The sequence below is a fragment of the Phaethon aethereus genome, assembly GCF_964289735.1.
Source record: "Phaethon aethereus genome assembly, chromosome: 4".
Lineage (NCBI taxonomy): Eukaryota > Metazoa > Chordata > Aves > Phaethontiformes > Phaethontidae > Phaethon > Phaethon aethereus.
The window spans coordinates 13,517,995-13,578,942 of NC_138578.1; the positions used below are offsets into that span (position 1 = coordinate 13,517,995).

At 46.9% G+C, this 60,948-nt stretch overlaps 2 protein-coding genes across 9 annotated transcripts; one reads left to right on the plus strand and one right to left on the minus strand.

Annotated features, from left to right (window-relative positions):
- Nucleotides 1–13,553: 13,553 nt before the first annotated feature.
- On the plus strand, nucleotides 13,554–20,463 carry NOCT (nocturnin; the record flags this gene model as incomplete). The annotated part of the gene is made up of 3 exons (XM_081999008.1): nucleotides 13,554–13,731; nucleotides 18,349–18,618; nucleotides 19,628–20,463. The coding sequence occupies 3 exons, from the start codon at nucleotides 13,554–13,556 to the stop codon at nucleotides 20,461–20,463; spliced, it is 1,284 nt and encodes a 427-aa protein (XP_081855134.1).
- An 8,294-nt stretch (nucleotides 20,464–28,757) lies between these two features.
- On the minus strand, nucleotides 28,758–59,994 carry ELF2 (E74 like ETS transcription factor 2; the record flags this gene model as incomplete). Of its 8 annotated transcripts, none has more annotated exons than XM_081999196.1 (8): nucleotides 28,758–29,385; nucleotides 29,851–30,204; nucleotides 30,605–30,797; nucleotides 35,030–35,116; nucleotides 37,732–37,869; nucleotides 38,909–39,022; nucleotides 58,784–58,949; nucleotides 59,923–59,994. In XM_081999196.1, 8 exons carry the CDS (start codon nucleotides 59,992–59,994, stop codon nucleotides 28,758–28,760), a joined length of 1,752 nt encoding a protein of 583 aa, XP_081855322.1. The 8 variants fall into 8 exon arrangements, with proteins under 8 accessions (XP_081855322.1, XP_081855321.1, XP_081855320.1 ...); XM_081999195.1 differs by having other exon boundaries at nucleotides 37,732–37,905; XM_081999194.1 differs by having other exon boundaries at nucleotides 37,732–37,905; nucleotides 59,914–59,994.
- Between the last annotated feature and the right edge of the window lie 954 nt (nucleotides 59,995–60,948).

Consider the following 60,948-nt stretch of genomic DNA (forward strand, 5'->3'; position numbering starts at 1 on the left):
AGATTAAAGAGAAGAGGCGAGTTCAGAGCTCGCCCGGCTCATCGCACTACTGCCAAGAGTCCTCCTGCAGCTCTTTTACGCTAATGAAAGCAGAATAGGAAAATTTTGCTAAATAGCTACTATGAGAACAGAGGCAAATTGTAGTAAAACGCAATACGAGTGCTTTGTGTCCCTACACGCCCCTCAGAAGCAGTCACAAAGTCTGCTCTAGATCAAGGATTTTGCTTGCATCCTAGTAAATAAAAAATAAGATATAAAAAATATAGAAAATATAATATTTTTTATTTTATAAGAATAAAAATAAAAAATAAAAATACAACTGCATCGCTAGGTCTGCCAGTGTCACACCGAGGGATTCGGTGCCTGTCTCCCCGCTCCACCAAGAGGGGAGCGGAGCTGCTGAGAAAATCAATTACATCAGACACGCAAGGGGATGTAATCCCAGCACACAAGTCCCATCCAAGGCCTTACTGAACGGGTAGGACCACCTGTTAGATTCGCATCTGGGTGGCACTGCTGGCTACTTCCAAATTTCACGCTACCATGAACGTCAGGAGATCAAAGGGAGCTCGACGAGACCCCCTTCCTACGTGTATCAGCCGGGTCCGAAGTCACAAGAAAATAATGAAGAATGCTCGGCAAATCCCTGCTCTGCACCCAGGGCTGGTGCACGCGCAGCGGGAGGCCGGCGGGAAGAGCCCGGGGCCAGGCGAGGAGAGGTGCGATGCCCAGGTGAGACCTGAGGAAGAGGGTCCCCTCGCCCCTCTCCCACGAGCATCCCGCCGGGTGGCAGGTCACCCTGCGCCCCGGGGGGTCACCGCTGCAGCACCCTCACCCGCCGGGCAAGCTGAGTCGCCCTTTAAAAAAGGGCTTTTACCTTACCTGTGTGTGAGGATATTGCACAAGGGCGCGGGCACCTCATCCCTTGGGGCGGGGCTGGGGGCGAGGAGGGCACATGGTAAAATAAAGGCAGATCTGGCACGGCGGTGTGTTTACATGCTGCATTGCCTGCCAAACTGAAAAGAAGCAATATTCCCAGTGCAGCAAAGCCCAGCTCTCAACGCTCTCTTCCGAGTTAAAATCTTTTAAGAAAGCAAATTTTGTAATTTCTGGGACATCTGTGATGCTAAACCCACTCCAGAATGTAAATAAAAAGTAGCAAAAGCCAGGTTTGCCTTGTTATCAGCTCTGCCTAAAGCGCTATTTATTAGTGCCGTAACTAGCTGGCTGAAGCATCCCTAGAAGTGAGCAAAAACCTGGAGGAGAAGAAGGAGGAGGAATGGCGTTATGTCATGCAAAAATGTTTATTCTTTCCTGATAACACAAACACGGAGGCTAACGCAGCCAGCGACAACTCATCGCACACACTCTTATTTCTCTGTAGTCTACTCATCTTGTCAGCTTAATTAAAGGGTTAGTCAAAACTCTCCACAACCCAGAGACATTTTTTTTTCAAATAAAACTAGAAGAAAATTGTTTCTCCATTGCAGTCAGTGGACTTTTTCTTATTCACTCATGTTTTCGGTCGGTGCCCTGAGAGAAAGAAGACTAAAGCACACTCAGCCCTACGAGCAGCACTTTGCAAAGGCGAGGGCAGGCGAAGGCGAGACGGCCACCAGCCTCCCCTGCCTTGCTTGGAAAGGGTTCTCAGGGACTCCATTTTCCCAAGCAGCACTGAACGTCTCTTGCAAACTCTAGAGGGATAAAGAAGAGGAAAACCTTCTTCTTTTGGACGTTAAGTGAAAATACGGTTTTCAGTCACTTACCCTCTCCAAATAGCCTGTTTGTTTTTTTTTTTTTCCCCCTAATTTTATCACCCGTTCTGCCAGCTTTTGAAATTCTCTGTATAGACAGTGACATCTAGTGAAGAAACACTGAACTTGTGCAGACACGGGGCTGCACCTGCGAGAGCCGAGATGGGGATTTGGAAATGCTGGAACAGAGATCGCCGAGGGTCACTTGCAAACAAGGCTGAATTACAACCCAGCAGAAACTCGTTTATCCACCTAGGAACAGAAGCCGAGTGCTTGCAAGGCACTGCGTTTCACTGGCCTGGGAGAAAAAAAAAAAGAAGAAAATGAAGTTGAAAGCAAGGCTGAGTTCACACGACGTTTCTGACTGCCGGAGAGGCTGCCAAGCGCCGGCAGAAGCCCACCAACGTGCGGCGGGAGGCCACGGTGGATCCCATCTGTGTCGTTACGCCTCCGACGGCTACGGTTGCGCGGCAGCAACCCCTGGCCTTTGCGCCGCGGGCACTGCCGTCCCCGTGACTGCCATTACTGGAGCTAAGGTTGTGGGGGAAGAAGCCAGGGATAACTGTGTCGGCTGCCGTGGAGCGACGAGAACCTGAACGCTTCTCATCGCTGCGACAGAGAAGTCGCATCCCTCTCCGCCCCGCAGCCATGCGAGTCCTCCCGGGCACCCGCCCGGAGCCCTGGCGTGCAACCAGCTCTCAGTGAGCCCCGTGATTTTTCTCAAGCTGGAAGAAGCGTTCCTCTGACGGCAGAGGCGTCCGCGTCTGGCACTAGGCAGAGCGGTTCCACTGGGAGCTGGGAAACCGGCAGCGGGGCTCCGAGGGGCTCTGAGGGGTTCTGATGGGCTCCGAGGGGCTCTGAGGGGCTCCGAGGGGCTCCGAGGGGCTCCGAGGGGGGGTTCAAGCGCTCAGCATCCCCATCAGCCTGAACGCTGAGAGCGGCTCTGCCCCACCTCCTCCGCCAGGATTTCTCCCCTGAGCCCGATAAGTTAGCAATGGAAACAAGAAACAGACCCCGTCCCTGCCGTGGGTCCCCCTCAGGCAGCCGTGAAGGTCCGGGAGAGGAGAGACCGGGCTCCCAAAGCCGGAGGGAGGGCTGGGGTGGCGACGGCGTGCCGACTGCCCGCCTGGGAGCCTTCAAACCACAGCCAAGGCGGTGGACACGAAAAGAAAAAGAAGAGTTGGGAAATTCACCTGCAGCGGATGCCCGGTGTGTCACCAACAGCAGAGGTGCTCGTGCACATCCTCGCGTCTCTTAGCACTGGGGGGAATGAAGGGGGTGAGTTTGCAGCCATGGAAGAAAGTCACCAGAGAACGGAGGGGGCTCGCTGCAAGGAGAGGAACCCTGAAAAGAAGAGGGAGAAGAGTCAAAAGAGAAGGAAACAAGCTAGGGGACAGGAACAGCCGCGCTCCTGAGCGCAGGCATGGCTGCTCTCGTGGCAGGGCAAAACAAAGCAGAAGATACTGCAGGGAATCGATAAAACGCACCTCGCTTGCTCTGTCGTCTGCGTGAGCGGCCCGGCCAGCACCGCCGGCACATCCCTCGCTGATTGAAGGGGAAGCCCGTCCGTCTCCCAGGGCGAGCCCGGGGCGCCGGTGCTCGACGCAGGCAGCCCCAGGCGCGCGCCGGCGGAGCTGCGCTGGCCTCGAAGCAACCCGACAGCTGGACAGTAGCTGGAAAATGCGTAAAGTAGAAACTGCAGCAAAAGCTACTTGAAAAACAAACAGCCCCGGGGTCCCAGCACCCCCTTGCCCGTCATCCAGATCCCCGGGGGTCCCAGCACCCCCCCGCCCGCAGCTCGCGGCCGCGGCAGGGCAGTGCCACGTCGGAGCAAAGGCATGCGGCGCGCAGCGCTGGTGCCGCAGGCACTGGGTAAGTGCCACCGCATATAAAAAGTGCCATCACCCAACATCATCAGCTCATATCTGATTATTATAAATAGATAGCTCCCCCCCAAAAAAATTCAAAATAAGCTGCTGTGGAGCTCACCGTCTGTTTCGGTGGGAGGTGCTGAAGGACTTAGGCACGATTTGCTGGAAAAGGCACGGTGCTTATTAACCAAGGTGTTTTGGAAAAGCCCCCGCCCTGCCGTACGCCTCCAGGTGCGGCTGTGGGTCCGGCCCAGCTGCGCCGAGCTCCCCAAGCCGGCTCGGGCCCCGGCACCACGCAATGAAAGCAGCACGGGACTCGTGCTCACGTGCTACGAAAACCGCATACAAAACTCATCCCGTGACCTGAAGTCGTCGGACACACGAGCTTGTGTTTTTTCCCTTTAAAACAGCCTCGGGCTATGTTTATTTTTCAGTCGAGCCCCAATGTCTTTCCAGGCGAGGAAATATGTGCAGAGCCTGCCCGAGTTTTCACAAGCGGGGACAGCTCTGCCCTTTGCCTAACACCTCACCTGGAGATGCAGTGGCCTTTCCTTTCTCCCGCTTGTCTCAGAAACTGGAAACGGAGCCGGCCGTCGTGTTCGCTCTCAGCCATTTAAATTAAGATGATAGCATAGGTGGTGAGGTTTCCTTCAAGAGGAGACAGGCCATCGCACCTTTGAGCGGTACAACCATGCTCTTTCGTGAGCACAATCCAACAGTCATTTCCTGCGTTGACCAGAAAAGTCGATGTTGCAACAGCAGAAGGTTTGGGGATGGCGCGATGTCGGCTGGGCCTACCACCAGCAGCCGGGCAGGCTTTCGGTCGGTGGTGGTCTACGGGTTTTTCTTTCCGCATAGGCCTGCCCTGTACCGTACAAAGCGTAAGCGCGGCCAGGAGTGCTAAATCCTGACCGCGGGCCAGGACGCTGCCCTTTGACGGTGCCCAAAAACCCCCAGGCTGGAACAAAAATCAGACCTTTGCTAGACTTTGGATCTTGAATGGCACCGCAGGAGGGATGCTCAGTTTGGTCACGGGTGGCAAAACAGCTGGCCTTTCCCCTCCAGGAGACGCGTTCAAGCCTCGCCGGAGCCACTAATGATCAACCACCCCGGCTTCGCTGCGCTTGCAAGCGTGTATTTCGGTCCGCAGGTTTGCTCCGTGCCGCCCCGCTGCAGGACCAGGTCACCGGGCTGCCTCTGAGTCACCCTCAGATCCTTCCCCCAAGAGCTTCAGTGCCCAGGGCTTGGTGTCCACCTCAGGGGGAAGGTGCTGCTGTCCTGGACCCGGCTCAGTGGAGGGGAAAGGGATTTAGCCTTGAACAAGGTCCTATTTTCTCGAGGTGAAAGGGTGAAGGGGTTTTCACAGGGCAGTCTGTGCTCCCATGTGAAGGGCCAGTTGTTCAAAACTGCCCCTCATCTGTCCAACATGCAGAAATCTTGAAATCACCCAAAAAGTCTCTTTTTTTTTTTTAATATCACATTCTTGGATCTATTGCATGACTCCTGCCCTGCTCTCGCCTTGTCAGCCACCGAGTCCATCCCTACTTCATGTCGAGAAGCCAAGGCTGAAGCGTCACATAAACACACATCTTCAGCAGGAGCTCAAGAGGGTCCCAGCTCCCTCACCAACACTTCCACCAAGTGGTCAAGAGATAATAAACCCGGCATCGTTTCAGACTATCTATCTGCTGCCTCAGAGCACCTCGCTGGCTTCAGCCGGCTCCGTCAGTCACGCGCTGCCCGCTCCGTGCCTTACCCCCCGGCGCAGGAGATGGAGGTGGCATCAGCTCTGAAGGCCAGGTCTGAGCCGCGGTGACACACCAGACCCCGAGGGTGGTAAAGCACCGAAGCAAGCAGGCTGAGGAGAAGCCGGGGGAGGCTGACGTACAGCCACGGGGGGATTCAGTACTCCCCCTGAAGCCAGCCGTGCCAGGCAGAGCGGTGCTTTCGCGCCGCAGGGATCAGCGCCCAGCCGTGCCGTGCTCTGTAAATCGTCTCCTCGACTTAGAGCTACTGAAAGTCTGTTACCGAGAGCCCGCATCAATCCCCTAATACCCCCGGGATACGGAGGTAAAATTAGGATTTCTGACAAAGAAAGAAACTAGAATACAATGAATTCAAAAAGCCCAGCTGCTCCCTGAGGAAAACAGCAGCAGTTTCACCCAAAACTGCAGCGTGTACCCGCAGGGGGAAGAGCACCTCTCTACGTCTTGTACAGCCGCCCTGGCAGGACAAAAATCCGCTCGTAATTAAATCTACATTTGATGCATTATAGGTAGGCAACGCACCGAGGAATTTGTTATCGAATGCGTAGAACATTTCTGCAGGCTGCAAAACTTATCCTGAGGCACAGCCCAGGCGGCATTTGCCACGGCTTGTTTGCGTGGCCTTGGCAGAGCAACCCCGCCGGCCCCCGGCCGGTGAGAGGGGACGGCCCAGCCGGCCGCCCGGGAGGCTGCCGGCCACCAAGCCTTGCCTTCGCGGCCGGGGATTGGCAAAACCTCGGGCCTCGCCAGCTCGCCCAGGGCAGCGGGGCCAGGGGCCGCCCGGCTACGTGCGACGCGGCGCCCGGGGCGAGTGCAGAAAGAGCGCGAAGCCCAGAACCCCATCAGGTGCCCCAACGGGAGCCGCCCGTGTGGTGTGTGTCCGGCAGCGCCAACAGCTTCCCAGCCCAAATTTCGGGCTTCCCCGCTCCTGCCAAGCCCAGTCGGAGCTGAACAAAGCCTCCCTGCCGGGGAGACCCGGGGCTCCCGGCGGGGCGGAGGGCAAAGCACCCCCAGAGCCCCGGCCGGCCGGGTTACGAAAGCCCCCCCGGGGACGCGCCGCTACGGGGGCACTTGCGCAACCGGCGGGGCCGCTGACGCGGGGCAGGGCTGGAGGCCAGCCAGCGCTGGATGCCGGCCGGGCGGCGGGAGCTGCCTGCGGCCCTGCCTCCGGGGCAGCCCAACCGCCGCGCCGCGGCCGGGCACACCCCCGGAGGGGAAAGTCCAGCCCCGGGGCTTGGCTGCCGGCTCCACCGCTCCGGCCCCTCCTCAATTACAGATGTACTGGCTGGAAACTGATGACTGGCAAGTTTATTCACTGAGACGCCAAGGTACCGTGAAACCAGGGTAATAAAGCGCGAACAACAGCAGCCGCATTTGTTTCCCAAGATGAACGCCAACGCCCTTTTACCTGAGGAGCGCGGTGCCCAGCCCAGGATCCTCAGCATCTCCACGTCAAAGACAACCGTCCTCCGCCGGTACCCATCGCTTTGCTTTCCAAGAGGAGCCCAGCCAGCGGCGATGTAGCTTAGTACCTAAATACCCCATGCGTGATTTGCAGAGCAGCTTCCAAAATCCAGTTGCTCCGACACAAAAACGCCGGGACTCTTACGAGGGTTTCGATCAGGCGGGGTATGCGTAGCGTGCCCCTGCCGCTGGAAAAACAGCCGAGCCCGCTCCAACGGGACGGGAAGCGGGACAGGGGATGGTCTCCGGGGCGTCGGCAGCCAGGCGGCGGGGTGGCCGGGACGCTCGCCTTTAAAGCCGGGCAGATACTCTCGACCACAGCTGCCCAGCACCCAGGGGCAGGAGCAGGGGACGTTCCTTCCCTGCCCCTCAGCCAGGGCAGGGTTCTATAACAAAATAACTCAAAACCGTACAAAACCGGAGTGAAAGCTCTCTGGCATGGCCCTTCTCACTCTTCCCCTCTCCTCCCAGCTCAGGCTCACCATCCCAGCAAGCCGGAATTTCAGCCCCTCGCTTGGAGGTTGTTTTCTTGCTGCAGGAATCGAATACGTCGTTCTGCAACCTGCTGAAAGGGGCAGGAGGAGCGGAGCCCAGACGGACCCCCCTGAGACAGGGAACGCGAGGAGAGGAGAGGGTAGGAAGAACAGCCTGCCTATTCCCAAAACCTGCCCTTCCTCCCACACAACGGAAGACACTAAACCGATCTGAGGCCACGCTCCTCCCAAGAGAGACCTATTTGCACTTCGGAGGGGGAGGAAAGAAAGAAGGGAAAACGATGCTCACGCCAAGACGACTCTCCTTGCCTTGGCCTAAGATACCCTCACCCCCGAAGCGGTCCCTGGGAAGGAGGCTCAGGCTGCTGCCCCTCGGAGCAGGCGGGGAAGAGCAGCGTTGGCAGACCTCCTGCCCGGATGCCTGCGTGCCGGGACGTGCATCACCCCCAGGAGCTCCCCGGGGCCAGCACCTCCGGGCTCCGGGAAAGCATCAGCCGATGCTCTGCAAATCCCAGGCTCTTCACGGCGCTCGCTCTGCTGAACCGCTCCTGCGTCACTACGGGCACCGGTACCTGCCAGCGGGTCGGGGGGACGTGGCAGCCCTGCCCGGCCTCGCGGAGCCTGGCCTTTCTAGAGTCCTCTGAAAATCGTGTCACCATCCGACAGCTCTTCAGAAGCGACCGGCAAAACGCTGATGGCCACGGTGACGCCCCACACGGGCAATGTGCCCGTTTCTGTCTCACAGAAGGCAGACTAAGGGTTGGATGGAAATGTTTTCCCCCGTGTGCTAAGTAGAAATGAATTATCCTCCCCTTCCTCAGACGCCGGCGAGCACGGCAGCCAAGTGGCTGCAGCGGCTCTAAAGAGAGCTATTCACACATCAATTGCCTTCAACATCGCTAGCATTATAAACGGAAATTAAAATGGCTTTGCCCCAAGAACTTAGGTAGCAGGTCTTCAGAGCATAAATAATTATTCCAAAAATTATTAACTGTCAGAAAGTAGATTTGGAGAGTTACTGAGCAAGCCAAGCCACAGGCTGGCTGCCTGTAGAAGTCTTGGAAATTTTGATTCAACAGGCAGGCACCTACTTCTAAATACAAACTACTGCGCTTAATCATGCGCACTGCAGCGTATATTCATCTCTCGGATGAAGTGACATGCGTGTTTATTTAACGAGATGTCAGAAGCGTCACTGTCGTTCCCCCTCTCCTCCTCGTCTGCGTGGAAGACTTTACCATCTGCTGCCCAGACGTACCGCTACTCATTTCTCAGTGAGACAGATATTGGGTTAAAGCGGCAGAAGCTCCACCTTCTGAGATGCTTTAGTCACCGAAAAGCTTGAGAAATCAGAGCTGAGTGCTTTGGAAAGATACCATCTCAGCTACCTATGGCAACGCTGCCTGTTTTAAACATCCATCCTCTGCCCTGCTGCCACCTCAGGCGAACCCATTTTGGGGCAGCCTCCCGCAAGCCCACCCAGATCCCCACGTCCGCCACAGAGTCCTGGCTCCCAGCTTCTTCCCAGGTGCCCAAAACGGAGGCGAGGCACGGAGGGGAGAGCGGGCGAGCGCCTCCAGCCCCGCTGCTTGGGGCGGGAGGACGCCCCGCAGCAGGGCGAGGGCGGGGAGGCGGAGGTCTCCTGGGGACGTGGCAGGGCGGAGGGGCATCCCCGGGGGTGCAAGGCATCCCACGGGAAAGCAGCTGCCGCCCCAGGCGACGGCCTCGCTCGTGGGATGCACGTGGTGCTGGGATGCACCACGAAGTTAGAAACCACCGCGCCCGCAGCCATCCGTGCTGCACGGAGGCAAGCTGCCACAGCCTTTTCCCCCGTTAATCCACTGTGATATTTCAGGGATTACTGTCCACCCCCACCCAGGATCACAGCTTCCTTTCAGATCACGCTTTTTCAAGCTGACAACGCTGGCAGCGTGAGGGCAGCAGGACCAAACGCAGCACAAGTGCTTTCCTGACACAGGGATGCCCGGTGGGGAGAAGCTGCCTGACCAAGGGGGTGGAAGGATGATTATCCTCATCTCATTTTTATTCCCAAGGAAGGGGAGTTTGTGGAAATCACTGGTTTTACTACATGCTGGAAAAAGGTCGGTCATATGCATATTTTTTAATGAATAACATAGTTCCGCTGGGCCTGGGATTTCCACAGTATTGGGAAAGGATGTCCACTAACCAGGATGTTTGAAACATCAGCGCCTCCAGGGTAAGAACAGGTCAAAACGTTAAGAAAAAAGCATTTCTCGCAGTCTATGCAGACCTGGCCCCCTTCTCTCCCCATGCTCACCGTTCCCGGCTAGTGGAAACATCAGCCAGATGTGCATGGGATAGCTGAGATCGCTTTCCGAAGAAACTTCCCTCTTTTCTCTAAGTCACATGTACCTAAAATTAATTGCATCCTTTGTGTATTTTCAGAAGGATTTTATTTTCCATGGAAGTCTCTCAGGACTTCTGAATCACCCCGAGAGATGCCAAGCAAACGCTGATTCATATTTTGGAGCTAAATCAGCATTCTTCCCAAATCTCGGGGACAAAGAGGCGTGGAAAACAGCTTCATGCACCATCAGTAACTTTTGGGTTTTTTTCAAACACACCTTTGTTGTTGTCACACCGGCTTGCTCACAGATGGCTTAGGAAAGCCAACACCCAGAACAGCGGAAAAAAGCACATTCAGTCCAGCAGGGAGCAGGAAACCTCCTCTCCTTCCTCCTCCTCGCAGATCACATGAGGAGGTGGTTTGGCCTAAACCCAGCTACTCCGAGTCATCAGAGCAATAAACTGAATAATAAACACGTTGTACCTCCCAATCACGAGTTACTTAAGGACGGGGGAGCTCTCTGGGCGGTAAGCAGCTCCGTGAAACCTGCCGGGAGCAGGAGGTGGGGAGCGGCGGCGGCGGGGGGACCAGCAGCCAGCTCTGGGAGCGAAGGGCTCTCCCATGGGGCAGGAGAAGCAGAACGAGGAGCCACCAGGCTACGATGCAGCTGGATGCCAGCGACTGCCCGACAGCGGCTGAGGACACGGAGCTCAGAGACGGGCCCCGCTGCCTCGTCTCCTGAGCAGGACCGCAAGGTCAGCCAGCAGCTGCCCTGTCACCAGGTCTGTGATCTGCCAGCGGCGTTGTGGCAGATAATGCAACAAAGCCTGGGTCACCTATCCCTAAGGCCGCTGCTGTTACAGATTTTCTTTGCCAAATCCCGCCCGAAATGGCGGGGCCATTAGACAAGCTCCTGCACTCCTTTGAATCACCAACCACTCTTTCCTTCCAGAAGCGCCTGGTCTTCTAGAAAGGGAAAAAAAATAAGCTGGTTACAGATCATCACACCCAACAGGCATGGAAATAAACTCTTAGCCCGGAGTTTGCCCTTCTGATAAGGGTGCCCAGACCCAAGAGCAGGCAAGCCCAGTCGGGCGCCGAGTCTGCTTAGCAGGAACCCCAGGCTCACAGTTTTGCGTGGCAATCAAGCCTCTGTCTCTGCCAGGCAGATTTAGAGCAGAGAGGCTATGGACCAGAGCCGAGAGATTGGCAAGCAGTGGTCGGTCAGCGCGTCTGAAAGCGGAGGAAGCCGAGCTCCAGCCCTTCCCTCCAGCGCTCCCGGCGCTGGCAGATCGCGTCGAGGGCACGCAGCACGACTGCTTCATTTCACAGACAACAAAACTGAAGAAGTTACTAATTACCCACCTTAAAACATCGTTTAGTTATCTTTCTCATTCTTCAGTTATCTTCATTTAAAATCATTTAATGATTAGAGTACCAAACATTTTGCTCCAGGAGGGGTAGATGTGAGCCCACCCACGGCCAGGCTAAGTTTAAGCACCTAGCTCTTGAACCTCTGAAACTGCAGCGGCTCTATACATGGCCCACCTTACTCTCTTTTTTAACAGAAAAGCAGCGTAGAGAAAAAAGCACCATCAAGAGAGGGCTTGTAAGACTACCACCATCTACACTTTGATACTCAAGAGGATATGAGGAACAAAGACAGACAGATAGATAAAATTACAGGTGAGAACGATAATTAGCACAAGCATTCAGGGATGACGAAATCAGGGTGGCTCATAACTGAAATCCGTCAGAGCGAAAAGAGTTCAAAAGCATCAAAATGGTAGAAGGCATCAAAAACGGCTCTAGAAACGAGGGGGAGACACAGAAAAGCCTAAAGTGGGGACACAAAACAAGTAGAGAGAATGGGCGGAAAGCAAGCTGAAGAATACCCCATCACCCCAGAAAGCTCTAGAAATTCTCCCAAGCCACCTCTGAACCCCTAGCAAGCACCTTCCAAAATCCAGGCAAGAAGAGTGGTTCCAGGTGACAGGTGAAAGGCAAACGATGCAGCTGCCTTCAAAAGGGGAGGAAAGAGTTACTGCAGGGACCCTTGCGCTACGAAAATCCTCCTCCGAGCCACCCCCGGCAGCGACGCGGGCAGGGAAGGACCCGGCACATACGAAGGTCCGTGCCTGGAAGGGAGAGCAAGGCGGCATGGCCGCGGAAGAGAGAAGGACAAATTGCATGGTGGGCCGAGCGTCAGGAGGGCTGCGCGCAGGGCGCGGCGGGGAAGCGCGGCACCTCGCTTCCGTGCTGGGCCAGGCGAGGAGAGGCTCGAGGAGCGAGCGGTAAGAAAAAGAGATTTAGAAGACGTGATCTGAAGGAATTAAGTTTCTTTCTTCTAGTGGGGGGAAAATAGGAAAGACCAAGAGGCCCATGACAAAGGGTCTTCAAGTAGATGGGCAGCAATCAGCCGCTGGCCCCCGGAGCCAAGACAAGATGCAATCCCTTTCCTGCGCCAGGGAAAGCCGGCAGGCTGTTACGCTTAGGGAGGATACGCACCTACATCGTCCTAGAAAGTCAGCGCTCTCATCACGTCCAAGCACCAACCCACCGGAGAAGAGGGGTCCCACCTTGCCGATGACACCTGGCATTCGCGTCCAGCCCCGGAAGGCGAGTTTAGTCCCCAGAGAGGTGAAAGGATGGAGTAATTCGTCCCGACGGCGCAAAGGAAAAGAGCGACATTAAGGTCCCCTCCAAAACGTGGCTTCCTCTCGGCGGCGGAGCCCGGCCTGCGTTTCTCCTGAGCCGAGACAGCTCCTCTCTCTTGCCTCCCGTCTCCGGAGGCCGGAGCTGCCCTGAGCCGAGCAGGCAGCGAGCTGGGGACCGCCACCCCGGCAGCGGGGCAGAAACCCCAGAGTGCGGGGATCAGCTGTGGTGCCCGGCCCCCTCCCCTCCTGGGGGAAGAGTCTCAGGAACGCCGGGGTGAGCCGGGGCGGCTGCAGGCAGACGCGGGCCCGATGCCACGCCGCCTGCCCGGCCTCGCTCCCGCAGCGGCACCTCTCACGGGCGGCGTCTGCGTTTCGTCAAACGCGCAACGTTTCCGAAAAAGCCACGTTCTCAGAGGAAGAACACGTGCCCAGCCCGTGGGGCTGAGGAAGGCCGGCCCCCCTCGGCCCCACGCCTGCTGTGGGGAGTGGGCCCCCAGCAAACGGGCCCCCACTTTTGGGGGCGAAACCCCCGTGATGAGGGGTCACTTCACCATCACGCACCCCCACACGCACACCGAGCGCCTCGCGGGATGCCGCGCGTGGGACAGCCACGCCGGGTGAACGCCCTTTCCCCTCCAGCGGCTCTGGGGACAAGGCCGCGTTCGCCGGCGTGGAGAGGGGCGTGCGTGGGGCTTCGCGGTGAGGCCATCACGGCTCCCGCGTGCCCACGCGTGGAGGAGCCCCGCCCGCCGCGACTAGATCAGCCCGAGGGACCCCAGCGGGCGAGGCAGGTCACGGGGCCGCCAACCCCCGCGCGGTGACGTCCGTGGGAACAGAACGCTCCCCTCTCGGACGTCACCAGCGGAAAACCTCCGCCGGGCGAGACCATTCCACGGCGGCGGGAGGGGGGGTGCGGGGATGCGCGGCCGCGCAGCGCGGGCTCCCCCCGGGCAGCGCCCCCCGCCCGCGGCAGCGGCAGGCGCGGAGCGGCCGCGGGAGACGCCGCCGCGCCGGACGCCGGCCGGCGGGCTCGGTAAAGGGGCGGCGGCTCCCGCCGTGTGTCGGGGTGTCCCCCCCCGGGCGCAGGTGGTAGGTGCCGGATGTGCCGGCCGCGCGGGCCGCCGCCGCCTCTATAAGCGCCGCGGCGGGACGGGCGTGGGAGCCCGCGCCGCTCGTCCTGTCGTGTCCGGTCCCCGCTCCGCCCGCCCCGCCGGGAGCATGTACCACGGCCCTGCGCGCTGCCTGTGCTCGGCGCTGCCCGCCCTCTGCTGTGGCCCCGCCTCGGCCCCGCTCCTGCCGCCGCGGCCCCGCGCCGCCCCGACGCCCCCCGGCCCCGCCGCCCCGCGGGCAGCAGCAGTGGGCAGCCCGCCCGCCCCGGGGGCGCCGCCCCGCACAGGTGGGTACCGAGGAGGGGCGGGGTGCCGGGCGGGCAGAGAGCCGGCAGGCTCCGGTGTGACCGGGCCGCGCTGCCGCCGTCGGAGCAGAAGCGCCTGGGCCCGCGGCACCCCCGGAGTCGAGCGGGCCCTCGCGTTCGGAGGCAGCGCCGTGGCTGCCGCTCGCTACGCGGGAGCGGGTGCCGCCCGGCCGCAAGGGGCCCGGGCCGCGGGGTCCCCTCCGCGGCCGCGGGCAGCTGCGCGCAGGAAGCCGCGGTGCTGGGGGGCCGCTCCGCCCCTGCCCCGGCGGGCCGGGGTCCCTGCCCCGCTGCGGCAGCGTCCTGAGCCCTCCTCTCAGCTTGCAGCCTGGCAGCTGGCGCAGGAGGTACCTGACTCACAGCGCGGCGGGCTGGTTGTTGTCCTGCCGGGGACGGCGTGTGGGGCGAGCCGTGCCCGCCCCCAGGCAGCCGGAGGCGGCGATGCCAAAGCCGTCGAGTTCCTACTTGCCTCTTGCCGTCGGGTATCAATGGTCGCGCGCTGTTCCTCGTTCCCAAAATGGGACTTGGAAAGCGCGCCAGGTACCGTGTGTCCCTGGGTGCACGCGCTGCCTGGCGTCCGTGTGAGGATGATGCCTTGGCGCGCACCATTCTCCCTCCCCGATGACCGGCGGTGGGGTGGTGATGCACCTGCCGGGCCTCTGCCCTCCGGAGTCAGCCGTGCGCCGCGTCTGTCGACAAGCCGCTTGCCTCTGACCGGGGCTGATGGTGCACACCTGCCGGAGAGGCTGCCGGCGAGAGCTGGGGCAGCGGCTGCCTTGGCTCCAGGCTGCTGCTGGCGGGAGAGGCGATATGTCTGATGCCCGTGACGCTGTGTCTGCGGCTTTATTACTGACCTGGCGTGCGGGAGACCCGCTTTTCCCCGCTATCCTCAGCTGGGGTTGGGGTGAAGGGTGCTCCTTCCCTTGTTGGTGCTGTTACAGGAGGGGTCTAGAAGCCAGGCTGGGGCAGGGTGCTTCCATTCCTCCTGTTAAAGCCAGGCCACTGTGTTGGGCAGCAGGGCTGAAGCTTCACGGAGCTACAGGGACGAGGAGCGCGTGTGCCCGCGAACTGGCAGAGCACTCGTAAGGAAAAGGATTTCCAGGGCTCGTGCCAAGTACCGATTCTGTGTATTACTCGGCAGGATTTGAGGCTTCCTCCTCTTCCTGGTGTTGCCTGTTGACCAGGCAGCACCTGCCTTGCTGGGTCGAGCTCTCTGAATCCCCGAATGCAGGTCCTGGCTCCCCTGTGCCTAAGGCTGACCTAGGTGCCAAAATCGGGACTCGGAACGCCAAGCAGCAGCAACCGCCGCTTTGAGTGCGGGTGGCCTGGGGCTGCCATCCCATTGCCGGCCCCAACGAGGCCACACGTGTAGCGTGATACCCTCTGGCATAGCACTTGTGACATGGGGATGGTGTCTGCCAAGTTTCTCTTCAAACTGGGGGGTGCAGGGAGGGCACCTCCGGCAGCTGCCGGCTGGTGCAACTACAGACCAGGCTGCCGGTGTGGCGCAGCCGTTCACCTGGCTGCGACATCCCTGTGGTGTACAAGGTGGGGGCTATCGGCCAAAAGCGGTGCTCAGAGGTAGGAGATGAATGGAAGGGAAACGGGATTGCTGTTCACCTTACCCAAAAGGTAAGGGCCCTGGCCCAGATACCCCGCTGCAGGCCCCTGGTCTGCCTGCAGCATTGCAGCCCTTGTCTTTGCTTCAAAGTCCTTGAAATAAAGTCTATCGCTGCTTGGCACCCAAGATCCTAGGAGTTCATCTTTCCTGTGCATTGCTGGATGACAGAAGCAACCTTGAACTCTGCACCCTGTTCTCCTGAAGGTTAATGAACAGTTTAAATTCTTCCCCTGCCCTTACTGTGCTGAGGCACCACCCTTGCTGAGAGGAAGGCTTTTTTTTAATTAAGCACCTTGAATAGTAATTGCTGAGCTGGTGTTCCCTATTGCAACATCGCACCAAGAGAATCGCGTCCATGTTCACCACCCACTGCTAAAGTGCAAGCTCAGGAGTCTGTGTGTTCCTCTGCGTACGCCAGCACCGGCGGCAGGCGTTACCCCAGCAAGTTACAGGTCATTTAACTTGGACTGTAAGGATCTCGGAACGGTGACCTTGTACTTGCCTCACTGCCACAGACATGTTAAGCATTGCAAAAACAGCGAACGGGTTTTGTGTTTGGTGTCTCGGTGTTCGGGTTGCTGGTCCGGCCCCTCTTCTGCAGAACAATTCAGCCTGTGACTGTTTCTGCACTTTGGGGACAAAGAACTTGTGCAGTTCATCAGCCATCTTAAACTGGAGTCTTTCTGCAGGAGTCCCTCTTCAGCCACGGACTCCCAAGCTGCCTACAACAGGCCTGAAAGTGTTCCTTTTACAGCCCAGGCCCTCTTTCATCCAGCCTTCCCTGGGTGCCCAAACAAACTTCTTCCTTCCTGAGACATTACTGACTTTAAAAGCTGTCGGACCCATGCTGCAGCTGGGCCGTAGCATGTCCCGTGCAGGTTAGGCTATGCCCGACTCCCCGTGAACAGCCAGATACCCCGTCACCCCAGGGCTGAGGAGATTCAGACCATTCCCTGGCCTTGTTTGCAGCTTGGCAGGCACATGGCTGAACTTCGACTTCATCCTGCTGGGAACAGGTGTAAGCTGCTCTGAGCTTCAGGGTAGACTTTTGGCTCCAGATGCATTGCACCTAGCTTGTCCCATTCAACATCCTCCCTCTGATTCAGGTCAAGCAACGAGCAGCCTAAGGCTCTTGCGAACGGCTTCTTGGAGCAGAATAACTCCCCGTTATTCCTTTAGAGAGCCCTGCACGAGCCACGTTCATGCCCGTTCCCACCGCTCGGCCAGCGCTCTGCTTGGAAGGAAGCGCAGGGGTGTGCGTTTGGGGACAGAGCTGCGCCGAGCGTGGGGCTGGTGGCCATACGCAGCTGCTGACGGCATCCCTGGGGCAGCAGAAAGCACCACGTGCTTCTCTCCAGTTGCAGCACTTGACTATGGGTTGTACCTACCCCAAAAATAGGCGAGGAGCTCCCTGTGGAGCTTTTATTAAAGAGTCCATTGATTTCTTTGGGTTTCTGCATGGCTGCCTGGCAGCATGTGAGCCAGACCCTTCAGTAGCCAGGACAGAGCATGCTTTCATTCCTCTCCCCATCCCCTTGCAGCTGTGTCAGGGTCCTGCTCAGGGGTTTCATGTTTGGGCCTGCTTCCCTCACTATTAAATGGCATTTCTTCTACTTCAGCTGTACTTGGCTTCTTGACGAGAATTGTAAACTAATAAAGAGTGTAGCAACTGAAAGGCTTTAAACACAGTTCCCCTAGAAAGACATTCATGTGTGTGAACTTGGGCTCCCATCTCAGTTTGAGGAACTCCTGGTACTTTAACTAAAAGGATGGAGATGGGGGTGGAGGTGGGGGGAGAGTCCTACACCAAATTTCAATTCCCAATTTATGACTTAGTACTGTTCAGAGACACTATTCCCCTGGCTTACACATACGAACCATACGTTAAAGCAAGTGTTTTTTTAGTGTCTTTAGAAGTACCAAATTTCCCAAAGACAAGGGCATGAGGCTCCTGCTGCAGGGTCTGTCTTTTCTTTCTTACTCCTTCTGAGTATGTTTATTGAACTGTTAGGGCTTCTGTCTTCCTGCCTTCCCCTCTGGCCAGGTCTGTCACTATTGTGTGTCTGTCACCAGCTCTTAAGATTGGTAATGCTGTAGTTCAGCCTAGCAAAGGCTGAACATGCAAGTCTGTTGGGAAACACCCCAAATCTGCTGCGAGATGACGAGTCTCTTCCATTTTTAAGTAACTACAAGGTACAAATAAACTTACTTGGAAACCTCGTGGGCCCACCACACTGCAGTAGTGAAGTTCTTTTGCTCAAGATTTCCTTTGCAAAATGCATTTGGAGTCAGTAAGTTGAAACGATGCTGAAACACTGTCAAGCGTTACCTCTTTTGCAAGCTGCTGCGGTGCAAGCGCTGCTTTTCCTGCCCGTGTTTGAAGAGAAGCCGGGTGTGCAGGCTGAGTGCCGGGCATGGAAAAGCCCACACGCAGCCTCCTTTCTGGTACTCCCCATGCGCTGTGGGCACTTCAGAGCGAAACCTTCCCCCCGAGGAAGTGTTGGAAGGCGTCTTGGGGCGTGCACAGCCGTGCCGAGGACTGGCTGCGGAGACGCGCGGGAAGATCATGAACTCCGTGCAAACTCCTCCGCAGCTACCCTGGAGCTGGGCCCTTCACACCACCGGTGTACCTGTGAACAGGTACACTCTATTTGTTTCCTGCAACACCTGCAGAAGTTAATGTTAGCCCTGTTGTTCTGCATGGAAGGCTCCCTTTTTCCCTTGGAAGATGCCTGCAGGGTGTTTGAAATAAGACGGTTCGCGTGCTGCAGAGGTCAGCAGCCCCTGATAATAAGCAAAGACGATGGGACTGTGGACAGAACTAACCCTATCTCTGCATCCTTCTTATTTTAGGTCGGATTCGGGAACAGGCTCCTACACAAAGCACATGTTGCTGGCACTGGAGCGAGGTTATCTGTAAGGCACCTAAGTGCTGGGGAGAGTCACGGTGGACACCTCTAACACCATTTTTCCCTTTCCAGTGTGTTCCATGGGAAACAGCACCAGCCGGCTCTACAGCGCGCTTGCCAAGACACTGAGCAGCAGTGCCGTGTCCCAGCACCAGGACTGCCTGGAGCAGCCGGACTCGGCGCGGCTGGATCCTATAGACCCCAAGGATTTGCTGGAGGAATGTCAGATCGTTCTGCAGAAACGGCCACCCCGGTTTCAGAGGGATTTTGTGGACCTGAAGAAAAACACTGCCAGTAACCACCGCCCCATTCGGGTCATGCAGTGGAACATCCTTGCCCAAGGTAGGAGCTGCCTCTAAGCCCAAGGTGTGACCTTGAGATCAAAAGCAGCAAAGAAAGCGTTTGAACGCGGCTGTGCCTATGGATTTAGGCATGCCTGGGATTGATGGAGCAAAGGGAGAGAGGTGAATTACATGAGGTACGACTGAACGAGGGGTGGAGCGTAGATTTTCAGCACTTGCAGTAGTGGCTTGCCTTCCATTCTATAGGAAAGGAAAAGAGATCTCGCCTTGCTACTGTAATGCCAAAGGTAGCTCTGAATGCCTGTCTGAACTGGACACAGTATATTCAAAAAGCTGTGACCCATCACTTCTAGATAGTTGTTAACCCCCAGAAAAGGCTCATCCTTCCCTAAGTTTTATTCTTTGTAAAGCTTCTCTACAGTTTTCTGATCAGTTTATTGGTGAACTATTCAGGGATTCAGATCTGTTACGGGAATTCTTAATCCTTCATAGTAACTTCAGATTATTTTTTTCCCAGATCCCTAAACTCAAGGCTGTAAGTTGACTTATGTGACAGCCTCATCTTAAGATCTTTTGGGGTGGGAAATCCCCCATGTGGGAGCTGCCTTAACATTGTGCAGTTAAGTTGCTCCTACACCACTGCATTTTTTCATAGGCTGAAGCTGTGGCAGCACTTGCCACAGCATAGTGACTTTTGGGAAGAGGGGAGGAAGTCTTTAATCTAACTTGTACCTGTAAAGGGAACTAAATTTTTCTGGAGAGACTTCAGTGTTTTAAGAAGGGGTTCTCCCTTAAGTCAGCAGCTACTCCTGAAAAACGCATCACCTGCACATAAACAGAGGTAGGCGTGTTTCACAGAGAAAGCAAAGCATTGCAAAAGCCTCGCGCCGCTTCCCATTATAACCTCTTGCCCTGTGACAGGCTGCAAGCAGCTCTGCTGCTCCCGAGAGCAGAGCCTTGCCTCTGGCCTCTGCGCAGCCGGGAGGAAGACAGCCCATTTCAGCTATCGGTAACTTCTTTTTTTCTCTCCCCCTCCTTGCTAATTTCAGCTCTCGGAGAAGGCAAAGACAACTTTGTTCAGTGCCCCCTGGAAGCTCTGAAATGGGAAGAGAGGAAGTGCCTCATCCTGGAGGAAATTCTTGCGTACAAGCCTGACATCTTGTGCCTGCAAGAAGTCGACCACTACTTTGACACCTTTGAGCCACTCCTCAGCCGACTGGGCTACCAGTGTACTTTCTTCCCGAAGCCGTGGTCCCCGTGCCTAGACGTGGAGCAGAACAACGGGCCGGACGGCTGCGCCTTGTTTTTCCTTAAAGACCGCTTTGAGCTCATCAACAGCGCTAATATCCGGCTAACCGCCATGAAACTGAAGACCAACCAAGTGGCCATAGCTCAGACGCTGAAGTGCAATGAAACTGGAAGACTATTCTGCATTGCTGTCACTCACCTGAAAGCCCGTACTGGCTGGGAGAGGTTTCGGTCCGCTCAAGGCTGCGATCTTCTCCAGAACCTGAAGAGTATTACCCAAGGTGCGAAGATCCCTCTGATCATCTGTGGGGACTTCAACGCGGAGCCAACTGAGGAGGTCTACAGAGAATTTTCCAACTCGAGCCTCAACTTAAACAGTGCATACAAGCTGCTGAGCCCCGACGGGCAGTCAGAGCCCCCGTACACCACCTGGAAGATCCGGCCCTCGGGAGAGTGCCGGCACACGCTGGATTATATCTGGTATTCCCAGCATGCCTTGAATGTGAACTCAGCCCTTGGCTTGCTGACTGAAGAGCAAATTGGGCCCAACAGGCTGCCATCATTCAATTACCCTTCTGATCACCTGTCTCTGGTGTGTGACTTTAGTTTTAATCAAGACCCTGACAGACTGCTGTAAGGTGTTAGAATGCCACCTGGTATTGCAGTGTCTTAACTCACCACTGTTTTATTTTCGAGAAAACTTGTGAAGCTGGAAGCTATTGAAGGATGAGGACATACTGTTGGCTAGACATTGTTTTGGGCACTTGCTTGGAGTTACACTTGCCATTCAGCACTTGTTAATCTGGGGCCTCCAAGGGAGGAAGAAAGGAGTCGGTGTTCTCGCTGTGGTGTTCTTGCCATGTCGGGGTTTGAAAACCGGAAGGCGAATGAGCTTTATCCTTTCACTAACCCCCATGTTTAAGGATTTAATCCTTTAGTGAATGTGGAGGCCTTAGTATTTAAATCAAAACACTTGTGTTTGTAAAACAACTTGCCCTGACAGCATGCTAATTTTATTTATTTCATGTTAAGCTTGTGCAAGTACCAAAGGGAGCGGGGCTCGACTACTCAGATTCTCTTCCCTCTCTTTCTGTTGCAATACAAAGGAAGTTTAATGCAGTTTAGACGTGAACGAATCTAAGCTCATGCTACATTTTTCGTGACTTGAGATGACGATTTCATTAGAAGTGAATGGGTAATAGTGCAGTGTGAGGAAGGCCCCCTCCAGTAACAGCAGGTGAGAAAATAGAGGCTAACTATGTCATATAGCAATATCCTCACTTTTCCAGGTGAATGTGCATGTGTCTGTTACATGCGTACGGACTGTAGGTATGTATACACAGTGACCATTACCTTCATCTCTTCTGTGCTTCCCTCCAGAGGACACACCTAACCAGGGAGTATTTCCTCCTCTGCTTCAAGTATTACTTTTCTAAATGGTTTAAATTTGTAGTCTTGTCAATCTTGCCGTTTCAGTAAAGGGCCAATCTTCTTGTTGAAAGACTTTCTTTTAATTTATCTTCAGACTCTAAAGCTACACTGGAACCTGTTGGAAGATAAAATTTATTTATTGAGAGAAGTTGGTGATCCTGCATCTGACTTGAAATCATACAGCAAGTGTTCAGGACCCTCTTTCTGTGGCCCAGGGGAACTCTGGCTAAGCACCTAGGCTGCAACAGAGCTGTGTTAGTATAGTAACTAACTCTTGTGCATGGAGTGGTGCTCATTGGTATGACATAGGTATTGCATATATGGATTGTAAACATGCCACTATGCTGGAAAATGAGGTAGGGAGAGAGGAGGGAAGAGAGACAAGAGCTGGAGTTGGGCTGACATTTAGATAGCTGGGAAGGATGAGGCAGAGGAAATAAAACAGTACTTCCATGTAAAGTAAGGCCCATAGTAACTCAGATGTTCCAGGTGTTTATTAATAAAAGTCTTTGGGGAAAAAAAGTAATGTCTCTGCTGCCATCTTTTTCATCTCCCTGTCAGAAGTGGGTGATCTGTCTCAACTAGTGACTGTCTGAGCATCAGGTTAGTGGTGGTGCTACCCATTCCAGATCTCTCAAGAGGTCTCACCGTTCTAATCTCTCAGGTTGGCAAAGCTGCTTTGCTGTTGTGGCAAGTGCTCTTTCTCAAATGTGAAATGCCCAAATTCCACAGCAAGTCTGTAGGTGAGGGAGTTACCTTCAGCAATGTTAAGCTGCTCTCTCCCTGAGCTAAAGATGAAGCCTAGACTCTGTTACTGTAAATACTACTGTTTCTGGAGTTGTGTGGAGCTACAAACCTGGCCACTACTGTACTTGTGCTGCGGGTAAGTGAAATAGTCTGTCAGCTGGAATTTCCAAATTCCCACACAAACACACTTCCTTTCAGGCGAATGAATGAAGTGCTGTGCTGCACAGCCATAACACACTCTGCACATGCTCCTAACACTTGCAGGATGACGGTGATGATCTGCTTCTGAGCAGAGGAGCTGAGGCCCCTCTAGCCAGCCTGGGATGCAGGACTCCTCTGGCAAGCGGGGATTTGAAATTTCCCAGACAGAATGGATTTTACAACCAAGGAGCCCAACTTCCTTGGTGAATACTCTTACCAGGCAGATGTGACAGGTCAACAACTGCCAGCCAGCGGCCTCCTTCAGCTAGAGCAAATTGCATCCCCTGGAAGCCAGAAGGAGTGGCTCCTTTGGGGGAAGATTCTGGGCCAGAGATGAGACCCTCCTAACGCCCCACAGAAAGGCAGACCTTTGACATCCCTGCCACGAGCACTGCGTACCGGCTAGACTGAGGCAGCTTCCTTTTCATGGTGCTGGCTGCCCTTGATTGCTGTCTGAGGGGATGAAAGGCAGTGCTGCTTCTGTAGGGTTCTCTTCTCTTAGGATCATCCCTCAAATGGTCTTTGCAAGGAGGAGAAATAATATAATTGCCCATTAATGGAGGTATCTAAGTCATCTGTAGCTAAACACTTCTAAAAGCAACACCACAACATAGGTCTATAAGATGGTACCTTTAGTAAGTTGAAATCCTTGCTCATCTACCAGAAAAAGTCACACCAGAAGCTAGAGTTTCCATTCAGACCCTTTTGCCAGTTTCTGGAAGAAACTGCACTTTGTGGTAGAAAGCTGTGACTTGAGAGCAAGGATAATACTGTACTCAGAGCTGTATTTTTAGAACAAATTCACACACACCCCCAAAAAACCACCCCCAAACTGCCCTTACTTTCCATTTTACTTTTGCATAAACAGCTCCATTTTCCTAAGGACAGCTGAGTGTGTCCATCCATGCGGGACTGTTTGACCACAGCCTGGGCACAGAGCCGTAGCACCAATTACGGTAGGCTTTGTTTACCAGCAGGAACTAAGCTATCGCAGCCACAAAACTCCCCCCCATCACTCTCATGGGGTGATGCTATTTGGTATCTGGACAATTCTTACACCATTCTACTCAGACCCTTCCTTTCAATCCTAACTCTCCTACAAAAGAAACCAAATTGTGGAGAAACAGCATGGTTTGTATGGTGCTGCCATCACTGCAGCGCTCTTCTGCAGTGGAAAGGGCTGGGATTCTCATTTCACCCCGGACACGTGACAGTAGATGTTCGCTGCCTCATGTCCTTAAAGGGTAATTCTGAAGGCGAGGGGAGGGTGGAATAAGTTTGAAAAGGCTGGGGACTCTCCCCATCACAAGGCAATTCTTAGTATTACCGTAATGCAAAAAATCACACATCCCTGCTGTAGCACAGCAGTGCACCCCTTCTGCTGCATTTCAATAAAAGGTAGACAAGATGCAGAAATTAACTGGTAACTTCCTAGTCAGCTTCAGCCTTTAATTCCAGTACTTGCTAAAAAACATATTTTGCAGACACTCTTTTGGAAAACTTCAGTGAAATACTGCTCTTGCTTTGTTTTATTCAGCAAGAGGCAGCCCTGCAGCACTGAAATGCTTTTGCCTGCTATAAATATCAGTACACTAAGTATTTTTCACAGGAAGAAACAGGAAGGTTTTAATTTTTTTTCCTATGTAGCAGTATGACTCTTACAGTAAAAATGCCTCCAGAGTTCTTCTTGTGGCTGGCTGCCTTATAAGCACACCAAGGCTAAAAAAAGTATCAAGAGATCCCTTGCTCTGATCTTGAATAAAAGCTGCATTAGCTTGAGCAGCAACAGTTTTCCCTCACCCTCAAGCTAGCTGAAATAAGAAATGACCCACTTATTTAATTTGCTGAAAGTCAGAAGCTGTTGCAAGCTTATTAAAGCACTATCTCTCAAGGAGAGCAATTAGATCAGAAGTAGATAGTGTCACTTGGATCTTCTTCACTTAATGAGCTTAATACCTGCTATTTGAACTGTCTCTGTGAGGCAGAAACGGAATGTAGCTTGTTCTGGCTGTGACAATCTTCACGCATAACTGAGATCCCTGCTGCACATGTCACAGTGAGTAAGGACTGAGGCTTCAGGCACCTCTCCACTTTCTCATCAACTCTTGACTGCTCATTGATCCTTGATCAGCTCAAATGTAATTCTCCCAAGTCCTTAAGTTGATGAAATCAATTAGCAGAGGATCCCAAGCGCTCAGCCTTCCCTGCAGCACGCTCTACCCAGATCACTCCAGTTGTGTCAAGGCACAGAACCCTTCCCTAAGCAAGATGGGCTTTATCCAAGAGAGAATAACAAAAACAGTGGTCTCCAGCATGGGATTTCCCTTTCAATTTTTCTTGCCACAACCCAGAAATTTTGATATTCAGATCTTTATTCTGAGTTGCAACTCAGATTTTTTCCTGCGGATTACACAGCATTACCCTGTCTGCCCTATAACTTACAATAGCAGTATCTGAAAAATCAAAGTATTTGTATTTGTATCATCAGCGATACCACGGCCGTATAGGTCTCAATGCCTTCTGTATACAGCGTGCTCACTTCACACTAGAGTTTCATTCCACTCACATGTCTAGAAAAGTTACTACTTGCCAAGGATGAGTTAAGCCTGGACTCTTCTACATGAGCCACCATCTTCAGATGTACAAGCTAGTCCCACATTCACACATGGACAAAATAACAGTTTTTTCAACAGGACTGCAGAAGTCTAGGAGTTTCTAGTCTAGGAGCTAGATACTAACTTCAGTGTTTTAGTGTGCCTTTGTCCATTTCAGACATTACAAACCTGACCAAAGCTCCCTCATCCTGAGGTCATGTCCTCCAGTACCACCAGTAAAAAGACTTCTTGCCCACATAGTAATTAATTATGTCGGCATAAAGCAGCACATTGAAGAGCAAGCTTGCACAGACCTAGAGAATGATCTATTTTTAGGTACAGGTGGGAACCTTGCACCTCTGACACCTAGCTGTAGAAATCCCCATGAGAGAGGCTGCCTCTTGTAAGAAGCATGGCTTGTTACCTAGATTACATACCACCTCTGAAGAAAAAACAGCGCTCAGAACAACTCGGAGGAACCACATGCACATAAAGCAATGCTGAGTTGTGCTTAAGCATAGGCTGAAATCACTACCTGACTCTGACAAAAAGCCTGTCTGTACTTCTAGCTAGCAGCTAAATTAAAAAAAAAGTGAGGAGTACACAAAGGCATACATGGGAAGGTTAACAAAAAGCATCTTCACTGTTTGAAGCCAGGTTAAGCACCCTTTCCATTTCAGCTACAGAGCATCCTCATGCAGACAGAGATTCTTTCTTGCAGCACTTAACAAACTTCTGATAAATGTCCTCTGGCAGCCAGTAGCGTGTCTGCCGCTTGCCATGTGGCCAGGGGAGAGAGCCAAAGGACCATCACCAGTTCTGTGGCAAGATGCAGCACCAACAGTAACGGCAGCGTCTCGGAGCTCGGCTGCAAGCTGCCTATCTCACCAATAGCAGAGATGTGCGCCTTCGTTCCTTTCATCTTGGCTCTAACTTGATAAGGAGGTCATCAGCTGGAGATCCTTATCTATTTCCAGGAAGATAGTTTGTCCCCACTTGACTTCCAGTGTATCTAAATTAGGTGTTGGAAAGGTCTTAACTAAATACTCCAGACACACATTTCATGCTCTGAGATCTAGCACCTCTCTTTCACATGCTATCAAACAACAGCCATTTAGAAAAGGATTTCTTACAGAAAAAGACTTACAAATGTGTGTTTAAAAATGCTGTTACTTTTCTCTCGTTTTCTAGCTCCAATTTGTTCTACCTGCCTCTCTTCACACTGCTCCATTTCCCATTTCGAGGCACATGAATGCCTCTCAGACCACCAAATTAGTCAGCCTATTGCCCAGCTTCCCCCTACTTCCATTTCTGTCCTACCTCTTTCTTAGCAACATAAATCCTTTTCCACCTCCTCCATTTCCTCCTATGAAGGAGTCTTTGCCCTCTATGCCAGGCCAGAAACACATTTCACCTGCAAGAATCTTTGCTTCTTCAGGTTAACTGCTGGTGGAAGGGATTGCCGCCTTCTACACCACAGTTTTTTTACCTGCTTCAGCTTGTTCATTCATCTGTTCTTAAACTCCACTTCACTGCTTAGAGTATGAAAAAGAATCCCTTTTTCAGAAGACTTCGAAAGTTCCCCACATGCTGGCCTGGCTGTATGGAGCTATTCCCACATTTCTTACCAGCCGAAGGGAAGAGAATGAGGCTTACTGCTAGGGACTCTAGACATAACTGTTTTTTCAGTATTAAAAGTTAAAGGGGAAAAATAAACTTCAATATGAAGTATTTAGTTCTGGTCTCCTTTATCATTACTGAAGACCTCAGTTCTAGATTTCTGTTAAATGAAGTACTTAGATGGTCAAATAGACTTAAATATTTCAAGATTACCCAAGTTCCTGCTCTGAAGAGTTTCCAGGGCATCTCACTAGGAACTGAGGGTGCCACTGGGCACTTGGCTACTCACAGCTGATGTGCTGCTTCTCTAGCAACTGTTGTAGGGCCACTGTGGTCCCCATGAAAACAGAGTAATCTACCCTGCATCTATTTTAAGCCAAACTCTTCCACATGGACTGCAACTATGGAGCAATTTGTGTACTCTGTGTTCTCACCCGAGCTTTACCCTGTAGTAACGTATCATGATACCCATAACTACAAATGGAAAACAGATTTAGATACTTACTTCATTCAGGGGAAAAAAAAATCTACCTGAAGTCATATATTTGTGCTGAAGCCAAAATATTAACAGCTGGAAATATCAACAGCAATGACGTCAAAAGGACCATCAGTGTAACTTAGTTTTTCTCTTTTTTTCACACTTTCTACCTACTGGTACTTTCTACTTGCCTCTAAGAGGTCGTCAGAGAGATTAGTACACTAGAGTAGCCAAGTCTGCTCCCTTCTACCTTTCCTCTGCTGTACAGCCTTAGGAAATTAAGGTGTAGCTGGAGGAATAGTTAGGTAGTTCACAGAGCTCTAGAAGTAATTGATTCTCAGAGTCATTTACGCAAACCTGTCTTCTTTGCATTAAAACAATTGGGAGCACACACAAAGTTATCACCCATCAGCTGGAGGGCAGTAACTTCTTAAGACTACTCAAGTTATTCTACAAGCACTCATGCAATTAGCCACAATACAAGAACACTGCATATGCTCACCATCCTAAAAAAGGGTAAGAGAACTAGACCCCTGTCAGAAGTTACCTCACCAACTACCGCAAGCTTCTCAGATACTTCAACGAAAAATATTTCCGTATACTGTGGGGGGGAGCTGGCCAGCCGTTCGGAGTACCAGAGTAGTGAGGAGTTCCAAACTTCCACACTATATCAGCTATCTTAGGCTGAATGCCTGGAAGATTTCAAATAAGCAGAAAAGAAGGTTAATAGCTTGAAAGGAAAAAAAAAATAAAAAGCAGACCAAACACCATTAAATTTCATTTCTATATTTCGGTAAAACCTACTTGAATACACTTTGAAACAAGAGTACAACAAAATAGAATATACTTCAAATGTTGAATATACAAACTATTATAGTTCATTCTGAACACTGGTACTTCCCTCTTAACTTCAACTAAAAAAAATTTACAGGTTTAGAACTACCTGACAAAAGCTCATGCTGGGCGTGACCTTTCAAGTGACAGAGTAGAGCTGAAACTGAAATGTATGCACGGATGTCAAGGCTAAGTGAGAGACACAGGCATGTTACAGCAGAAGGCAGAAAGCCTGCTGTTATTTTGTCCACAATTAAGAAATTTAGACAGACTTTTAACTACCATACAAAATATGTTACATGTAATTCTATAACAATACTGTGCTAGGTACAAGATTTTTAAAAAATTTGTTTTAATAAAAAAAGCTTTACACAAACAAGCCATTAGCTTATTTCAAGAAAGATAACTGAAAATCAGTCTAAGGCTTTCATTTTGAATCTGCTCAAGCTGTATGATACAAAAATCCCTCTAGGTCTCTGTCTTCTTTTAGAAGCTCTTTAATCTTCTCCTTTATTTCACATTCTACAACACCTAGTAGCAGAGTTTTTCACATAGCACCAGTTGAGTACTGTGGACGCACAGTAGTAATTGCTGGTATGCATATAACATGCATAAAATTTGCCATTTGTAACAACGAGACTTTCCTCTCCCCCTGAAAACTAAAAACCAAGGCAAACCTCTCACATAACTCTCTTTTAGTGTTCCAGGCCTTAGTGTAACTTGGTAACAGGTAACGTAGTGAACTGTTTGGTCCCTTTTCAGTCCCTCTCTTTCCTTCTCCATAGGTTCAGCTGTTTCCCAACTGGAAGAGGCAGTTTTTGTCAGCATATCAATGTGGTTCAACTCCCACTGAAACACGGGAAAATAATTTTTTTTTTCCAGTAAGTCTTCAACATATGCATGTTTATTAACATTTCAAAACTCTCCTTTTCGACTTGGTGAGTGCATCCACTTCCCTCCCCCAATTATGTCAGTATATTCAAAACCGTAACAGTCTAGAAGTCCATGCTGGAAGCAACCTATTCTTCATTTCTCACACGTTATGATTCCTTCTGTTTTCATTGTTACAGGAAGAGCAATAGCTGAGGGTGTGCTAACTACTACTACATGGGTCACAGTCTTGCTTCCGTCTGCCGGCTTCTCTTCTTTTACCAGCTGCAGTGTTTTCACTTCACGTTCCTGTTTTAAAGCCACTGTGTCTGATTTAACTTCTGGACTTTTTATAACTGCACTAATCACCCTGGGAGGAGTCTGGCCGGACGCCTGCTGAGCAGGCACCGATAGTCTCATTACTGGTGTCCCATGAGCTATAGACACTGGGGTTAGTGCTCTAACAGCCAACGGGGTTCCCACGATGTTAATACTTCCGGACCCAGACAGGCCCGTTTTTGTTTGTAACTGACACTGCGTAAGTTGCGTGGCAGGGATTGTAATGATTTTGGCAGGCTGCATTGTGATTTTCTCTCCATTTTCAGCAGAGGTTGGCATCACGGTAGGGATTGTCTGGATTACTACCTTTGGAGTTGTGGCTGTTGTTGGACTTGTGTTGGTTATTAACGGTGAGCCTGCGTTTACTGACTGCACTGCCACGGTTGAGATTTTCTGTCCCAGAGAGGTCATTACAACAGGCACTTGCATTGCCACACGTACAGTCCTGCAAAATAAAGATGGGCGTGTTTAAACCAAAACACAGGGCACCATTAGAGATGACAACAGAGACAGAAAAATCTAGGATTTACAGATTTTTAAGTGGTTCTTTAAAAAAAAACAAAAAACCCCGTTTTGCACTTCTAGCAATAGGACTTCGGTAATTTAGCAGCACTCATCTCTCTCTTCTCCCTGCTCCCTCTCTCTACGTAATTTCAAAATATGCTCGAGGGCAAGCATATTGACAGTTGGCTCTGATCTCATAAACTAGACTTTCATAGTATTTTACCATGTTACACTGCTGCTTGCAAATCAGAAACGATTTCCAACATCTACAACATAAAACAAAAAACTCAAAGACAGCTTCCTAACCAAAAAATTAGTTTTTTGGTTACCAAACCCAACCAAAATGACAACCAAAAAAATTGCCTGTCATTAGCAAATGACAAGCCCAAGCCACATTAATACAAACCTGGGAGCTGTCGTTGCTGGGACAGTAGTAGTGGTAGTTGAGGGACGAGATGATGATGTATCATGCACTGGTGAGGCAATATTCACAACTCTGGTGACTGCTTTTTCTGTTCTGGAACAGCTTAACTGAGTGGAATTTTTTCCTCCACGTGCAGAGGTTGCTGCTTTTAAAAGGTTTTCTGCAGATAAAGACACTCTTTCCAAAGACTTTTCATCTGTAGGCATTGACAAATCTTCATTGCAGGACTCGCTTTTGTCATCATCTATGACAACGATATTTTTTGGCATCTCCTTAAACTGATATACAAGCCTCTGTCCCTCAACTTTTGCAAGGATTCCTCTTTGATAGTAATATCTGCAAGAAAAGTACAATTAAGTAGTAACCAACATAGTGACAAATTTTTAAAAAAGACTCATTCTGTGCTAACGAGAAAGTCTGAAGTAACCACAGTAAAACCTACACTATGAGAAGGTATGGAAAGAAGCTGGCAGAATATCCTGGCAAAGTAGCTGAAGGATCTAGCTGAAAAAAAAAAAAAAATCCAACCTTTTAAATACATATTTGAGCAATTAAATTGCAAATTAACTGGTAATACAAAAAGCAATAGGAACTGTAAGACTGATGCTTAGCTGTTTAGCTAAGACAGTAAGAGGGCAAAGCTTTTAAAATTTCAGAACTGTTACACTTCTACAGGCAAAATTAAGAATCAGATTTAAAATTATAGTGGATAACTTAAGGACATAAGAGTTTTTACCTCAGAGCTCTTCCCATAGTCTCATAGTTCATGTCAGGTTTGTTTTTGTGTTTTCCCCATAGTTTGGAAACAGCTTTCGAGTCCACAAGTTTAAAGATTCCCTTCTCTCGCTGAGTCCATTTAATATATCGAGGACAGGTATTTTTGTCCTGGAGAAGGTCCAGAAGAAACTCCCATAAATATGTTGTATTTCCTATAATCAGAAAGCATTTAGATATTAGAAACCCACTTTAAAGATAAAAGAAAGTTCTCCATATATAGGTTAACTTTGCGTGGTCTGCATTACAAGCAAATGTTACACAGAGGACAGTGTGTAACGTAACCTGCACATATTCATTCATTCATTCTGTTAAGTTTAGTAAAGCTTCCACAAATATTTACGTTCTGAAAGGAGCTAATCCAAGCAATCTGCTATATAGCACAGGAGCCTCTTCAATCCAGCACCCATTCTCAGTTCTTGAAAAGAAGCACGCGAGGGCGTTCCAAGTCACTACAACCTACATCTGTTCAGCAGAGGCAGGAACAAGAGCTCAGAATTTTCTTCTCGTATTTGTTTAAACAGGGAATGGAAATGCCAGTGTATTTTATGACACTGGAGGACCAGAGGATATAGGTAAGTAATTTTTGAAAGGCATACAACCTTCAATTGCAACCTATCTCAACTGTGGTAAGTTTGTAATGTAACCTCCAGGATCTGGAGCGCTCACACCAGTTGGTGACAGCCCCATGTTCTGACCTTTCTGAACTATAGTTGCAGAGTGACCAACGTCCTTCTAGGTACAAAGCCAGCCCAACTTTTGGCTACAAGTATTCGTATGTTAGAAATCCCATGTACCTTTCTGTAACTATGGGGATAGAGAATGAAATCAGCCTACAGAAGAAAAATTTCATGTACTTCTCAGGTATTCAAGAGGAGTGCCGTTTCCACTGGCGGAGCCCCAAGACAGGGTTTATGGCAGTGACTATCAGGATGGCATAAAATATAACATGGGGGTTGTCTGCACTCTGACTATACCATTTCCATCTAAGAAAAGGGGAAGAGAAGCAGAAGAAAAACAACTAGATCGCATTCCAATTTGTACAACTGGAAAAGACTCCTCAAGTTATCTGAGACAGGAAAACTAAGACAGAGCTACAAGAATAACCACCTCAGAACATTAATCCCAATTCTTCACTTGATCACGCTTCCAGGGGGTAACATGGGCCAAATAAAAATATATTTAATATTTCTTTTGTGAAAAAAGGTCACCAATTCCTGAGATTTAGTGGCCCAGCACAGCACTTGTTATGCCATGCTGAAGACAGTTAAAATATATTAAGGCAGGCTGAAGACCACTGTTGCAGACTCCAAGACATTAGCTATCTTTGAAAAACCTCAAAGGGTAAAAAAAAAAAAATTATTATAGTTTCCATCTTCTGGAAGATGTCAATCTCTCATGGACAGAGAATAAATGTATTTTACCACATACTCCAATAAACAGCAAGTACTGATTGAAGAGCTACCAAAATCCAGCTTCCACTAGATTTCAGAGACATTTGGATAGGAACTATATGAGTGAAGAGTCAACAAGGGGACCCAGGAATCCTGAAATCATCCTAGATTTTAGGGAATTAATCCCTTTTTTTTTTTCCTTAGCTCCTCAGAAATAGAATCTCTGGGTCCACCGCCAAATGCTGTAGGTCTGCAACAGATTGTTTGCAAAAATAAAAGTGGGCTTTAGTATTAGGCAGTAAACAGAGAAATCACTCAAAGTGCCTCATTTTTCTGCAGGAATAGTGCTGCTGATTCAGCATTTTTTTCCTTTTCCATCATACTCTATGTCGACCTAAATAACAACTTCTTCCACAAGAGGACTTTACCTGTACTACTCAGAAGCCATCTACTACTGCCAGTAAGACCCAGTGATACTTCAGGTAGGCTGTTCTGTCAGCTATAGCTGCTATGCATTTAACACAAAAGGCTTATTTTAGGAATGTTTGCTACAATTTTGAAGCATTTTTAAACCCTTTCTCCTTAGAACAAGACTTTCCTAATGCTATGAATCCAAGCTTACAGACTCCTGCAGAAGAGAAAAACACGGCCGTAAGACGTATTATCTGAACAGGTTTACATTTGTGCTACTGTTAAGCATCCCTACGTCCAGCCTGGCAGACAAACATGTGCTGCACCTTGTTAAGAAGATAGAAGCCTTATTTAACAGCATACAGCTCTCGGCTCCACTCCCAAAAGGGCTCAGGCTAACCAGTACTGTGAGTGGCCACTGACCTAGAGACGGTTATTACCTATCTTAACTTCAAAACAAGAGTAGATTTTGCACAATGAAAGAAATTTTTGTGGCTAGCCAATAATTACAGCTGCCAGCTACTTAAGAATGTTAGCTGTCGGGTCAGAGTAAAAGGATTAATGGCCAGAAAGTATGTGAATGATATGAGGCATTGTCTGTATCAATGAACGGTCACATTGGTACCAGCACCTATGTGGAGAGACTCAAAAGACAGTTTTGCTCCCTCCAAATGCCTACATTTTAAAAAAGAGTATTTATGCAAATGGAAAACAAAATATGGAAAGAGAAATCATGCCTAAACTGCCAATCCACTCTGTGATGACAAAAAAATACTACTATCTCATTTTAAGAAAAGTTTTTAAGAAGTCTCCAGTTCCTCCTGTATAATAAACTGAAGGGGACAGTTAAATCAGATTTACAGCTGCTTCACTTTGCACCAGAAAGTATCAGGAATGCACAAAGGAAGGAGTAACTACACGGACAAGAAGCAATCCCCTTTCCAAATGTGCACAACCAGCTGTCCTCCTTCTCCATGACTTCACTCTGCTGACAGTCCTGAAATTATTAGGAATAATTCCTGGTTTTCCAAAAACACACTGCATGTAAAATAGCCTACATTTGCAAGTATTTTTTTTAAAATAAGTAACAAAAAACAAATCCAGTAACAAAAGATTTTGCAGGACTTCAACTTAGCCTACATTAAGGAAAAAAAATATTTTACGCCAGTTATAGCGTAAAATATGGAATGAGACACCTTGTGAGAACAAAAGTAGATCATGAGGATCCATAGAAATTAAAAAAAAAAAACCACCACCACAACAAAAACCAAAACAGTACCATCTCCCACTTCATAAAACAAACAGCTATAGAGTGAAATCACCAATACAGACAAAAACTAGAGGAGACAGAAATAAAGGCATCCTTTCTCAAAGTTATTTGTGCTGCAAACTAGGAGCTGGGACACTTTACAAGTACTATTGAGATAATGGAAAGCTGTAATAATGAAATAAGAATTAGAAAAAAAGCTAAGGCATCTTTATGAATACTCAAAACAAGATGTACTTTTAAGTACAGAGTACAGCGGATGCAAAGGTCTGTGATCTTCACTGAGGTACACTGCTACACCCAAATCCGAAGACAGCAATAGCAGACAACGCAGGGAAGTTTAATTACTGTTTGTGCTGGTTTTCATAAGCTAACATCTGCACAACGTCAGTCCCGATCTTCCTCGCCCTACTGGCAAATGTGACGACTCAGGAGCTGTACTCAGATAAGGAATTATGTAAACAGTGGAGATCTGGCTTTCAAACAAATCCCAAAATAACAGTGGAGCTGACCACTGCACACTCCTTTCAGGTAGTATGCTGCCACTGAAGTCGCTAAACTCTGTTTCTCCTAGCCATGGCAACATCTCCAAACAACTTTCAGTGCAGTAAGTGGGGAAGAGATCCACATTTTTCACCTATAACCAGGGAAGAGCTGATACGCTGTACGCCAGCTCAAAGGTAACCTGCGAGCAAATGCCCTAGTCTGTCTCCCTGCTGGGTGAATAGCAGGGGCCTGGAGTCCAAGAAAGGACCCACTTTTTATCAGGGGAAACACTAGGAAAGTATGACCCTCCTGCACAAAATCCCTCAGTCAACCAGTAAAGAAACATATCATCATTTGCTTTTCCCCTTAAGCCAAACTGAATCTATTAGTCAAGCAACGTATTCCCACTGAAGTTTGTGAATCAACTAAGAAAACATATTTTCAGCCATCACCATTACAAATGCCCATAAGCTGCTTCTATTTGAGAACAAGCCTTTCAGCAGTAGCTTAACAAACTATGTGTCTGGCAGTAAGTTAACACACCACGCAAAAGACAGCATGAGTCAATAAACACAAAGCAAAGCAAATGAAAAATCAGAAAGCCTATTAACAGCAGAGTGTACTACCGGGCACTTCTAGAGCAGTTCCAGGCATCTTTGTGCTAAATCTTGTACAAACAAATTTGAAGACATCGAATAAAATTAGAACTCTTAAGTGAAGTTAGTACAAACTCGTTCACCAAACTTTTCAAGATCTGTGTATTTCCTGTGACAGATACGATACATACACACAGCATAATTTTAAAGACCCAATAAACGGAAAAATATACCTTTGCCTTCTCTAGGTTTCTTCTTTATACCTAGATCTGGAGACCCATCAGATATAGTCGATTGTTGGGTCTTCGGTTTACGGCCAGCTGCACATAAAACATGGGGGGGGAAGTATTAATCATATGCAGAATAAAAGTATTTTATAGTTTGGCTTTGCTGAAAGAAGCAATTCACATATTTTTTCCCCTGCCATTTCCTTGCTACAGGTATGGATAAATTTAAATTCTTAGACTACTACTACTGCACACCCAATTTAATTCATCATTTGGTTGCTTATTTCATGGGCAGACTTAACTCAATTTCAGAAGAGTTAATGGCAGGTGAGGTAAGCACCAAATGTATAAAGTAAAACTTGACTGTATCTGCATTCTCTTAGTCCCATGTCTGTTTTACCCTGAAATGTATTATTTCTTCTTCTGCTTTGTTTTCGGTATTCTAGTATATGTGTTGATCAAAGCATTGGTTTTCATAATAAATTTTACTACTGAAATCATAAACATTCGTTTCCACTTTGCACCTGCCCAAGGTGCAAAGGCAAGAGAAGGTAAGAGCTTCCACCCAGCGTGCCAGCGGTGCCGCTCGGGATTCGCATACAGCCGAGCATTAAGACAGCCACAAGCGGCAGCCTGAGCGACGCAGGAGGGCTCTGGGCGGTGGTGGAAGCCTACCTGCACCACAGCTGCCTGCTGCCACGCGCGGGGCTGCCCTGCCCCGGCTCCCTGCGGGCAGGGCTCCCCCGCGCCTCCGTGCAGGCGGCAGGCCCAGAGCTGCCTACCTTCCTGTGCCGGGGAAAGCCTCTGCCAGCACGGCCTGCGGTTTCTTCATCCTTTCACACTTCGGTGACTTTTTTACTCAAGGTAAACACGCCCAAGCAGGGAAGAGGATTGTACCCCACGGCAGCAGGCCGGCAGCAGTCCGTGCTTCTGCCTCCCGTTAAAGTCAACCAGCAACAATTAACTCCCATACCTCAGGCACAATTGTTCAACAGCATTAATTTTTGCTGATGAACAATGTTCTTCATTAAGCACTGAATTTCAACAGGCATTAATTATGAAGACACAAGTTATGGCTCTGTAACTATGGCTGAATGACCTTATACACTTAAAAGCAGGGATTTGGGCTCTGTCATAGGAAAAAAATATTTACAAAATAACCTTCATAAAATTTCAGAACTTCTTGAGCACAGCCCTGTAACGTAAACTTCCCAGTAATGACCATTCAGATAGTGAAATATTAAAAAATAGTTCAAATCCAGTGTATAGCTACAGCTATGGAAAAGCTGTAAAATACAAAATAAATATAAAAAATGTAAAAAATTTTTTTTTAAATTCTTTCTTATGTAATTCACAGTAGACTTACAGTTATCTGTTACATGTGTTTTTATTGAATCTAAAACTCATAGATCTTAATTTTCTATCACTTTATCACTACATTGCATTTTTTCACCTCTAAATTACACGTAAATATTCCATTTTAGCGTATCTGGAAGCTCTGATAAAACAATATTCCTATAGTTATGTGAATAGTATTGGTGCCTGTCAGAAAACCGCTAGATCAGAGAGAAACCTCGCCAGATGCAAATCTCTCATTTGGTAGCTGAACACTTAGAACTCAAACACTGTCCTGAATAGCTTCTCCGCCAGCACATGCCAATCAGGCAAATAAGATGCTTCTCTCACAAGGAAGGTCTTGTACTGATTTTGTAAACCGATTTATGGTTTGTAAGTTGGTATTTACCCTGCCATTTCATTGGAAGATCCCTGAGTCTACCCGCTTTCCAATTACATCTCAGACACCAATGGTTACCCACTGTCCTGGTTTCAGCTGGAATAGAGTTAATTTTCTTCACAGAAGCTAGTATGAGGCTGTGTTTTGGATTTGGGATGAAAATAATGTCAGTAACATACTGATGTTTTGAGTTGCTGCTGAGCAGTCAAGGGCAGTCCAGCTTCTCATGCTGGGCTGCCCATGAGCAGGCTGGGGGTGCCCGGGGAGCTGGGAGGTGACACGGCCAGGACAGCTGACCCAGGCTGGCCGCAAGGATATCCCATACCACACAATGTCGTGCTCAGTACAGAAAGCTGGGGGAAGAAGAAGGAAGGGGGGGACGTTCGGAGTTACGGTGTTTGTCTTCCCAAGTAACCGCTACGCGTGGTGGAGCCCTGCTCTCCTGGAGATGGCTGAACACCTGCCTGCCCATGGGGAGTGGTGAATGGATTCCTTGTTTTGCTCTGCTTATGCATGCAGCTTTTGCTTCGCCTATTAAACTGTCTTCATCTCAATCCACGAGTTTTCTCACTTTTACTCTTCTGATTCTCTCCCCCAACCCACCGGCGGGCAGCGAGCGAGCGGCTGTGGGGGGCTTGGTTGTCAGCTGGGGTTAAACCGTTGACATCACACAAATCCTCTTTGAATCCTTCTCTACCTTTCCTCCACTCAATAAACCGTGCTTAAAAAACACGTCAAAGACTTCATTTTCCTTTAGGGCTTGGAAAAGCCCATTCTCTTGTTACTTTTTTTTCTTTTTTCTTATTGCAGACTCGTTTTTTAAGAACTCGCATTTCAGACTCCAATCAGTCTGATTATACAAATAGAGAAATCAGACCATCTAACCTATCTCCACCAGTAGCAACTGCACCATCTGTGGCAGTGCACCTCAGAAATAAATTTTGAGATTGCTGCTACAAAGAGCCATACATACCTTTTTTCTTTTTCATTGGTTCATGGATATCAGGTGAAGTTGGAACAGGAGATGCATCCATTGGTTCAGATTCCTCTGTTGATACCTCCACCACAGTTTCTGTGATCACATCAGGTCTCATGGCCGCATGGATAAATTCTGGGGTTGACACACAAGGAGGGACAAAAACTTCCACTATGAAGGAAGAAAAAAAATAAAGTATCTGATGAAGTTTCTACCTGATTATTTTAATGCATTGTACATGAAATTACTTTAAATGAAGCATATACAATAGTATGGCAAGATTCTGTTCCAACAACCTGTCACCTAGAAAATCAATCCAATCTGCCAAAACATGCACACTTGTCTTATGCCTAACAATACTGACAAGTATATCACACCAATAGTCTTTAGAACTAAACTCAACTTTAAATGAAACAAATTAGAGCTTAATCTTTAACCTTATTCTGATCTCCATGTCCTATTTTGTAGCTTTTGGGTTTCAGTTTGACCATTATTTCATCCAACGTGTATTAAGTAACTTCAGAAGAAACGTTAAAAAAAAGTTAAAGTAATCATCAACATTAAGTTTTGGTTTTTTTAAACTGAGAACACTGTAACACAGTGCATTCACATATTATTTCTAAAATAGAAAAACAGGTAAAAATACTTTTTCCTTAAAATAATTCTTTATTTTAGCAATTTAAAATGTCAAATTCACAGAACCACAGAATGGTTGATGTTAGAAGTGACCTCTGGAGGGCATCTGGTCCAACTCCCTGGCTCAAGCAAGGCCACTTAGAACCAGCTGCCCAGGACCATATCTAGACAGCTTTTGAATATCTTCAAGGATGGAGAGTCCACAGCCTCTCTGGTCAATTTGTGCCAGGGCTCGGCCACCTGCACTGTGATAAAGTGTTTCTTGATGTTCAGATGGAAAAGTTCACTTTAAATGTGGAGCTACTCAAGCATCTCTACCTAACAACCTCTCTCTGTTATCTGATTTAACCTGTAAGTATGCTTGTTACAGGGTGGACAAATCACATAAAAACTCAAACAGATCAGTCATTTTGAAATAAGCAAGCAAATGTTTTAAACAGCATACAGTTCTCCACAGAAGCAGGTTTCCCAATTTGCTTGTTTTACTAACTAGTGGAAGGAGAAACGGCTCATGAAACAGAAACTGTGGTTGACATACCAGGACTCCTGGCATCTCTCAGGCAGGTAGGAGACTCCATATGAAGCAAGGCCTCTGCAGCTTCAATTGTCTTATCCGTGCAGTGCACATTACTCCCATGAACCGATGCTTCCACTGTAAAAAGATTTAAAAAATTAATGAGAACAGGTTACTTATAAAAATCCACATGTATCGTGGTACAACTGCACTACTCAGTCTTAAACATGAAAATACCAAAATTGTCAGGTGTCTTCACACCTTTTACACTTTCCTGTCAACAGAAATGTTTAGGGAAAACGAGACAAGCAAAACCAACACCACCACTTCTTAGATTAGATTTCTGGTTCACAACCAAGCTCTCACTTCTATGAGGTGTTCAAGAGCTTACAGAAGCAGACTTCTGGAACTTACCTTCCGCCTTCAAGTTAACCAGGACAAACCAGATTGCAGTGAGGATGGTTACAAACTAACACAGCAGGGCAGGGAAGTAGTACCATCTCAAACTATTACCCCATTAAAATCTAAAGGCCACCTCTTCAAATTTTCAGTCTATTTGGATAAATCATATATATATGTAAAAATACAAGATTAGTTTGCAAAACAGATGTATCCAGTTTCATTTTCTGACATCAAAAATATCTGAGAGTTGGGTTTAGCAGGCTTGGTGGTTAAAAAACAAAACACAAAGCATAAAAAAACAGTATGCAGGGGGGAAGGTTTTAAGCCATAACTAAGGGGAGAAGGTAGAAAATTTTTTTTTCCAAGTTCTGAAAGTTTAGGAAAACTAAGTAATTCATCAAAAATAATTTAAAGTAACTTCAAGAGAGCACATGTAAGTTTGATACAGCACAGATCACAGCAACTTGAACACAGCAGCAACACTAAAAAAAAAAAAAAAACCGACAAAAAAAACCAACAAAGCCCAACTTATCAATCAAAACCATAATGCTATTCACGTCCAACTCTATATTCCTCACCCTTGCAAAGGTTTTTAAGAGCGGCGACTGCAGAAACACCTGTCGCACATCATCCGCACTCTCGCTAAGGTACGCGGGCTCTCTCCAGTTGCTCTTTCCATTTAAGGCCATCTGCTCAAAGCTGAGCCGCTCCAGCGAGGCAGCCGGCAGCCCGGGAAATCTATCTTTAGCGGGAGCAGGGTCACCTATCTCCGGCGTCAGAGAACTAAAGAGGATTCGGCAATAATTCTCTACGAGAACTTCAAGGCACCTATCCTGTTACTGAAAAGGTCTTAAGAAACAACTTGAGGTTTGTTTGGTGAAAAGCAGGGAAAATACTGCTAGCGTTGCTTCTGACTTGAGAAAATACCAGATACAGATAGATTCATGCGGGGACACATGGGGGGAAAAAAACCTTCCAGCACATTGCAGTTTATTTAAACGCAAGGATTAAAAACTTGAAAAACCTACTAGCCAGCGGACTAACCATATAAACCAGAAGCTGAAAGTGGACAAAATCTGGAAGACCCACAAACGCAAAATTCTGGGTGAATGAAATGTCTCGCTGAACCAGCCCGGCTGCCCACCCGCTGGCTGGCTGCTGGGATCCCCACCGCAGCCCTCTCCTGGGATGCTATTTAGGGGGCTTTATCTTTCAAAATAGTAGATGCCTGATAAAGGCGACATTCCACCACCGCTTCACCCCAGGCTGGGAACAACAAAAGCCTACCAAGAGTACAGGAGAATCATGCTAAAGGAAAGGGTCTCTATCGCATACCCTGTCCCTTAAGACAATTAGTGGCAATCAGCAAGAGTTTTGCACCATGAGCCCTTTCCCCAGCTGCAGGTCCTGGGTGCTCCCCGTGCCAGGGCAAGCTCCTGTTTCTTCCCCAAGCAGCAGTTTCGGGGTGCCCCGAGTTGGAGGCTGAACACCTGCACTGAAACTGAGTGGCCCTGCAGGAAACCCTCCACCGAAACATTTTTCTTTCTAAGGAGAAGCTTCCGTTGCAAGAAATTGATGACTTAAGTTTCCCCTCATCTACTGGATAAAACTTTCCACTGATGGTCAGAATACAGAAACATTTATAATGACTAACTGAATATTGTATCGACTCTACACCAATACTGAAATTAGAAAGTCCAAATCAGCATTTAACATATTATTCTGAAGTATGAAAAAAGAGTTAAGGCAGGTCAGCAAAGCTTTTCCACCGAGCCCTCTACCTCCCTCACAGCAACAAGCCGTACAATCATTATTTCTGCTTCTGCTGGTAACCATTTTTGGGACAACTACAACACAGCTTGCTTCTTTGCAGGTATCAGGATCCATATGTAAGAGACTTCTATAAAGAAACGTAAACAACAGTTGCCAAATTTCAATTGTATGAGGGTACTGAATTAGCTTATTGAAGGCATCTACTTCTAAAGGCTTAAAAGCAGAGAAAATTTTCCTACTTCTGTACCCGAAGTATTTCCTATAGGGAACAGTTTAGATGCTACAAGTAAGAGGTACTTAGGAGAGAGTAGGAACAAGGCAAAAAAGATAGCTGAAAGCCATCTTCGTACTTTTCCAGTATTACGGCATCCTGCCGAGGGACTGGAGTCAAGGGAAAGGAGATGCAACCCCCTCAGCATTAGGGACTAAGGCTGCAATACCCTAACAGAGCCAAGGAGCCAGCTGACCTTTGCCCTAAGTAACCCTTCCATTTCCAATGAAAACAGCACTAGCTACTCCTCAAAAGCCTCTGACATTCAAAAATACAAACTTCACAAATGTTTTTCCAAGATGAGTTACTCAGGACTCCACTACAATCACCACCTTAAAAACATCAAGCAAAAAATAGTAACACTTCTGGCTTTGGCTGGAACAACACACATGCTGTCCATCTATCATGACAGTTAACAAACTAACCTAACACGCCAAAAAGTCATCTATCAAAATACTTACTAAAATGAGTGCTATTACCAAGTTTCAAGTCTTCGCAACTAGCTACATTCTTCTTTTGCCAGTCCCCGGTTTTAGCCTCAGAAGCATTTGCCTACCAAGGGAGCATTAGGAGTTTTCAATTGTGCTCAGGAAACATTATTGCACCAACACACGTGGAAGAGAAAAGTGCAAATTTGTACCCCAACACAAATTTTACATTGTGTCTTTTTGATGATATCTACATCTAAAAAATGTCTTTTTACCATGCTAGAAAATGTCTCACTACTAGAAGACAGAAAGTCAGAGTGCTCAGTCTAGAGGTGCGATACTGATGAAAAATACAGCTAGAAAAGATGAAGTGGGGGAACGAGTTCTCTCAGAGAGGGGCTGGGACAAGGGAAAACCAGGCGGCTGCTCTCACAGATGACTAGATAAGTGTCATCAACTAAACTACACTGGTATCACAACACTTGTTAGCACTTCTCACAATACAGACCTGGGGGGGGGGGGGGAGCAAACCAAAGGAAGAGGATTCTGCCGTGAAAAAAAGCCAGTTTCAGTCAAAAGCCATCACCACAGAAAATCACTGGCAGTTATTTCCTATGCAGTATCTTTCAGGGTCCTACAGCTTGTGCCATAGAAACATACATCATCACAGCAACTTTAATCTTCTCTCAGTACATCCAAGGTTGTGATACACAAGCACAGTATCAGAGTCAGCAGAAAAATTTAGAAGCAAAGAATAATGTGGATGACTCATTTCTTTAAAAATGCCAGATTCACACATTTTCTGTTGTATTTATACTATGAACTACAGTACCACTGTGCACACATACAAGACTCCCAAAGCTAAACCAGACTGTATTCCTTGAGTAAACAACTTAAAAAGTAGCTCTGTTACCTTATATACTCATTTCAGGAAGAACATCACTTGCCCAATTGAAGCAAAGTAGCTTACATGGATGGAAGTAAATTTTCCAGACTTTGGTAACTGAGCAACATGAGAACTGCCGTTTGTCAATCTATAACATGTCAGAGCTAACACCACCACTCATCTTTCATCCTTTTACACCAAACGGCATCTTACTGCTTTGATGAAGAAATCTGATTCTTTGGCATTTCATTTTGAAATAGTTAATTTTAAAACTTTCTGGTCTGTTTTCAGAAAAAAAAAAAACCTCTTAGGAAAGAAAATAATTTCCATTTTTAAAACGTAAACAGTTAACTAGGCTAGTTGATGTCTATCTTCACTGTTGACCTAATGTCTTCTAGCTCCACTTTCTAAACAAATAGCATGTACAGTAGATTATTCAAGGCTCTCAACAGCTGTTACAAAATACTAAACTTGGTAATTAGGTCTGACAGGGCTGTACTTTAGCTTTACAGAAGAGAATACTGGCAACATATCCATTTTGTAACAATGTCCCCAATTTCAACCTAAAACAAGAGTAACAAAATGAATTAAAGCAAGCAATGAAAGGAAAAAAAACAGACTGAAATTTTCAAAATGGTACTTTTTGAACTGCGATACAGCTCTCCTCTCTTCATCTGAAGAGCTATCAACATCTACATTTGCAAGGTCACCACTTAACTGTAGCTACCTGTATCTACAATAGCTTATCCTTTAATACTATCAGGCAACCAGAGCAAAACTTTAATGAAGAATTCACAATTCCAAGCATGGAACTCAGTCAAGAGTGACTACACATACACTAACAGATCTCATTAAAGTTTATGGGCATTCACATGCTTGCTTTATCTCAGCATTTAAAAGACCACAGTAAACTGCAGAGGAAGGTAGTAACAGTGTTTAAGTCACATTTTAATTAAAAACAGCTGAATTGCCCGTACAGGTAATACCAAGAAATCTGTCTGTATACAACACTTGACTGGAAAAGAGGGCATTTTCAGTTTACTGCTTGATTTATGGCAAACATTTGCTCAGAAACTGAAGAACAATTCCTTGGGTGTTTGAGCATTTCCCTAAGCCTGGCTTTATTAGTTCAAAAGACTTTCAGCTGCATACAATTTAAGGATGATACATAACCCACTGCATACTGGCAACCAATAATGAAGACAAGAGCAATCACCTCAAAACACTTGTTTCCCTGTGACCCATATGTTACCAGCCCAATGTTGAGAGAAATATTAGCTACAAAGTCAAAACATATCTTTCTAAAGTCATTTAAGAGTTGCTCTTACAACCAGCAATTACGATAGCCTTAAGCAGCAACAATTTTGGTCCAGCTTTCTTCCCACAGTTCTCAGACACTCTGAAGTTTTGTCAACAATGAGGCCAGCAGCCACAGGACAATGCAAGGCATAATTAATATAATCCCTTAGGATAAAGGATTCTGCTCTTAAATCCACGTGGTAACATCTACATACATAAATAAGTAAACAGATACGGTATCCTGATAGTATGATGACGGGAATACTAGATGTGCTTAGGTATCTGTATCCCACACCGCAATGCAAATATAAAAAAAAAAAAAAGAATTCAGTTTGCTGGGCTAAGGACATCAGAAAGAGCAATACAAAGGTCATTTGTTATTTATCTAAGGGTTGGCTCACAAGCAGTCCAGTTACTGTGACTTAAGAAGCTGTTGACACAATAATCAACTACTTAAGCGTTCTCTATTCATCAACAATCAAAAGTTAAAAAAAACCAACCAACCGAAACCTCCTGCAGTAGCGAGCCCTGCAGAAATCGGAGATGTGTTCTACCAGCAAAGCAAAGCTAGCTTCGCCATCGTACACAGGAAAGTGTCTAAATGCTTACGACGTGCTCAACTTTTTCTGTTCTGCAGCAGAACAGCTCTTTGCTGCTTTGTTGTGGGTTTTTTTATGCGCGTCTGGGGTCTGATCGCCTCCCTCCAAAAAACCTTGGGTATTACTTCGACATTAAGTAAAACAAACCACTACAAAGATTAGGCAACTTACCCTGTTTTTTAAAACGGCATCTTAATACATTGGTAAATGACAGAGCATTTACCTTTAGCACACGTTCATGCTCATACAAACCTACTGCCACGACAATGCAAAGCCAGTATTAAGGTATACTCTCAATTAGCTCGCGCCCAGGCACGAACTGGACTAACTATGCATGACCTATAACACCACACACTGTACTGCTGCGTACCATTTCCAAGCACTACTTTGAAAAGTTGAGCTCCACGTTGTACAGACAAAAATAATAGTCGCAGCTGGTACGACTTCCGTGGAGAACTGAAGGTGTGAGACGGTGTTTGCGTTTTTGAACAGCGTAACCTGGCTCGGTTTCTCCAGGGCTGTACCGCACTTAAAGACAAATCCCGCGATCACCAGAGCGTCCTGCTGTTGCCAGTGGCAGATTTAACAAAACTGAAAGAGGCCAAAACGCGCCCGGTTCTGGACCCGTCATCGACAGGGTGCCAGAGCTCAGGAAAATGGCCCTTGTCGCGGCAGCGGCGGGGCTGGGGGCTCCAGGACCCGACGGCGCGGATGTGCCCGGCACCTGCACGGGCCGGTGGCAGTTACCGGCACTCCCGCGCCTTGCTCCCTCCCACCGCTCCGGCCGCGAGGCTCTCCCGCCCCCTCCGGCAGTGCAGTCGGGGCGGCCACGTGCGGCCCGGCGGACGGCGGCTGGGCCCCCACTTCCGTGTTTACACTCCGCTTCCCTCCAATTCCGAGTGCGCCCCGTCAGCGCCGCGGGGAGCCGCCACTCCGGCGCCCGCCGCGCACCCATTGGCGGCCGCCGCGCCCCGCCCCGCCCCGCCGCCCTCCGGCCGCCAACGGCGGTGGCCCCCATTGGCGCGCGGCGGCCGCCACTCCCCTCGCGCTCGGGGGGCCCCGGGGGAACGCGCCGCTTCCGCTACGCAGCGCGCATGGGGGAGGGGGCACCGCCCCCCCCCGCTACGCTTCCCCCCCCCCGACCCGCACACGTGGGCTGCGGCCCCCGCCCGCCTCCTCCCGCCCCGCCGCCGCTAGCACAGAGTTTAAAGGGCGCGGGGGGGGGGGGGGGAGAAAGGGGGACGACAGCGGCGGGGGAGGGGGACGCGCACGGGTGCGCAGCGGCGGGGGAGGCCGGGCCGCGGCCCTGCGCGCGGCGGCGGCGTTCGGCCTGCCCGCTCAGACAGCGTGGCGGCGGGGCGGGAGGACAACAACCACCTCGCACACTTCCTGGTTCTCGCCCCGGCCGTGCAAACCCCGCAGAACTCCGCCGCCCGCCCCGCCACAACTTCCGCCGCGGTGGCGGCGGTAGCAGCGGGGCCGCCCAGCGCCGGGGGCAGGTGCCGCCGGCCGCACGCCGGGCCGGCCGCTGCCAAGGTGATCACTTCCTGATTGCCCTCCATTGCCTCCCCGCCCGCCGCCAGTGCGCCGCGGCTTCTGCCCCACCCCGGGCCCCCTCCCCGCTACGGCGCCCCCGCCGGCCCGGTGCAGCCGGCGCGGGGCAGCTTACCGGCCCGGATGAGGAGGTCGAGCTGATTCGTGGGCCCCTCGTGTAGGGACGTCGCCATGTTTACGCTGCCGTGAGCGGCTTCACATTGACCGGCGGGCGGGCGCGCGCCGGGGACGCGCGGGGGCCGGCGGCGAGGGCGGCGGGGCGCGCTCCCGCGGGGCGGCGGGCAGGGCGCGGGCACCGCCACGGCGCGGCGGCAGCGGCGGGAGCGCTTCCTGCGGGGCGGCGCGGCGCACGCGATCCTTCCGCCGCCGGCCTCAGACAGGAAGTGCCGCGCCGGCACTCGCCGCCGCCGCAGCGCGGGGCCGCCCGCGGGCGGGGGAAGCCGCCAGGGCCCCGCCGGCCGCCCGCCCGCGCCCCGCGACGCAGGGAGGTGGGGGCGTGGGCAGCGGCTCCCCGCATGGTCCGAAGGGCCACCGCAGCCGCGGGCAAGGAAGGGCGCAGATCCGAGCGCGGCCCGTCCCCCCGCCTCCGTCCCGCACTCGATCGCCCCGGCCCAGCCCCGAGCAGGAACCGACGCTCCGCCGCCTTCCCCGCATCCGCGGCACCCCGCGTACCCACACGACAGCCTCTTTCTCAGGGCGAGCCTGGAGGTCCTCGCCGAGGGAACGGCTAACAGGTTTCCTCCCGGGCTACCTACTCTGGTCACTATTTTGCCAAAAAGCTTCGGTCTTGCCCTAAGGCAATCCACCTCCTCCCCTTGACCGTAGCAGGGCTGACTCCCAGGGAACGTTACGTGCTTTTTCATCAGATCTAGCAGCTTTGTAGGGAAAAAAGGTGCATTGTTTTCTTAAAAGAAGACGACCCAAACACAGACCACTGCTTTTTAGGGCTGTGTCCTCTCACAGCTGAAGAAGAGCCTGCTGCCGTAACGCCGTAGCCTTCCCTGCCAGGCGCCCGGCCCGGTTAAGTCCTGGGGCTGCTTGTTCTCAGGGCAAAGCTTCCAAGCTGCATGCAAAGAGCAGCTACATCAATTAAAGCAAAGCATATCCCACACACAGGTATGCACGGAGATCGCTCCTTCGTTAACGCCATGCATGCTTGACCAGACCCATATTGTTAAGCCGTTACTAGAAGGACCAAGCAACCACTTACTGCCCAAAGAGACTTCCCCATATGCAACAGCTCCATTAGAAAAAGCTGAAGGGCACCAGCCACCTCAACCTGAAAATAAGGAATCTCTCTTCCCCTCTCAAGTTTTAGTAGTCCTAGGATCTAGATCACAAACACAAATTCAGGAGCATTTTTCCCCAGCACAGAAATCACAGAATAGTATCCAGCATCAATCACCTCCAACTGGTAACTTCAGTACCTCTAACTTCTGACAGATCATACTCCTACTACAACAACTCAAGGCTTTTTAGGCATACAATTTAATGACCATATTTGTACACACAAAAATTCAGGCATTTTATAGACTTTGCTCATCTATTCCTGCCTGTAAGGAATTAAATTTGTTCATCATCTCATCAGATAATGAACAAGACCTGCAAGCGAGATCGTTCATTCTCACATTCAACCCACAGTATCTAAGGGTAGGGCCGTGCTAAAGTTTTGCCAGGCAAGCTCCTTCCAGCCAGAAGCACGGACAAAAAAGGCACTCTAGCCAGCTGTGATGGCAAAAAGCTCTCATGCAGATACAGCTTGGCCGACAGCAGCATGCTCCTGTCAGCTTACGTTATGCAGAGAGGTGGAACAGCAGCGCTAACAAGAATTCCTTCTGTCAGCGTGTTTCCACTAGGGGACTCTGCTGTATTCTCCAGCAGAAATTTTTCTAGCGGAGACAAGCCCAAGGACAAGTAAAGGCATTTTAAGGATGCATACACTTAAATGTGCAATAAAACTTCATAAGCCCTTCATTGAAACAGCCTCAGATTGAAGTGGAAACCTCATGCAGTGTAGTTCAGCAACACCGTAGATTCAGCTCACATACAGAGTACCGAAATAACTGTGTACCCGCGTCACTTTGTCCTGTGTACCTATTGTTGTTAAAAATCATCATTTACCCACACTGCACTTCAAGCAGTCAGGTCTGCAGTAATAAAATGCGGTTAAAAATAGTTTCTCAGTTTAAATCCAGATCAAAAGGTGCACCAACACATGAAATACCTTTGACAATCCAGACCTGTGTCAGTAGGAGTTCACGCTTGCATGCTTTGGGCAAGATGAATTCATAGTTTGTTGCCTTCCTGTTTACTACATAATTCGGAGGATTGTTTACTGATTGCAACTTCCAGTCACAAACTGAAGTGTTTGACTCAAATCCAAGTTGTTCTCTCTACCCCCTAGGGGCAGAATGAAGTTTTGCCTCAGATATGTGGACTCCTTGAATAAGCGCATTCAAGTAATCTGCGTGTGTAATTTTTGACAAACACCATGAGTCCGAAATGAATAAAAAGAGAGTATAAAACGCCAAGCTCTTGGTTTAATACCAGTTCTCTAAGCGGCACTTATTTACAACTGCGAGCACAGACTTAGCACAGTGTTTGCCAATTCACACGAAATGGACTCCCAACAGCTGCACACATTATTCTGATTCTTCGCTCTCTCTGATCATACATAGAGAGTGTCACTGGATGCCCAAGGGATTCCATCCAGTTGAAAAAAGGCCAAGCCTATGCACTTTCAAGATTATAATATAAGCAACTATAATAAATATGCAAAGTGAACATCTTGACCCCTGCCCAACTTATTTATACAAATATAGTATTAAAGCATAACGCTGTCTTTAAGGAGGAGTGCTATTTTCCCCAGAAGTTCTGCAGTTCCATCTGTTTAAACTGTATGACTTCCACTATTTTATGCTGAACACTAATTCATTTGTCATGCTAATAAAACCTTACTATTTCAGGGAAAAAAGACAGTCAACAGGGAAAAAAAGTAAGCACGCACTTAACTTTTTAATTTCTTTTAAAGTCACCTTTGTAGGCAGAAGGCTAGCAAAGACAGATACAAAATCAACTCAAAGAGTGGAGTGGTGGGTGGCCCAATGAGGCAAGAAATATTTACTGTAATGTAACAGGACCACATGAAAATGCAGATCAACTTATGTTTCTCTGGCATGACAAAAGCAGAAAAAAAATACACAGAAACAGATCCCCAAACAGCATCATTCTTTGTCAGACAAAAATGTATTTATTAGCCTACTATCTTTTTTTTTTTTTTTTAACTGTTAAAGTGTACAGAGACTAAGCTTCATCGTAATTTTTTTAACTACAAGTTCAGCTATCAAGACAGCCAGGTTGACCTATATGCTCATTACATGCTACATCTATCAACTGCCCCCCCCCCCAAAAGTCAACATGTTCTAATATGCAGGAAAACTACCATTCAAAATTCTGCTTATGACACACAGGAATGTAGTAAGTCTAAGTCTCAAGTAATTTCAAGACAATAAAAACTGATTGCATTTTTAGCTGACGACACCTCCATCTCTGTGCACTTCAGAGTCTTTGGTAGATAAGGAACTTGGGCAACAGGAACACCCAAGTGAATTATATCCCTCCACTTGTATAAACCCAGGAGTAAAGTATCTGTCAACTCACGCTTTCTTTTTAAGGGATATGGGCAACTTTGTTCACATTAAAGGAAACAATCTTCACTTCCTTTCAATATACACCCATTAAACTTCATCCTGACTATTTGGGAAAAGTGGAAGACAACTCAAGAGAAGCAGCTGGATGTGATTAATTGCATGCAAGACAACAGATGCAGAAATTCAAAATAGGAACAACTGGAAGGTTTCAGCATATTTGCAGAGATGGATGGGAGTGGGATCATCAATTATCTTAAGCATTTCCTTGAACAGTCCTCAAAACTAATACAGTGTTCAGTGGCTATATAGGAACTGTCAGTCTCCTCTCCTATAGTCTCCTATGCAAAGTTGCCTTTCCCACAATTCTGACAAATATGTTGAAAACATTCTCCAGTAACAGACTGTAGATTCGTCTTGGAAAAATATTTCACAAGCTTTGTAACTTAAAATGTTAAAACAACAACCTTCCAACAGCACCTTTTTCCTTCACTGACAGAAAATGATGAACCGAAAACACCCCTGCATATTTAATTACTTTCAGTCACAGAGGATTCCAGTTGTTTTCTAGTATGACAAAGCTACCCTGAGAAAAGGCAATTATCATAAAGCAGTTACTTATTCTTACAGAGGTGATTTGTTTGACTTAATTTAAGCAAGCGGTCAAGGGTAGATAGCCATCTGTCTGAGGATAGTATTTGCAGCCTACATGAGAAATTGCAAATGAGAACAGAGGAACAATACTGAAATGCCAACCAAGCTAAAAAGCTTCAAATAACTTCAGAAGTACAGGCATGTCCTGTCCCGAGTGCTGAAACAGCCTACAAATTTTAAATAGTTACAGAAAGGTGAGTTTTGCCCAGGATCCTGAAGAAATTCACATCTAGTAGTCGCTATCCTCAAAAGCATGCTATCAAACTGTTGATAATTATTACTGCATTGCAAGGGTAACAATACAAAGAAACCTTTTTAACAATTAGATCCCAGAAAGATGCAAGAAGATGCAGTAGCCTTGCATAATCATTTCCATCCACTGGATTCCACGGCAGAAAACTGCAACAGTAATAGCAAAATAACCACAAAGTGTCCCTGGAAGAACCAGGGGAATACTGAGGAAAGCAGTCAGTGACTACACCAAGCTTAGCTTCTGGACTACACCATATGAAGTCTAATAATACCAAAGCCACGAGTCTGTCAATCTGCACCTTTAAGTGGATTCAGGATCCTGGTGTCACTATTCATATAGCAGTTAGCGATTCCACACAGAAAAGCAGATGTATTCTCAAGATTTGATACTACCTTTGGCAAACAGAAAAGGAGTTACTGAAAATACAATCTATGTTCCAGCATTATTATTTGTGAATGCAGAATAAGAAAAACTCAGCTCTCTCAAAACAAAAAAAAAATGCACTTCTCTGCCTTGTAATGAAATTCTTTAATTTCAGGGCAGTCTAGCAGACAATTGTAAGTCAGGTATTTGCATAGCACATTACATGATTTTACAAAATTGATAGTATTTGAGATTGTTAATAGGCTGGCATATGAACTATGCCACCGTTGAGCAATTTCTCTGTTCAAGACCTAGCATTTACAATTCCTTAAGACTTCTCCAATAACAACAAATGTCTATTCTATAAGCCCACTGAATCTTTATAAGGACTAAATGACCTGCTCAAACACATACAGCTTTACTGTGATCCTAGAATTTGTTTTCAACTAAAATCTCCCTTTTAAAATGCAGATCACCTTTAAAAATTATTACTTTCAAATTTGCCACTGTATTTTTAATCAACAAAGACCACTAACTGTTGCGCTCATACCAGGATGGCTTTGGCATGCCATATTGCATTCTAATTTCAAAATGCAAACCACAACATTTTTCAGCTTACATTAGTAAAATGCTGTGGCTGAGTCTTCATGGTAACATCCTACAATTGCTCACTCCCAGTTGCAACTGGAGTTGGGAGTTTAGAGGAAAGCGCATCTGTACATCTGAAGTCCAACCCACAATGCCCCACATTAGCAAGCCATTCAGTTAGCCTCACACCAGCCTTCAAAACTAAAAATTATGCCCGAAATATGTAGTTAAATAAGATTTTATTACAAAATACTTAGTCTTGTAGTGTTCCTGCAGTATGAATGAAGCACTGAACAGCAAGGCAGAAACCTGAAATCTAGAAAGAACTGGAACCAGGCTGCTACTGTTAGGGAAAAATATTATCATCCATAGAGCAGCTGCACAGCAATTTTCATTAATTTCTCAGAAAAGGAATCAGCAGCAAAGATGACATAAAATTTAAGTTGGAGTGGAATTTTGTTTCTCAATTAAGAATGTTACTGAGAACAGAGGTATACACCCTTGGCATACCTGCTGCAAGTGCTATACAATAGCACATGCAAGGGGAGGGGAAACATTTTGTTTCACTGTCATCAATAAAAATGATGTGTTCAAAAAACATGTAGACGTGGCAGTTCAGGACATGGTTTAGTGGGCATGGTGGTGTTGAGCTGACGGTCGGACTTGATGATCTTAAAGGTCTTTTCCAACCTTAATGATTCAATGAATATTTAACTAGCAAAAATGCAATGGATTTCTTGGCAGAGTGAGAATTCACACCAATCATGGTGTCAAAAATAAAGTTAGCTCATATTCAAAGGATAAATTCTTAAACCATGAATGTGTTAGAGACATGTAATTCTTGCAGTAGAACAACTACTGCATGCAAAGTTTTAACTTGCTTTTATCTAGCTTATGGGCTTCATCTTAGCTCTTTAATGAAGGTGGTACCAACTTAAGCTGGGAGCTTAATCAAGTTGTTAGAATGTCCAAACTCTTGTTTATAGTCAGCCCAGTCTTCTAAAACAAACTCTTCCCCACTTTTAAAATTCTCATCAAGCTGTCAGTGTAAAGAAACGAAGTTCAGTCAATAGGATATGTCAGCACTACTATAGCATACACCAGATGTTTGTGTTAACTCAGTTTTTGTAAGAGGCAGTTTAATCAAATAATGCCTGGACAGGATGAATGGTAACATTGGTTTTTTTTCTCCCTTACATACACATGCCATAATCAAAGGTAAGATTCTAACCAGTTCTGAGTTCTTAGTATATGATACTTAACAACTGATGAAAGTTTATCCGAGATAAACAATACATTTCACAGGCTCGAATTCACACAAAAAGTTAGAAGGAAGCCATTTTAATGAGTGAAGATATATAGAGGCAGAAAGAAGAATAGGTAATAACTAAAGACTTCACATGGACATACAAAGCTGTCTCCCACAGTGATAACAGTGTAAGTAGTAACCTGAAATTTCCTCTGTAAAAGACGATTTGCCTTAAAGTATGTTTTATTCATGCATTTGTTTAAATTAGAGGAGGAATTAAGCCTAAACTCACTGTTTATTCAACCTCCTCCCACCTTAAGGATGGCTATCAATTTACATGATAGTTTCAACCGAACTTGCTGGTGGAAAAAGAAAAATTAAGAGATTATAGACAAACATACCATCATTGTTGTCTTTGTAGCTCAATATTTTTCCATCAGATCGTAATCCTGGAGGGGGCTCATTTTCAGATCCCCATTTTTTTCATGCAGATCTTCTACCCCCCTGTGGCAATAACATTTTTAGAATTAAAACAGATTTTCAACTTGCACCACAGGGAGGATTTCTGATGGAACATCAAATTAAAAAATGTGGTAACAGTTCACAAGTCGAATGATATCTCAACTTCTCGAAAGCAGCAGTTTGTGTTTCCTCTTTAAAGCTGTGACAAAAAAAATCCCAAACCTGTACTTGCCACTTTGATGATTAATAAAAAACTAAGGGGAAAAACACTATTGACACAAGAAGTTAGATTCACTGAATCAATTAAACCAGAGTCTATATTGCCAATATGATTCTCATAGGGATCGAGCTTTACTGTACTTACAGCAACATTTGCTTAGTAGTTGCCTACTGTTCAACAAGATTTTTAACAACAACCAACACTGGTTTTACAAATTCATCATAAGTGAGGTAACACTGAAGAAAAGTAGTACCAGTGCGGGGCATAAGTTGAGTATGAAGGGAGTTCAGAAAGTACTAACCAATTTTAATGACAATGTTCCAGATAACTTGGCATTTTTAAAACAGCATTATCCTACTTAAATACTCAGCCTTATTTGGCTAAAAGACTAGGCATCATCCATCTATAAGATCTGCAGATCATGGCTGTGGGTACCTCCAGCACTGCACATATGGTAAATCCAAAGATTAGATTACCCCATTAACACACCTACACATCCGCGTTATGGGTTCTGTGTCATGACAGACAGATAGAACTAGAGCAACTGTTAATTTCAGACTGACTACTTCTTTAAAGACAGCAGCTTCTGCTGTTATGTAAACTACAAAGGTTTTGCTGAATAAATCCTAAAATTGAAGGGCTAATTACTTTAAGACTACTGGTAGTAGATAACTACTCTGGAAATAGAAGCCAACATAATTTGGCTATTATTAAAAAATTGTTAAGAAGGATGTATGGTTTGTGATACAAACACTTTCACTGTTGCAGTAAACAAAATTTTAAGACTGTAACTCAGTCCCCAATAGTCTAAAGCTACCGCTCCTAAGAATGATATCATGCGCATAGGAAAAGAAATTTAAACACTATGTCAATCTAAAGCTTATACTCTCCCTTTCAAACATTACAAAAGTCACTCACTACTTCCACATGTCTATGACACATGAGAATGTCATAAGGTCACCTGAAAAGACCAAAATTCTTACATTTTGTTTTTCCTAGAAAACTCCGTTGTCAAGATTTTTTTTCTATTCCAAGCAGACAGGTATTTTTTTCTGGAATAGGACAAAAACAACAAAAAAGGTAACTTGAACCATTAAGTCTTTCTTGTTTGTTAAAAGACTCTTGGGTTTTACTGAGAGTCCTTGCAGTCCACACAGTCTCAAATCCAATCACAGAACAGCAAACCACAAATACAACCATTCAATGCACAGCACAAATCACCTCTTTAGTGTCCTAAGTAAATTTTACCCCATCAGCTACCCCACTACATTTATCACAAAGGGTACTGATCCCTCTCTCTGAAGGCTAGAATAATGCTACATTTCACTGAATTACACAGCTTTAGATTAACTGCAAAGTAGCTCGAGGCTGTTGGAATATGTATATTGGAATGCTGTAAGGCGTGTAAATCAGTAGTCATTGGAATTGCCAATAGACTGTCACAACAAGGTGCGGGGGTGGAAAATCAGGTCCATGGCCAACAGTACAGATACTGACAACTGGGTGTGTATTATGGTACATGGATAAGTATCATTTCAAATACTGCCAAGACTACTTTAAGATGGGTTTTTAGTATTTACCATGCTGTCTGTAGAGTCTAGAACCACAAAAGGTATTAAGTCTACCCATTGTTGGTGCAACTACACATTTATCAAATGAAGCGAATTTTTTTTGGTAGCAAATGATTCTGACACTTACGAAGTAGAATCACTTGAGACTAATTTAGCAACAATGGATTTTTCTTCTAAGATGCACAGAAATCAAATTGTTGCACCTATCTATATTAGGATCATTAGCATAATAAATGTATACACTTCAGAAAATTAGCATCTTAAAATGCTCTTTAAACAAACGTTATTATACTTTGTTTACTTGTTTCTGCCTTAGCCGGCTTTCTCATTAATATTCGCTATGGCACCTTTCACCACCTCTCCAAAATTAAACTGCTTCCTACCCACAGCCCAGTATCTCTTCCCTTCCCCTACAAAAATAAAAATTAAAAAATACACTCAGATTCACTCTCCTACAACTCATTGCTAATAACGGCACATTACCAAAATGAATGCTTCCTGGGGCCTTTATACTTTCTTTCCACCCATTTTACCTCTCTGTATGAGAAATGAATTCAAAAAGACTCTTGGCTGTACCAAAATGTGTCAGTCAAAACACATGCCCCACGAGACTGCCTCCCTCAGAACGGTCTAAACCAAGCACTTCTTTCATCAACACTAGATACAAGTTCTGTGCAAGAACCTGTACTCACTGTCATGTGTAATTACACCATGAAAACTGCACTGGATTAATGGTGTATATACTATTGTCCTGGTTTCAGCCAGGATAGAGTTAATTTTCTTCACAGAAGCTAGTGTGAGGCTGTTTTGGATTTGGGATGAAAAAATGTTGATAAAGTGCTGATGTTTTGAGTTGTTGCTAAGTATTCAACAACTGTCAAGCTTCTCACGCTGGGCTGCCAGCAAGAAGGCTGGGGGTGCCCAGGGAGCTGGGAGGGGACACGGCCAGGACAGCTGACCCAGGCTGGCCACAGGGATATCCCATACCATATGACATCACGCTCAGTATATAAAGCTGGGACGAAGAAGGAAGGGGTGGAGGGACGTTCGGAGTGATGCCATCTGTCTTCCCAAGAAACCATTACACATGGTGGAGCCCTTCTTGGAGATGGCTGAACACCTGCCTGGCCATGGGAAGTAGCCAATGAATTCCTTGTTTTGCTTTGCCTGCGTGTGCAGCTTTTGCTTTCCCTATTAAACTGTCTTTGTCTCAAACCATGAGTTTCCCCACTTTTACTCTTCCGATTCTCTCCCCCGTCCCACTGTGGGGAAGTGAGTGAGTGGCTGCGTGGGGCTTGGTTGCCAGCTGGGGCTAAACCACAACAACTATACAAATAATATTGAAAAGTTGGAGTATGGGAACAGGTGTGCAAGGGAAGATTACCTCTCTCCCCAAAGACCTTTTGGAATCACAAAGAATAATATTCATTAATAGTTCTTTAAAGCTTCATTGGACTTTAATTTCTCCTCTACACTACCGTAAATTGGCTTTTTAGGACACGTTATCTTTTATTTTTTTATCAAAACTATTAAAGCAAAGATTTAAATATTTGAACTGATTTTATTATGTTGTTATACTAAATGTAAGACATATTAACGTAAAAGTTATTGTGAAATTAAAAAAAAAAAAACACCACACAAAAAAACACCACCAGACTATCTGCAGTCAAGACACATCCCTTAACATCTCCAGAAACAAACTCACCAAATTATCATACCAACTGCCCTACAAATTTTAAGATTGCACTTTCAAATATCAAGACTTGGAAGCAGACACATATCTCTTTCTTTGAACAGTAGCTTAAAAAAAAAAAAAAGGGATTCCTACAGAAGACCTACAAGTTTTTAATTGTCATTTCCACCAATTTACCATAGCCAGAAAATGATACTTAAAAACATAATAGAGTTCATTTGCAGTAGCTCTTTATCCTAAAAGAACTGTTCTGTTAGCCATTAATCTACCAAAATTTTACAAGAAACAGCGTATTCACTGTTTAAAAAAACAACACTCTAGCAAAAGCCTTCAAAGTATAAGCCTTTAAAGGTTTTCAAATACAAGTTTAATTTATAAAACTCAGCTTCTTGGCAAGAACACTCTCACTTCTCACTTACTTTAACCTGAAAAGTTTTATTATCACAGTCAAAAATTTAAAAAAACAAAATACTTATTTCATATCCTTTCTTTACATGAATTTGTTGAACTTGTTATTGGCATATTTAATTCAAAGCACATTTAAGTAAACTGGAATTGCAAGTATTCTCCCAAAACCTGAACCATTAGTTCATGCACATCTTATGAAGTTGATGCATGTGATTTTTGATGCAGTGCTACAGGAGATCAACATCCAGATTCAGAAAGATGTATGAGCAACTGCATCCACTGTTTAGGGAGAAATTTGAACTGAAGCCTACCTAACCTGATGGGAACACACATATATTCACCGGGCTGCAAAGTTAAGCAACTGAGGCAAGAGTCTCTCAGCTTTGTTTTGCTTGCCTGACATCATGAATTCAAAATCCAACTCTTAAGTTAGGCAGTCCAAGGATAGGAACATACACTATGCATGTTCTAGTCAAGTGGTCTCACCAGTTCAGTGTGGAGTGCCCAAGAGGACCTGACCTCCCTTCGGTTGCAGTTCTATGTATTCCCTACCCCAGCACTCATCATGCCCTTGGCTGAGCCATCTCAGCATGCCAATCCAGCAGAAAGTTAACCCAACAAAAATACAGAACAGTTGCAGGTTTCCCTGCTATTTCTTCTTGCAAAATTAGCATACTGAAATGACTAAAAATGGTTCAACAAGTATGAGAAGTAGCACAAGAAAGCAAGCAGGAGGGACAACAGGAACTGCAGCACAGCAGCAGCCTGGCAGCCAGATGTAATGAGGCTCCCACAGGAGCACAACTTTCATTTCTTCAGACAGTTGAAATAGACTTTGGTCCCCCTCAGAAAGTTCAAAGCTCCTGATCATGTTCTTAGGAGAGAGGTGTACAGAAAGATACACGCTTATCACTGAACAGGTCAGCTGCTTTAACACCAAAAGCTCTACTCCCTTCTCCATTCGTAACTTGTTATTTTACCATATAGCTGAGTTAATTTCAATCTCTTAGGCTTTTTTCCCCATAAAAGTACAGCCCAACTCCATTCCCCCCAGCCACGCGCTCCTGCCACTAAACCAGCACTATAACCGCTCTTGGACCAAAACAGCCAGATAGCAAGAGACAGAGTAGAGCTCACGGGAAGGGGGAAGAGTTGGAAGATAGGGTAAATATAGAGCCACGTAGTCCAGGTTGCCAGCTGCCCTGCAGTTATTTGGCTCAGACACATTGTGAAACTAAATTCTAACCAGCTTCCTGGCTCAGCTGATTTTTAAAAACTCCCTATTTTAGTTCTCTACTTAACCTCCCCACCTAAAGAGGTAACAAAGACATAAATTAAGATCCACCTACTTATGAGGGTACATGGTGTTACAATGCAGCACCCTGAACCTATGGTGACATTTTTACCTGCCAAGTCCCAATCTTGTCACCACTGAATCTAAGTAAAACTAATTTTAGAGCAAAGAGATGCAAACCCAGGTCAGGATCTCCATCCTGTGGGTAAATACAAAGTCACATTCCTCAGGGACTTCTAAAAGTAAGAAAATCACATGGGAAAAAAATTATAATAATAAGTCTACCTGTTTCCACAGTTTCAGTCTCAATTTCTTGTTCCTCTGCTACATCTTGCATCAGGTAAGTCTCATCATCATAAACCAGGACCTGAGCAGCATAACCCTGTTCTAGTCTGGCACTAGGAACTGGCTCCACAATCACTGCTGGGAATTCAGCGACTGGCTCATTTTCCTATAGAAAGAAAAAAAAAACCAAATCAAAAAAAACATGCTCTAAATGCTGCACTGTTGAACTCTACATCAATATTTCCCTCATGTTTTTACATATTTTATGGAATAATTATAATAATTTTAAAGACTTTTAAAGGAAATTTTCTTCTAAAGAAAAGAGATTAAAAAAAAAAAAAGATAGTTTATCATCCACCAAAGGGATCTTCCTAAATCTCAAAGATTTTTTTCCTGGCTTTAAGCACGTAAAGCAGACAGCTTTAAGACACTGCAAAAGAGCAAGCTTTCTAATTAAGGCATTCAGCTGCGGGAAGTGTTTCTTCTCCCTCTGCTCTACGAAATACAATCAAGGCTTTGCGTGTGTACTGCAACATACCTACATCTGACCTGTATCTTATGAACACTCATGTTTTGGATTAAGTACGTAAGCTATCACAAAAGAACTGGCTACTTCAAAGCCCATATGCCTATCTCTACCTATTTAAGGATCAAAATGTCTGTAACAGCACATTTAATCTGTTAAAGCGTCGTAGATGTGGAACCCTGCCAGATTCAACTTACTATGAGGTACAGGATAGTAGCAGTATTTATTATTTGTTGATAAGAATGCAAAATATGAACAAAATATGTTGCATTGGCTAACTTTGAAAAAGTCCTTGTATTGTTCTGCTCATCTTGTTCTATACCTCAAGACACATCCAAGATCTTTACTTTAAAGAGATGCTTAGTATTGAATTTAATTTTGTAAACCCACTCTACAGTTGTAGTGCAGACTTCAAAATTTACTGCTTCCACTTCTGTGGTAATAAAATCTTCTAATAAAAGGTATTTGAAAAATGGGCTGCTCTTCCTCCTCACACAGCAATCTCTAATCCATCTCACTTGCTTTCACAGCAAGTTCACAGTGAATTTTTCTTTCAAATTAAGATAAAAGGTGTAAAGTTTGTTAGTAAATAAATGCCATATATTCTTCTAACCTCTTGATTTTTTATTCCATTGCTGTCGAACTCCAGGCCAGGGCCTCCAGTGTCAATCACTGCTGATGTCATCGTGCATCCCCTGCAGACAGTTTGAGAGCTGTTATCTATCCTGAAGACAGTAATGCTGATAGCCTGAGGTTATCAAAGGCTTAAATTCACAATCCACTTCTATTAAACAGCTAGGCAGAGGTGGCTGAAACACAAAGTAATTTTAGGTTAGTTATTTGCATAGTTTATATTTAAAAGTCTTCCAACATTTATGAAAGCTATTGCATGCTACATTTACATCAAAAGAGGGCATCAGTGAACACAACAGATGTGACAGAACATGCTGACCTTGGTAAAGTTAACACTGAACATTGCCATACAACACAAGTTTCACATTAACTTTTAATACTAAGGTAATGCAATTTCAGTTTGGTTCTTTGCAATTTCTTAATTTTCACACAATTCTAAAACAAATAATATCTTTAGATACCATTCACTGGCCAAAATCATTAATTTCTCACTGAGATCAAATATCAACTAATTTTTTGAGTCAATACATTTGAGTTAGTGCAGATTTTCTAAAGTTACTGCTTTCCTATTAAATAAGGAGATTATTTTTTTAAATTACATTTTCTTCTTTGTTCTACTAGTTTCATAGTCATTCAAAGGTACAGTTTCATAAAGTTTCATAACTAGTTTCATAATGCTTTCAAACATACTGCTTTTTTAAAGCAACACATATATAATACACATCTCAAATACATACCTAATTTCTAATCTATAGTTTTCTTTGAAATAAAAAGTATTGTAGCAATTCCTCTTTTGTTCCTATAGAAGAAATTCTTATGAATCCAAAAAAAAAGAGTAGTTCCACATCATAATGCTTTAATTTGGGTATACCACAGACTCATTGAACTTACAAAGATATATAACCTCCATCTTCATGAATTTCTTTAAAACTAGATTAACAACAGTGCTTTATTTCTAAACAACTGCTATTTATTTATTCTGAATAAATATTATTACTCATATCCT